General features: G+C 34.3%; 2 protein-coding genes across 2 annotated transcripts; one reads left to right on the top strand and one right to left on the bottom strand.

The window, feature by feature from the left end:
* Positions 1 to 367: 367 nt before the first annotated feature.
* Positions 368 to 10,079, top strand: LOC123676400 (fatty acyl-CoA reductase wat-like). The gene is made up of 9 exons (XM_045612279.1): positions 368 to 635; positions 2,938 to 3,117; positions 3,768 to 3,890; positions 5,895 to 6,166; positions 6,731 to 6,840; positions 6,917 to 7,109; positions 7,258 to 7,497; positions 9,501 to 9,764; positions 9,823 to 10,079. The coding sequence occupies exons 1-9, from the start codon at positions 480 to 482 to the stop codon at positions 9,926 to 9,928; spliced, it is 1,644 nt and encodes a 547-aa protein (XP_045468235.1). The 5' UTR covers positions 368 to 479; the 3' UTR covers positions 9,929 to 10,079.
* Positions 10,080 to 14,825: 4,746 nt separating this feature from the next.
* On the bottom strand, positions 14,826 to 51,117 carry LOC123674653 (fatty acid synthase-like). Its single transcript, XM_045609599.1, has 36 exons — positions 50,983 to 51,117; positions 48,340 to 48,485; positions 44,690 to 44,863; positions 41,577 to 41,781; positions 41,286 to 41,489; positions 41,083 to 41,212; positions 40,870 to 41,020; positions 40,617 to 40,759; positions 40,336 to 40,477; positions 39,852 to 40,065; positions 39,607 to 39,795; positions 39,195 to 39,519; positions 38,955 to 39,141; positions 37,070 to 37,373; positions 36,781 to 37,010; positions 34,585 to 34,772; positions 34,352 to 34,524; positions 32,738 to 32,992; positions 30,638 to 30,812; positions 30,364 to 30,588; positions 29,936 to 30,275; positions 29,595 to 29,878; positions 27,865 to 27,995; positions 27,656 to 27,812; positions 27,407 to 27,572; positions 25,769 to 26,068; positions 25,540 to 25,720; positions 23,429 to 23,584; positions 18,506 to 18,757; positions 18,266 to 18,419; positions 17,191 to 17,398; positions 16,440 to 16,587; positions 16,066 to 16,384; positions 15,751 to 16,014; positions 15,143 to 15,381; positions 14,826 to 15,034 (listed from the first exon to the last, which is right to left on the bottom strand). The coding sequence occupies exons 2-36, from the start codon at positions 48,458 to 48,460 to the stop codon at positions 14,866 to 14,868; spliced, it is 7,203 nt and encodes a 2,400-aa protein (XP_045465555.1). The 5' UTR covers positions 48,461 to 48,485; positions 50,983 to 51,117; the 3' UTR covers positions 14,826 to 14,865.
* Positions 51,118 to 54,110: the final 2,993 nt, after the last annotated feature.

The following is a 54,110-nucleotide window of genomic DNA, read 5'->3' as shown; positions in this document are numbered from 1 at the left end:
GTTTCAGGATTCCGTCAATGAAATATTTTCCAAGCAGTTATTTTATTAATAGCTTTGACTATTTTAATATCAAATTAGTATATCATTCCATCGCCGCATTCATATTTATTCATTAGTCATTAATAAATAGCGTAAATGCACTACATTTCCTACGATTTCGAGACAGATTAAACCTCAATCAATCCGGAAATGTCTTAAACGCATTGGGGGGTTGGTCGTTCGCCCATTAGTAAAAAACACTAAAATCTTCAGAACATTTAAAATAGCACAAAGAACGTCGTTTCCGCTTTTGTGTCTTTTAATAATCTCGTTAGTCCGGTTCAACACCGAAATCCTTCGATCGATCAAATGTGCAAATTACGATTGTGATTCGATAAATGGCAGTCGCAGACGAACTTCCAACCATTTATTGTGTAGTTCTAGGGTAGTCGCAGAAAGTGAGACCCACTGGAAGAAAAACGTGATTTGAAAGTTTGAAGATGTCGCTCATACGAAATGAGATTGAATATCCTCCAAGGACTTATAAGACAGTGAAACAGTTGGCTCTTCCAGAAAATAAGAACATAAGTATCGCCGATATTGATTCTATTACTAAGATCCACGAAAAGGTACATGCATCGGTGGAAGGCAGTAAGGTCAGTACACAAAAGTTTTTTCAATAATTGATGAAATTCGGGCAATAAAAATAACTATATGTAGTGAAAAAAAAAGTGGATCTTTATTGCACAGTGCAATATAATTTTTATTACAATCATCTACTACCAAATATTGTGAAATAAGATCGCATCAAGGTCGTACTTTATCACTTCGTTTTCTATGAGATTGTATTACAATCCTAAATTAGATGCTGACTGAAAGCTTCTTGAGAACTAAAAGACTCAGATGAAAAATCTTCAAAGACCTCCAATTTTTTTTTTAAATGATGAGATATGAGAAAGTAGATCATAAATATCTTTATTGGTTTTCGAGATAAAGGGGATTTCTGAAAAATGACTGTTCAAAATATTAAAAAAACTCTAAAACTTTTTTTCAGTAATATTTATGGATTTATATTATATCAGATCATAGAAATTAATTACAATTTCTGAGATATAAAGGAGAGTTGGTGTTTTTTAGATGGGACCCCTATATTTTTCAATGCAGTTTTTTAGCCGCAGATTTATCGAAAAGCATCGCTTTGAAGGTTTTTCAAAAATGTCATTCGTTTCAAAAGTATTGAGTTTTTCGGCTTCACTTTTTGATAATTTTTCATTCGATATTTAATTCATTTTGGGTTAATTTTAATGGTTCTTATCGTAAACCTATATGGAGAGTTCCTTTCAAAAAACACAAAATCTTCTCTATAAAACAAAAAATTATTTCTAATACATTATATCTGATTAATTGAGAACACCCTGAATATGACTGGATGCCAATGATATTATGAATACCAAATAAAATAAATCAAAAATATTCATGTACATATAAGGTGTCCCATCAAAAAACGAAAAGCTCAATATCTTTGAAACGGATGACATTTTTGAAAAATCGTAAATGGGATACATTTCAACAAATCTGCGGCTAAAAAACTGCGTTGAAAAATATAGGGGTCCCATCTAAAAAACACCAACTCTCCTTTATATCTCTAAAACAATAATTAATTTCTATTATCTGATAAATAAAATTTAGAATTTTTGAATATCTCGAACAGAAAAAAGGAGAAATATTTGATATAAAAATTTTTCAAAAACGCCCTGTAACTCGAATACGATATCTGTATGATGCGCTTTCTGATATCTTATTATTTCGAAACAAGATATCGGGAGTCTTTGAAGATTTTTTCTCCAAATCTTATTTCTCTCGAGAAGCTTTTAGTGACCATTGAATTTGAAACACCCTGTACATCATTTCAAAAATTAACAGTTGAAAAAAGTTTGAGTTGAATTGTTCCTAACATATTAGTGCTCAACTGTCTGAATGCAAATCGATTAACGATTTGCTATTAAATAACATTTTTTATTTTCTATACCTGATGACACCTAAATGAAAAATATTTCGTGGAGTGAATGAAGGAAACATATTTATTGTAAAAATTGAAAACTGCTCGCGAAATTCAACGGAAAAAACATTTTGCACTTGTTACATAAATAACTAAATATCAATCGATATACCATCAATCAATTCCCAAATTATTGTATCAGTTGAAAGGGTTGACAAGAATTCTAGGATCTACTTAGTTCGCAAATAACTAATATATCACGAAATAAGTTCTAGACCTGGCCCCCACATCAAAACATGTTTGTTAAAATTTAGGAACAGTGTTAATTCTGTATCGATATTCTCAAGGTTAAGTAACACGACATTTGTTGTTGTTCGAAAAATTGATAAAAACGAGTTTCATTTATAGATAATAAAGTGGTCTTTCATGGCAAAAAATATTCTGCAAGCAAAGCACCGGCTGGATAAGTATTATTCAGGCTCTACTTCATCGAGAGCATCGGTTAATAGGTACTCCAGGGAAAGAAATTTGATTCTAGTGAAGAAGCGATTGCCAAAGCTTATTTCGAACTCAAAGAGAACTAATTGTCTGCTTCGTGTCCTTGAATTGATTTGAAATAATGCTTTGTGGATTGAGGACAGGGCAAATCAAACATATCTTTGTTGAAATGTCGACCTTTAGATCCCAAATTTGAATATTCTTCTTGAAAAGTCTTGACTTTTCAAGGATATCTGGAATCGTACTATGTGCACGTCTAAGACATTCATATCATTTCGTGCTTTATGTTTCTTGAGAAATGGATTTGAACTGCTAGGCTCAAACAGAGTCACTACAAAGACATTGATCGTATTTTGGAAATAGAAAAATAAATTTGTACAATTATTTTTAACTATCCCAAAGGCACATCAATCCAAATATTTCACCAGCCTCAGTGAATACCTACATAAAATTTCTTACAGATTGTCGAATTTTACAATGGCAAATCGATTTTTCTGACTGGTGGCACCGGGTTTATAGGCAAATTGATGACAGAAAAACTGCTGAGAACATGCACAGGCATCGAGACTCTATATTTACTTGTACGACCAAAAAGAGGTAAGAACGCGGAGTCAAGATTGGACGACACATTCGATGATGAGGTAAGCATATTTACGAAATTAATGAAAAATTGTAAATTCTATTGTTCATATTTTGATGATATTCTATAATGACCAACTTCGAATCTATTTTGAGAAGTAGGTGAAGCGAAAATATTGTATAAAGATATCATTTTATTTCAATCTGATTTCTTGATTATTAGACCTTAAAATTCATGTATGGTAATCTAACTCATTGAGTTATCTAGCTCGAAAATCGAGACATCAAATATGAATATAGTACACAAAATACATTTTTCCATCAGAAAAAAATATTTTAAAATGTAAATTGTGAACATTTCAGGTAAGAGACCATTATCCTTGAAAGATTCGATCGCCTTATCATTGAAAATAAAAAATAATGAATTACATTAACAGATTAGTCACTCTTTGTGTATTGTGTTCGAATTTTTTGGTTGAAGTAACTCTTTTCTGACTTGTTTTATCATTTAACTTCGGATTGAAAATGAACAATGATGAATCAAGATGACGATTGGACACAGTAACAATACCTACCCACAAATAACGGGTTCTTCTGGTGTAATATAAGCTCTACGTTCACAATTTAAAAAGAGTCAAGATGCAAATAAAATATTTTTAGTTAAGAAATGTTAGAAGATGGGAGTTATTCTGATATGATTATGGTTTTTCAGATTTTCTCTGAGCTCTGGAAAGCACAGCCAAAATTCAGACACAAAGTTGTTCCTATACAAGGAGATATCACACTACCGTCTCTAGGAATGAGTAACGAAGATAGGAACAAGCTTATTCAAAATGTATGTATTTATCATACTAATGTGTACTGAAATCACCCATTGCACATAGGTATAATTTTCACAAACCATATTATTCTCAATAAATGAATGAAATGAGATCACGAGCATTGAACACCTGTTCATTTGAGCGTATTAATTCCGTTCTAAAATTAATGGGTTTATAAACAGGCGGAAAAACGAAGAAAATTGAATTTGAGATCAGTAAGTCGAAGTTAATCATTTGAGACCATTCCCGGCTCAAAATTCGAAAATTACAGACATCTGTTCGGTGCGCTCAAAAATTCACGCTGAAAAATCTTTCCGAGCAATAATAAGAAATCCTTGAAAATATGCGAATCCATAAAATTAGTATGCATCACTTATTATAAGAATTGGAATAGTAAAATTTATAATACAAGAAATTCAGAGAGGAATCTGAAAATTTACATAACTCTCACATAAGGAAAAGAAATGGAAACAACAAAGTGAATGAATAAAACATGGACGGATACCAAATTTCCTTCAGAACAGCGTTTATCCGAACTTGTCGAACTTGAATATAATCAGCAAGAGCTAGATTATTTAATTGTTAGTTCATTCTATTTTTCATTAGTAGTTGAAAATACCAAATTTGAATGAAAGTTCGATAAGCGATTCAATATATCAGCAGGTTATCCGAAAACTCATCAAGAAATCCTGAAATAAGTTATAATATTTTGAATTGATAAAAATTCACTTTAAGTGTTTTTTTATTTAGTCCTATGCAAATTTTACATCATGGTTTATTATTTCCTCTTTCAACGCATAATATCACTAAACTTCTTGAAAAAAAAACCTAATATGATATACCAAGTAAAAAATGAGATAAATATTTAGCGACAGACATCGAATCCGGGATAATTTGTACCGGAATTCGAATGACTTACTTTCAAAAATTCATAATTCCGAAACTACAAGATCTGGAATTTCAGTTTGAAATATTGTACGTATTCAGTATCATCGTACCAATTCTATATTCTTCATTTAATTATTACGTATTTGTTGCAAAGTTTCCAAGAAATTTTTTTATTTATATTCCATAATTTTTTGAAATTCAAAATTCATTATTTGAGTTCTCGAACTAGAAGGATAAATGAATAAAAAAAATAAATAATAACTTTATTTCCAGAAGAATGTAAAACATTATGGAAACAGTTAAACAAAAACAAATCCCAAACAAAGTATGAACTCAATTCAAAAATTCAGAAAGGTCATAAAAAGTTCTTTCCAACAAAAGTGATTTCAAACGCCTTTTATAAATGACAATATTATAAGCATTCTTTATTTCATCATCCAGATCTTCATACCTACGAAAATAGGCGAGTGACGTCCTATACTTAAAAGCAAGAATTACTAAATTATTTTGACCCCGAGTAAAATATTGATGGTAATCGCTATTCCTATTGAATGTACGTTTATGCATATTAATTTAACTTGCTACTTCTAAAATAAAAACTGATGGTAAATTTAAAATATTGTATGATCTAAAGAAAGGTTTACATGACGTCCTACTAGTAATCCCAGCTGTACACCTGATCACTCTCTTCTGACCTATGAATACATCGTCAGCACCTGACGAAGCACCCCAGAACACCTATCCATATCTAAGCCTAGATGATACTTGAGCATGATATAACGAGAGCATAAAACATCTATAGATGGCGGTCGTTTTTTTTATTCCATTTTGGCTACACATTCCAAAACGGGTGGAAACTTCATTTAGGATCAATTTCTTTTTCTTTGAACAATTTCAAGTTTTTAATTGAAAATTATAATCGAAAAACGTACAATGATTTCTGGAAATCCAAAAGATCGTATCAACAAACGACCTCATATAGATAAACTAACCGACAGCAATGACATCATATTGAATCACATCTCATATTTACGAGGCACAACGACGCATCAATTAACAATCGCTCAAAAACTCCTGATTTTCTCCTGCTTTTCTGAAATTTTTGTCATAACAATTCGATTGATTTCTAGGTCAACGTCATTATTCATGGTGCTGCATGTGTACGTTTTGACGAACCGTTAAAACGAGCGGCTACTGTTCATATTTTTGGAACCAAAGAGATCATGACTTTAGCGCAGCAATGCAAAAATTTGGTATCTCTGGTACACATCAGCACTGCCTACAGCCAATGTGCCCATAAGGAGATAAAAGAAGAGCTTTATGATCCCGTATACTTGACTGAACCATTCTTGAAGATGATCGAGACAAATTCTGAGAAATATCTTGAAAAACATCAGGATACGTGAGTACAATATGGTGGATTTGGTTTCAAACTGAAATCATTTTTATAAAAATAGGTTCACAATTTATTATATTTTTGTCTTTACTAATATTCAGGTTGTTCCTAAATCTGGAAAACAAATTAAAAGGGGTAATTACTCGTATGATTTCTAGCAGAAAAAAATTATAGATAAGTGTCCACACCCACAAACACTTTGTTTTCGAAAGAGAGCATATTTAAGATTTTCACTCAAAGCATCTGCATTTCTCACAATATTTAGCTGAAATTTGACTGAGATATTTCAGCTGAATTGTGAATATTACCAAATATTTAGTAAAGTTAGTAAAGAACTCTGTATAAGAAAACGAAATAATAATCAATCATGTCGAGTTAAGAGTGATTTTTTTCAATGCCGTTTTTTCCAAAATCAGACCAAATCCGGATCAATATTAATGATCAATTAAATACCTATTAAAATGAAAAGGCCAAGAAACTGTGTGAAATATTTTTATCGAAAGATGATCCAAAGAGCTAATTTGTTCACATTGAATTTTATATTAATAACACATTGTTCCCGTTCCATAGAATTTTAAGGGGATGGCCAAATACTTATTCATTCACTAAGGCCCTAGCAGAATACACAGTTCAGAGTATGGCAAATAATATACCCGCCGCCATTTGTAGACCAGGTATAGGTAAGTTTTGAAATCCTGACATCTTAAAAAATGTGTATTTTCGTCTATTTGCAAACTTCGTTTGATTTTTCCTCAGTAACATCTACATACAAAGAACCTCTTCGAAGCTGGATTGATAATCTTTATGGTCCAATGGGAGCAATTGTAGGTGCTGGAACTGGTATCATGAGAACTTTTCACTTGGATGAGGAAAAAATTGCAGATCTCATTCCGGGTGATTTTGTTGCTAATGGAGTTATTGCTGCTGGGTATCAAAACCAGTTCAATGAGTAAGCATTTCAAATATCAATATAACCATTCAAAATAACCATCACAAAACAAATACTAATTATAATTCAACGAAATCACTAACACAATCGACAATATCCTAAAAAAATTTAATTTTCTAGATATTCAAAAATATTATTTTTTCTTCAGAAAAGGTGTCATAAAAGTCTACAACAACATATCGTCTGCGCAAAATCCTATTACATGGGGTGACTTTACCAATTTGGCTGTATATTATGGTCTCCAAAATCCAACAGTGAAATCGATTTGGTATTACTGCAATACATTGAACAAGAACAGATATATACATTTCCTTTTCGAATTTTTTCTACATTTGATACCAGCCCTATTAATTGATGGATATCTGCTACTAGTAGGGAGAAAAAGACGGTAAGTTTGCTGTTCCCAAAGCACCATACTTATCATGATATTATGGAGCTAAAAACAACCTCTCAGATTGTGAGCTACTTCTTGAAAGGATATTAGATAAAATTAAAATACAAAATAAAAATGCCACATATTGTCCGGGTTGTATTTTCAGCTTTATCATATCATCAAGGGTATTGATGGTGAAATAAATTTACAATATATCGTTTTTTAATTTTGAACTCTTGAAAGAATACCAATGCCTCCTGCACTTGTATTATGAATAATTATTCTGACAACTATCAAAATAGTTATTTATATCTAATGCAGGTGCAGAAGGTGCACTTATTTATAATACAATGCAGAAGATAAACGTAGATAAAATATACTTTTCATCTCAAAATGTTACCACATAACGAAAGCTTAGTTTCGTCATCATCGGATTCACTCAATCAAAAAGCTACCAAAAGTAAGCTGATAATAAAATTCGTTCAGAACCTCAGATATATCAAAAAATTAGACGATGCATAGGTATTTGGTTTTCCAACAATCTGTACTATTTATAGAGACAGCACTCTATGTTTTTTGCTCTGAGAATTTAACAAAATCATTATTCGACCAAATTAACATTACTAATTCCATCTTCCGTTTCCCACATTATTTTACTGAAAAGGGAACAACACTACGTGGCTGCTCAGTTCAAAACAAAATTACAGATATTTCTTCTTACAAATCACCAATTTTTATGGGGTTTTTACATAATTCACATAAAAGAAAGTGAATATTTTCAATCTTCGAAGGAAAAAATAAGTAGGTAACTTTTCGTTTTTCGCGAAAGAATTGATGATATGAACGATATGATCAATGTACGAAGCACTGACATATTTTTAAGATATTCGTGAAAAAACCTGCTTAAAATCATCTCAATAGAGGTAAAACAATAATAATCGTCGGTCGTACAGTGCTAAAGTGCCTACCTCTACTTATTTGCATTGAATATAGATAGAATAGAAATAGATAACATCGTACACCATACAAAGTTCACAGGAGCGCCAAAGGAGAAATGGTTGGGTACCAAAGTTTGACTTAGAAAGCCACATGGTGGCAATCCCTCTTAAGAGGGGACTATGTCTTTACCTTTTCAGCGGTCAGTTCAAAACGTGGCAGATCACGAGAATGTCTCGTGGTGTAAGCCTCTCTTAAGGCTAAATCAAGATTGTGGGGGCAATATAATGGTTACGTATTTGTATCAATGAAATTAATAACCAGAATCCGGAATCCAAATTTCAAGAATTCTCCTAAACTTTTGAAGGTCTAAAGATGGGAGAATCTTTGTAGTAAAACAATCAATTTTGTAACAAAAATTGCATACATATATCTCTCATAGCTTACGAGAAAAGCTCTGATGGATAGTAAAAGATTTTTCATTTGATATCTGAATTCTAAACATTTCTGGACGGGAACAGCGAAAATTATAGAAGTGGATTAAACACTTTTTTTTTTGAAAAATTTCAAAGGTTTCATTATTGGAGAATATAAGCCAAAATCGGAAACATTTTGAAAGTTGAAAATTTCGAAATAAAGAAATATTTATTTTACGAATAATTGAGAAGAATTTGATATGTATGTCTTTGTCTACGTTGATTGTGAAAACAATTTCATTATTGGCAAGTTTTGTAGTTGGGAAATCATTAATATGTGAAAATAAGTGTAAAATTTAAAATGTTTTCACATACATGCAGATTGACAATTATTATTGATCTGTGATTTGTATTCTAAGTACCTAATTCATTTTAGATTCATATGGTATATTTTAGAATGTAGGATTTCTGGGCATAGTCAGAAAATTGCGGTTGCAGATTTTTTCCAAAAACATGTTAAAAATAAGAAACATTATTATTCCAAACATTGCTGAATTACCTATTTTTCAAAACCTTAGTTGCTTTGGTCTTTATTTCATTTGGTATTCAACATTAAACTTTCACTAGTGTACTTAGTGATAATCTTTTCGTTTTCTCTATCCACAGAATGGTGAATATTTACAAAAAGATCCACAAATTCAGCCTCTTGCTCTCGTACTTCTCATTGAGGGAATGGAAAATGCACAACGAAAACTTACAGAAATTGTGGAACAATTTATCTGACAAGGATAAAGAAATTTTCGAATTCAGTATGGCTCCAGAAGATTTCAACTGGAATAGTTACATTAGTATTTTAGGTGGTGGTGTCAGACTGTATCTACTAAAAGATAAGATGGAGACCATCCCTGCAGCTAAAAGAAAATATAGGAGGTTTGTGTTGTATGATTCCTTCTGAAATTATAGTAGGTACTAATTATTTTTCATTTAGGTTATACTACCTCCACAACGCATTCAAAGGTGTTTGTCTTCTAATTGCTTTGAAGCTATTGATGAGTGTTGTCAATATCGCCATGAGCATTTTCAGTTCCAGTTGAAGAGAATCGGAGTGATTGTTTCTTATCTACTGAGAGGGTTTTGTTAAGGGGGTTCTTCTGGTATCCCAAGAACTTGTATATGTGTACTGCCAAAAGATGTTCTATATTTCTAACTCTGATCTTTATTTGAAGTAATAAAATATCTAGAGTACCTATCTATTTTATTACATTTGCACCCTACTGTATTATTGGATAAAATAACTTGAAGAAATATTGGATAAAATAACTTAATCGATGACTTTTTCTATTGTGTTTGAAAGATGACCCAGGGGCGGATCCAGGCAATGTTTGAGGGGGGGCCATCGGCCATAGAATCATATAGGTTAGCAAAATAGCAGAAATTTGTTTAGTACTCACTGAGTCAAGTGCTTTTTTATAGAAAGATATATTTTAGTGAATCATATCATATTCTGTTTCCAAAAACAAGTTCAGACAATTTGACATATTTCTTTATTATGTGCAGATTTATTTCATAAAAAAAAACTCAAGCACAATAAACTATAATGTGTAGTAAAAATAAATCCATAATTTTCACATGAGAAACAAGGCTTTAATTACTATAGTTGAAATGATCTGTTTTAGGTCAAATATTCGCCGTTTTGTTCGATAACTTGTTGCCATTATGAAGGTAATATCGTTATCCCTTTCCCATAGAAGCCCTTGTCTCTATTGGCAAAAATTGAGATAGTCCATTTTCACAAGCCACTATTGAAGTTAATTTTTCACCAGTACCGTATCTAGGGCGTGGCGAAGGTGGCACTCGCCACCGGCGCAAGGTTCGTAGGGGCGCCCAAAAATATCAAAAGAAAAAAATATTAGAGCACCAGGCGATACAAAAAACGTTAACAACGGGTGAGTTTATACCGATGACGAACGCAAAAATCACAGATGTGAGATAGGAGCAACGCCGACAAAGCGGATAGATAAAGGGAAAGTAATAAACACCGGACATAGACGAGCTCGTAGTGCAATAAAAGTACTAATCTTGAAAGCGGTAATAAACTCATAAACCGTAAAAGGGTCCGATTTTTTAGTGCCGTGTCGATTTCAAAAGAGAGTAAAATGATTATTCGTTCATTTTATGGGAAAATATTCGTTCTTCGCCTTGCGAATTCTGAAATTTTATATTTTGGAAATCTCGGGTGGGGTTAATTTCCCCCAGTATTTTTACGCTTCTGGGGACATCTGAATATTGCTACATTTTTATTCCGGTGAAAAGTATACACTTATTTCAAACTACGTTGAGTGTTTACTGTGTTTTCGAGTTTCTGTATATTTCAAATTCTATCCAAAGAAATTGTGGTATTTCAAGTAAGTTGAGAAAAAATTATACATGAAAAAAAAAATTATTTTAAATATAAATCGACAATATCCTGGGCTTGCAAAATTGGCATTATGGTTTGTGTACCCTGTTTTTGAGATAGACCAATTCAAATAAAACAGAAAACTGATATTAGATATGGGTTGATTGAGTATTCAATTATTTATCCAATCAGAAATTATAATTTTCTTACCAAAAATTATTCGTATGAAAAAAAGAAACAAAGGATTTTGACTATCAATCATCCATCCAAATATTATTCTTATGCATAGTTTACGATTGTTTTTTTGCAGACATGCCACCAAAAAAATTATCAAGAGCGCAAAATAAAGCACTACGTGCTCAAAAAACTGCTGCCTTAAAAGCCAACACAAGTGACATATCAAAGTTTTGATTACCACAAAAACCGTGTGAGTGAAACTGCCAGTCTTACTCATTCTGATTCAAGTTCTACAGATAGCGAAAGTGAACAAAAAAATATATATAAAACTTGAATCTAGTCAAAATCACGAAAACGAAGAAAATCGACAAAATCATGAACTCCAAACTAACATAGAGATTGACTTCAACAATCCAACAACGTGAAACATAAATAGTAATACTATTACGATGTATGTTGAACATGGTCCTATTTGTTGTGATGACATCGGATGTTTTTCGTTGACGAACAACAGGCGATTTAAAAAACATTGGTTCACAAACATCAAGAAAAATGGAGAAAGAATTTTTAGAAATTGGCTCATTTATTGTAAGGATTTGGACTCACTATTTTGTTTCCCATGTAAACTTTTTAATGATACCAACAACATTTGGACCACTGGTTTCAATGATTGGAAACATTTAAATCCTACGTTACCTCGTCACGAAAATTCCATCAGTCATAGAGAAAACTACATAAAGTTGAAAGCTTTTGAAAAGAGATTGAAAATGGGTGGTTGTATCGATGATGAGCTGCTGAAAACAATAGAAAACGGGAAAAATAAGTGGAGGTATAATTTAAAAGTGATAATTGATGCAATTTTACATTGTATAAAAAAATAACGATGCCCTGAATCCTGAGAGGAACATCTGAAATAATCGGACATTTGGAATTTGTTTTATTTTTATATAAATAATAATATTTCATCAAATAAGTAAATATCTATATTATTTTAAAACTTTAATGAAAATATTTGACGTAAATAATGAAGAAAAAACACTGTAAGAAAAAATAATGGATAAAAAAAAAATTCTCGAAAATGGAGGGCGCTGTCAAATATATTGCCACAGGCGCAATACTACCTAGATACGGCCCTGTTTTTCACCAACAAATCACTTGGTGCCAGGTCCAGACTATAAGATGGATGCATAAGACCCTCCTAACCAAGCTCCCGGATCTTCTGGCTAGTCACTATAGATGTGTGTGGCCTGGCGTTGTACTGATAGAACACAATTACTCTCCTATTGGCCAAAGCTGGCCGTTTCTGGGCGATTGCTTCCTTGAAACTGCCCAATTGTTGACAGTACAGTTCCGAGTTAATAGTTGTGCCTTAGAGGAGCAGCTCATAGTAGATAATTCCCTGCCAATCCCACCAAACACTCAACAGAACCTTCCTGGCCGTTTCCGCAGACTCATCGCGTTTCGACCAAGACTGTTGTCATTTGACGTTGTCGTAAGCGATCCATTTTTCATCACCAGCCACCAATCGTTTAAAAAATGTGTCGTTTTTATTGCGATTCAACAGCGATTCGCAGATGGAAATTCGGTCCAAGAGGTTTTTTTCTCAACTCGTGTGGTACCCATACATCGAGCTCCTTCTTTAGACCAGAATTGTATTCCAAACGGTTTATTGTGCAATCTTTAGCGCTTGGGCAATTGAAACGGGACTCGACAATGTATATGATTTTATCGACATTTTCGACAATAGGCCTTTTAGTGTGAGTTGCATTTTTCATTTTTATATTTATGTCCACGATGGCCCCCCTCTGGATCCGCTCCTGACATGACAAAAGTATTGTACCACCTTAACGTCACAGGTTGATAATGAAGACACCTAATTTCCATAGGTTGTTGATGCTCTTTCATATTTATTCAATACCATATAACGCACATTATCTACGCTGCTTCATCTGGTATAGCTGCAGATTTTCGTAATATTGGCCTGTAACACTTTGCTTGAAATCAGTACCTCAAATATATTCTCTTTAATTCCGAATAGAAAATAAATAAAATTTGAACATTATTTCACTCACCTGACACAAACAGATAATTTTTCTTTTCATTTCTCATGTATATTATTTGCAGGGCCGGCGTTAGCGGTGAAAAAGTGAAGCGACAGTTTCAGGCACCTCTATTTGAGGAGTAGCAATTCGGCTCAGTTTGTAGGCCACCTTTTCCTATTTCATGCTTGATTCTTAAAAACAAGACAATCTTGTTCTGATCCGCTGCGTTTGTCAACATTCCCTGCAATTAAATTCTCCAATCCGTCTGTATAATAAATAACACATAGCAGCCCAATCAATTTGAACAGAATTTCCTCTTACCCTCATTGAAAGAGGGATAAAGTCATTATGTATTTCTTTACACTGACGAGAACAACACAATCAAATGATTTGGTAGCCGATGTTTACACATTCAGTATAATATGGAAAATTCCTAAATTCGAAACTAGTTACTGTTAAATGCCAAATGTTTTCAGCGGAACAAGTCATGTTTGTAATTCAAATATTCCCAATTAGATTTCGAAGCAATATTTTTCATTTACTAGAATTAATTTTTTTACACACGATTGCAAGTGTCTTCATCGGAAGAAGAAAGTTCTGTATTATCATCGGAGCAGATGCTGTTTTTTTTTGGGGGGTTATGTTGAAGGTCATGTTGTTATGCTTCTTCAGCAGGGCGCCGAAAAATTATTTGCTACAGGTGCCAAAATAACTCGCGCCGGCCCTGATTTCATAAGTTCATAAATTCCAAATATTGCTAAATACAGCTGCTCATAGTGGATTACGCCACCATAAGAAGTTTTTTTTTTGAGTCAGTCATTGAATTGATAGGAAATCTCATGTCGATACAATTAGTTCATTAAAGTTATCAGGAAAGCAAAAACTTGGAACGTCTATATTTATGGAACTTCTATTCGGATGTTGCCTGGCCTGCCTAGATGAGGGGATTATCCTCGGGCCTATGATTTTGGGGAATTAATGCATATCAGAAAATCACCATAGGATAACTTGCTTTTCAAAGGAGAAAGTAATGCCAATACGATGAATTTGTAATTCGCCATTTTGAAAGAGTCCGGCTCAAAATGGCGGATGCGCTTAGGAGCTCGAATTTTATATCCCCCAGGCCTGTAATTCATGTCGACGGCATGTTGTCAATTAATGAAAGTAACCATGACATTCGAGATCCGAACCAACCACAAATATTTCTATATTCGAGAGATATCAGTTATACAACAGGACGAAAAGAATTGTATTTGACCATGGTTTCATCATCAATGAGTCAAACCTTATCGTTTGAGGACATCCCTGGCTCTAAATCCTAAATTTACAGGATTTAACACACTATTCAAGAACAGATACTCAAAAACAACTAGAAAATTATTCTCGAAATTTATTGAACTATTTTACAGTAAGCTCATTTATTGTTATTGCTTTCGGTCGAATCCTTGATTTGTACAGTTGTAGTTTGGGTCTTCGGCGTCAACCCCAGCGTTTCATTTATTGCCTCAGCCACCGATGGATTGTCCAATATTGTTATATGGTTTCCTTCAAAGAGCGTCACCTCCACAGTATTTGAGCACAACCTTTAACAAATTCCGAAATATCAGTACAATACAACATAAATCAGATGAGAATTATATTTTGGAGGAATATTCTCCATAAATTTATTGATTGTTGAATTCACTACTGACCTAGAAAGATTATAGTCTTCGGCGAAATTCTGCACGCTCAAGGTTGAAGGTTTGAAAAGCCTAACGGTAGAAATGATCTTAGGATAATCAGGCTCATACGTCCTCAACTCCTTCAGCCTGGTATAGAACCCAACTGCTACCTTCTTCTGGTATTGCGGCGAATGAGTAGCGTCATGCGCTGATATCTTATGAGCCACCAACATCCTCTCGTCGAAGGTGTTACATCTATAGATTTTTTCCTAGAAAAGAAGATAGGTGAGGGTTGAACCACTGACAAAAATAAAGGAAAATATGATGAGTTCAACATACATTGAATGATATTTGCATTATCAATCTATACTTCAGTTTATTGATTTATCTCCTTAATAATAGGCTACTTAAGGTAACAGAGGTAAAATTGTTGTATGGAAAATTTATATTTGATATTTATATTTTGCATAAAAATATTCTTCCGGATGAGTTTGAACTCATGTATATCTGATGTAAAAAAAAACACTCATTTCTATATATCTGTAGATACAGGGTCCTGAAACAATGGCAAAAAAAAATTGAGCATTACGCCATTGTTGCAGGAGCCTGTATTAAAAGTGAAAGCAAAAAACACTAACCCTATTCTTTAAAATTATATCATATGGAAGATAGAGAGCCATCAGATGGCAAAGAATGATGGTCTCAAATTCAGCTTCAGAACCAGTCTTCATCTCTTGCTCACACATCAATGAGAGCATATCGGGTGCTCCGTCTATGCATGTGATGGTACCTTTATAACCCTTCTTCTCTAAAGAGGACATGGTTTCTAAAGCAATTATTGTACCCCAAGAGTATGTCAACATGTGAACTGGATCTTTGGTTGTGACATATTTCAGGATTTGCTGAAAAAAAAATCATTTCAGTGAATTGAAGTTAGCATGAAGAAAACTTACTTCTTCTGATTCTTTAGCCAAATCCTTGTAACTGTTAGTGGGTGTTTTGTAGCAGAACTGTATTCCAATCATCTTAGCCTTGACGTTAGCGACCAATGGCTTCAAAGACGTTGCGAATCCTTCTATGCCAGGGAAACAGAAAATGTATGGGACGTCTTCTGGATCACCTTCCACCAAGCTCGGAAGCCTCAACACTGGAATCGTAGAAGTATTCTCATCTCCTAAGTATCGCAAGATCAACTCAAAACCTCTTGGTAATCGGTGGGTGACCTTTCCAGATTCTTTATCTTTCTCCTTAGTTTCCTGTATTTCTTGTAACCTTAGAAAAATTAAATGCATAACAAAAATGTACATTATGCAATTTCGAAATTTACCTGGCAAACGTCATGCTCCTAATATCTTGAGCTGTGAGGAAGACCTCGAATTCTCTTTCTAATACTTGTTTGATTTCTACTGCAGTCATAGAATCCATTCCTAGCTCCGAAAGAGTTGCATGTGGAGAAACAGTCTGCTTTTTAATTCCTGTGAAAGGCGATTTCAAATTCAAATTTTCGTTATTACCGTTCCAGCGGTAACTTCAAAAATAAGTAAGCTATGTTCTACGCTAGAGATCATTTCGATTTATAGAAGGTTTTCACTATTATTCATTTCAGAGAGTTCGTCATTGCTGAAAGTTCTTATTGATTAATTTTTTTGGGAAAACAAATTTGATGACTTTTTTATTGAAGAATAAATATGTATAATGCGAGATATAACTTTCCAAACAAACATTCAATCTTCATGAATTTTCACATAAAAATATAATGCAAATAGTCTTGTCAAGGCTGAATATCTGGTTTTTGAATAAATTAAAAATGAAGACTCAAATACTTATTTGAATTATTACATGTGGTAAGAAAGGGCGGTAATTCAGATGAACGTTTGAGATAACATCACTCAACCTGAAAGGTGGGATCGCAAAAACACCGAGAGAAGAGTAGTAGTAGATCAACTTTGACAGATCCGAGAATGTCTCTTAAATTGATTTTATATATCAAACAAAGACCGAAATTGAAAGATGGTAATCAATATCATGAGGCATAATTTGTAGTTCTTGAAAGGTAGAAGAATTTCAGCTGAATTCACCTAGTATGTTTGCAACAGCATCTACTATGTTGTCGGCACCACCACTACCACTTCTTTTTTCTGCTACTAGCATACTCGCAACTATAGTAGCCTCCTTCTGCCTGAGGAAAGTGTCCATGACCTGCAAACAGCTGGTTATCCTTTGTTGTAGTGTTCCACCAATTTCCATTTCAGTTTGCTCTTCCATCATCTCTGCTACCAACCCAACCTGAGATAAAGAATAGATAGAAGGAACCTCATAAAAGAATAAAATTTATACATATAATTCATATATGGCTACAATATCATGTTGGAAAAATATTTCTGATCAAATATTTGATAATTAAAAAAATGTTTACACCAAGCGAAAGTAGAAATAATCAATAATTTTCAAACTAATTCGATTGTCCTTATTTAAATATGATTTAAAATCTCAATGTGTGCTACCCTATTTTTTTTTTATTTTGGTACATGTTTTCACTTCATCAAGATATATTTTTTGATGTATGAACAATTTTATTATTTTTAGCAGTGGCGTCGGTATGGGTTTTGTATAGAATATTTTTGGGAAAGAAATAGTATGATTCTGCTTTTTCTCATATAAAAATTAATTTTGAAATTCTGATTCATTTCTGAACAAATTTAATCCCCAAATTTTACTTTAATTGGCGCATAGTTTTCAATTGGAAATTGAAAATCATTTTTCTCCAGGGCCAAATTGCTAAAAGTGTCATGTGGTGATTTTTATTTGATAATCGTTTTTTTTTTCGATGGTATTCATTATTAATAATTAAATTTTCGTACATAAGAAAATGCATCTTGATGCAGAGAAAATTTGTACCTCATAGAAATATCTGCAACTGGAATAGCATCATTGTGGTTCAAAAAAAATTATTGTTTCTGGAAACTTTACCGCCCTGTATATCAAAGGTTAGCACGTTTATGAGATACTTCCATCAGAGTTTTTTTCCTTAAAATGGCTCCAAAAGTCGCACCCTTGAATATTAGCATATCATTAAGGAAATGCCTAGCAAACTGTTATTATTTTTTCAAGCATGAAATATAAAATTGAATAAAGCATTCAGTGCATACTTACATCTCCAACAGCTCCCCATTGAATGACTAGAGCAGGAAAACCTTCTTTTTTCCTTCTTTCACATATTCTCTCCATTATAGAATTCGCCATACCATAATTGGTTTGACCTGCATTACCTCTTCCACATGAGACAGATGAGAAAACCACGAAGTCCCTTCATTGCCAAAAAACAATTTCAAAATTAATTTTTATAATTTTATACTGACCGAAAATATTAAAATATCGATATCTCAAGCTCACCTCAAACCCGGACATCGCTTCCTAGTAACTTCATCCAGAATCTTTGTTGCTACAGCTTTGGGAGCAAAAGAGATCCTGAAACTTTCCGGGCTCTGATTTTCCAGAAGAGAATCTCTCAGAACTACTGCCAGATTGAAAATGCTCTCGATTGGTCCTAGTTTTTGAGCTTCAATTATGAGTTGCTCACATCCTTCCTCAGTTGTTATATCAGCCGTTGAAATTTGGCAGATTGCACCATATGACTTCCAAATACTGAAATGAATAATCCATTGTATCAGATATGTATCGGGTATCCCCTCAGAGTAATAAATAAAGATAGAGGGAGCATATGTCATTTTCAGTAAGAAAAATTTGTCCCCAACATGAACTATCAAATTTGACACGAAACGCGCGGAAATGAAAACATACCAGTGATACCAGAAATTCAGAAAACAAACTTCAAGCGCGCCAAACGACGTGAAAAAGCCGTTGACACTAGGAGAGCAAAAGTCGCCAAACCTTGGATTTCAGCAGGTAGATACAAAAAATAATAAATATTCTGCTCATTATAAATTCGACAATTAGGAAAATTATCAGATTCCTGATAGTCAAATTTGCATATTTAATCGGGAATCGATCAAATAAATATATTTCATTCAATATAATATAGGTACATTCATAACGATATAGTAAAATTGTGGATTTTAAAATATATCACAAAATTTGTCTGTTTTCAAGCTATAAGAGAAAATTAGAAAATGGTGTGAAATGAAAAGTTCTCATAGCTTCTTCATTATATAAATAATATAAATATGAAACAAAACCATTTTGAAAGAAAGCTCAAAAATTGCACGATAACATAATTCAGAAAAGTATTCAGCCAAAATTTTCCATATTTGAAGCATTTGGAAGAGTTTTATGGAGTCTGATTTACTATAATTCAATAAAAACTGGATCTGGAGGAAATAAAAAAGTTCAAGGAAATAGATAACTTAAGATTAGCACTAGTGTTTGAATTCAACAAAAATCATAGTGGTAGGACAAGTTAAACTTCTTTGGTTTCAGAGATGTGGTAAATGATCTTCTAAGGTCATATTTGACAAACAGAAAACAACATGTAGCATTTGGGGTGTTTTCATCCAGTGAAACAAATGTTGAACTTGGAGTACCACAAGGATCGATATTGGAACCAATTCTATTTCTAATCTATGTAAATGATTTAAATGTTCCTGATTGTGTGAATACTTGCCTTTACTGTGATGACACATCAGTATTGATAAAAAGTAGAAACATCAAAGATATGCGAAACAAGGAGAAAAATACCAAAGAATATATTGAGGAATGGTTTACCACAAATCGACTTAAATTAAATGCGGATAAGACAAAAGAAATAAGTTTTCATTATAATGCCGAAGTTAAGTATATAAAATTTTAGGGAATAAATCTTCATAGCAACCTATCCTGGACAACACATGTAGATGAGATATGCAAAAAAATCTCAAAATCAGTATATCTTATTAGAAGGATGAAGCAAATAGCTACGCACCAAACAGCTAAGACTGCATATTATGCTTGTGTACACAGTCATCTCACATATGGAATTCTTCTGTGGGGTCAGTCATCAAGAGAAGTCTTCAAACAATAAAAAAAGGCTATAAGAGCATTAAAGGGACTGGGTAGGAGAGAGAGCTGCAGAAATTCATTCAGAGAAGAAAAAATACTTACGGTAACTTCAATATTTTTCAGGGAATGTTTGAAGTATATACACCAACACAAGAAGTCGATGAATTTAAATCAGGTTCAGCATGAGCATGATACAAGAAGAAAACATCAGTTGATAACACCATTACATCGCTTAGCCCGGACACAACAATTTTTTGACTACTGGGGGGTGAAATTCTACAATTCCCTCCCATCAAGAATGAAAACCCTGCCAATGAATGAATTTGATCGAACCATCAAAGAGTTTTTAATTAACGGTTCTTTTTATAGCATAGAAGAATATTTAAGTTCGAGTATGTTATAATATGAATAATTTGACATAACATGTAAATTTTGATGTTGAATAAACTTTACTATTACCAATAGATATTATATGTAGGTATTTGTATTCAAATTGCAAAATGCACGTATTCAAATCCTGGAAGATCATGTATAATTCTAATACAAAACAAATCTCATAAATTAGTATGCCTATAAAATTTTTTCATGAGGTAAGTTTAAGTTGTGACAGTTCCCTAAACCTGCAATTGTAGGGTACATCGATCTACCTTGGGACTTGGGACACAGTTTTTTTTTCAATTAAATTTTTACTTGAAAAGAATTAGCAACTTTGATGATAAAATATTCGCAGTATGTGAGTCGGAAGTATAATTTACCTGATATTCAGTAGTTATGTCCCGAATGCTTACCAAATGCAAATGCAGGAGGGAAAATATTCGATAATTATTGGATAATTGGAAAATAATTGCATGGCAGATCGTAAACAATTTGAGGGGAAAAACAAACTCAAATTCGAAAAAGATGATATCAGGTGACCCAAAGCAAGTTGCGAACGCTTTTAATGATTTTTTCCTCAATGCAGCATCTAAATTAACGCAGAATATTCCGCAACTTCAACATTCCAAGAAAATCAATAGATTTTCTAAGTCTTTCTTTATGTTCGAGATATCATCAGAGGAAATAATGAAAACAATAAATAGAATTAGAAATAAAAAAGCTTTTGGATATGATGGCATTCCACTTAACCTAATCCAAAGATCTGCAAGTTTAATTGTTGAACCATTATGCTATATCATCAACCGATCTTTTACAGTGGGTATTTTTCCGGATGCTCTAAAAGTTTCTATAATTAAACCTTTATTCAAAAAAGGCAACCACGAAGAAATAATAAATTATAGACCTATCAATCACTTGTCAACTTTTTCTAAGATCTTCGAAAAATTGTTGGCAGATAGAATGGTAAAGTTTTTCAGTAAATTTGGAATTTTCAACACATCACAACATGGATTCATCAAGAACAGAAGTACGGAGACAGCTATGTTTGAGCTTGTGGAGAGCATTGTGGGGGGTTTTGAGAGAGGTGAAACAACATGTGGGCTTTTTCTTGACCTGTCCAAAGCCTTTGATTGCGTCAAGCACGAAATTCTCTTGGATAAATTAGAAAGCTATGGTATCAGGGACAATCAACTGCTGCTGATCAAGAGTTATTTGGAAGATCGTAGACAACGTGTTGCTTTGGAGATAGAAGCAGAAGTGATTGAATCGTGTGAGGAAGTATCACGAGATGGAGTTCCTCAGGGTAGCATACTGGGACCTCTGCTATTTGTGATCTATGTCAATGATTTGCCAGATAATGATATGAGCTCTCAAAATTTATATATGTATGTGGATGATACCAATAAAATTATCAAATCAAAAAATGTTGGACAACTTATATGCGATTCTAACAGAGAAATGCAGAGAATGGAATTGTGGTTCACTGAGAACCGGCTCAAGTTGAATGTCGAAAAAACGGAATGTGTTTTTTTCACCACAGATAGATCAAATTTGACCATTCCAGAGAAGATAAATGTAGGAAGTTCAGAAATCTCGGTCAATAACTGTGTAAAGTTTTTGGGTGTGTGGCTAGATAGAGGTTTGAAGTGGAGTCAACACATTGAACATATCTCAAATCGTTTAAGATCTGCTAATTACACGTTGAGAGTATTGAAATCTCAGGTTGATATCTCTATATTAAAAAATTTGTATTTTTCGAACTTCATATCCATAATAAATTATGGAATAATTATTTGGGGAGGTACCAATGGCCTTCAAGAATTATTTGTTTTACAGAAACAAGCTTTAAGAATAATGTTCAGCCTATCTTACAGGGAATCTTGTCGAGGTGTCTTCAGATCGAACAAACTGATGACTGTTAGAGGTATATATATATATATATAGATGTTTATTATTTGTATGTAAGAATCCAAGTTATTTTGTGAATTTTAAAAACATCAATAGAACTAGACAAAACTCACATTTCCTATACCCTTCTCATCATCTGAGTATAACGGAGTCTAATGTACCTTATGTATGTTTGAAATTGTTTAATTTGTTACCTAGAAAATTTCATAATGTGGAACTTAAATTTTTCAAAAAAGAGATTCAATCACTTATTATTGAATGTGAACCCTATTCTATGAGAGAATTCGATTTTTTTTGTAAGAATATTTGATTTTGTTTTCTTTAACTGACGTATTTCTTCTCTTTGTACCAGATTCTATGTACAAGATTTCTGAAATAAATTTATTGTTATTGTTATAGTCCATGAAGGAATATTTCCCAAGAAATATTTCACCGAATGTATTGTTCAAATAGGTACTAACTGTAATTTACATAAATAAAATCTTTTTGACCGAATGTTTTCGATGGTTAAAACGTCTAAAAAATATTCACCTTGCACGTGTGCTACGTGCAAATACCCTGATATTTTACACTGCTGTAGTTATATCCCGAGTGCTTGGCAAATATTTTCCCGATTTCACGATCTGCATCAAAGAGAATATTCGATAATTTGGCAAGCACACGATGGGTATATGACAAACTAATTCCCGAAAAAAATTTCACTCAATTTATTGTTTAAATACTATATGTGATCAAAATAAATAAAATCTTTTTGACAATCATCCCGAATGTTTTCGATGGTTTAAAACATTACAGAATATTCATCTAAATTACACGTGCAAATAACCATATATTTTCACATTGCATTATTATTCAAAAAAATTGGTTCGATGCTAAGTGATTTGTATCATATGCGTTGATATGATTGGTTGAAATTTTTTGAGGGAATAGTCTATCATGTCTCTCAATTAGTCAGAATTCATTCTCTGGAAAAAAATGGTGAGAAGGGTTTAAAAAAATAATGTAAAAAGTAACCAAGCTAGTCGATGCAGAACTCACTTCATTCTATAGGATTGGTATCCGTTTTGTATTCCAGTCCTCGATGTCAATAATAAACGTTTGGCTCCCCTTAAAATCAGCCAATCTGCCAACTCTAGCCCAAAGCCACCCAGACCTCCTATGATCACATATGATTTATCTGGATCACAAGAAAATCTGAAAAAAAAAATAGAAACAATTGACCATATAACGAAAAAGCATATGAAAATAATAAATTCATGCTTGAACAGTTCAAGTGAGATATTCCGAAAGCAGAATTTCATGGAGATTATGAATATAATATAAAAATTAGGCACACTCATTTAAAGTTTCACCACTTTCGGACCAGCCTGTAGAGTCAAAAAAAGTCAAAAAGCTTATGCGCTGAGTACTTAACTGTCGATTCCGTCAAAATTTGAATCGTTCTCCTAGACCAAAATTTACAAGAATTATCGACCGATCTATCATTAATGACTCACCCTATACATTCAAAATTGAGTTACCGAAATTTAATTTTCTAGAATATTATTCTATTTCAGATTTATCGTGTACACACTGACGGAATTTTTCATCAATGAGTCGAATCAACTCATTTAAGACCTTTCCCGAGTCAAAATTCGAAATTTACAATTGTTTGAGCAAATTGATTGCTCAATGTTACCCTGCTGAAAAGAAAAAAAATATACAGGGAAACTCATTTTGAAAGATCCTCTGAAATAACTCCTTGAAAAGAACCTGGATCAAAAATTTCAAATGAAAGTTTCTGATTCTTCAGGGGTGCAGATCAATCAAATGAAGATTTTCACCTAATATCTTGTAGTAGGAAATCAAGGTCATTTCAAAGTTGAGTAGATTTTTTGAATAGGGAATATACATTTTTTTTTGTAGAATTCTTCGTAAAACACTATAAATATTTTGTCTCTTTAGTTTTTCCGATAAAATGAATAGTTGTGATCATATAAAATGTTTTATGCTTAGAATAGTTATGATGAAAATCTTCTACACACAAACTAATATCTACTAAGCATATTTGAAGAACTGTGTACTCATGGAGAAACAAATAATAAATCAAAAATTAATTTTTAATTAAAATAATAATAAAAAATAATGTCACTAAAAAAATATGAATCGAAAATTCCAGATATTCAATAGCTCATAAAATATTGATGCGAAGTGTACCATTATTTCAAATGAGCTTGTTTGAAAGAGTATCCATTGTAGATTCTGAGGAAAATTTCACTTTTCGAAAATTCGATGTACAGGGTGTTTTACAAGATGTGGAATGAAGAAACTAATTTTCTCAGTCCGGACCTGAACTATCGACATATCATCAGGTGCAAAAATTAGGCATTGGCCTGTACTCATTCCCTCAAATTTTCATGAAGATCCATGCAGGCGTTCAAAAGTTATGCCGATTGAAAGTTTTTGATAAAATACAGGAAACAGCCTGTATCTCTTAAACTAATACAGTTAGTACAAGTTTCGAGCCCTGATTCAGACTCACCAAAATGTCCTACATCTGCCCTGAAAGCCTGTACAATCATTCGTGAAACACCCTATATGTATATGCTAGTATGCGATGAGATTTTATTGTAGCAGTGTGTAGTTGGAAAAAAATTCAGAACACTAGTTCATGCGGAGTACAACCAAATGATTTCATGAGGAATAACTTTGAACTACTTTATCATGACCATCTTAAGCGTAAAACACTTCATATCTCCAGAGAATTTTGATGGAAAAAACGAAAGGGACAAAATGTTATTAGATTTCAAAGACTAACATTCTACAACAAAAAATTTATATTCTCTATTCAAAATATCTACTTGACCTCGAAATCAGCTCTGAGGTCACATTGAATGTCTGCATTCGATGTCCCCGTGAAAACTAAGAAACTCTTATTTGAAACATTTTTCGATTCATGCTCTTCCTATCTAGTTATTTCAGTGGGTCTTTCAAAATGGGTCATTCTGAAAGTTTTCCTAGAATTTTGGAATAAGATGGTCAAGGAATACGGTCCAATTAAGTGTGGATCATGTGTGGATCATATTGAGAGAAAACGAATGCACGTGTTGAGTTTAAACATGAACTGAATGCTATGTTATGATATTGCAATTGACATAAGGACAGTTTACCTTGGAGTTGCTTTAATGTGAAGAGCAGATGGTCGTACAATCTTGTCTTCCTCTTCTTCTCGAATTCTAATCAAAACTTTTCCGGTATGTTTCCCAGAAGCCATGTAACGAAAAGCTTGTTCGATTTCGTTCATCTTGAATACTGTTGTTGCTAAGGGTTTGATGGATCCATTTGCTACTCCTAAATAATTTAAGTCGTTAAATATTCAAACAATTTTCAGTATGTTACCTCCATCGAGTATTGCCCTGAAATTCTTTTTTATGACAGGATGTGCAGTGAAGAACTGATCCAACATTATACCATGGAAGGAACAGTTCTTTTTCAGCATTCTTAGTTGTAGTGAGTTGTTGCTGGCGAGATCAACTTTTCCAATCTCCAAAAACTTGCCTCCTTTGGCCAAACATCTTATCGAAGCTAATTGTTTATCTTCCGCTAAAGAATTCAATACTATATCTACACCTCGCCCTCTGGTGTGTTGTTTAATCATCTTCTCGAAGCTTATATCTCGTGAATTTCCTATGTGACTCTCTGAAAATATATTCCAAATATGGACTGAATAATAATTATGGAAAGAGATATGACTCCACTCCAAAAAGTAGTATTATTTCAATAAGAAAGTGATAAATTTGAAATAACGGAAGCTCATACTAATTAATTATTTGTGTTTTTATATATTTTATTAATTCTTCGAACCATAGTTACGAGGAGTTACATAGAATAAAAATAAAATCTAATTATTATCACATCCTTCTTCAATACTTATATATTATGTTAGATAATTGCTATGTTATTCGGATAAAGGACATAAAATCTTCATTGCCATTTGCCACTAATGTAAGAAGTGATAAGGAAAAAGAATAGAATTTAAGTATCTAAATATTTCGTAAAATCCTCATCGATCCTGCGTCATTTCAAAAATTGTAGTGCCTTTTTTGGATCAAAGGACAAAGAGCATGTAGACGCCAAACTTTCGTTATAGAAAATGAAGAATGAAATTGGGAACCATTTGCGTAATGAGTATAAAATCTGAAAGGACCAGGCATCTAAATGTATTAAAAATGTAAATGGTTCTTGTAGACTTTTATGCCCTTAATAAGAAAAGCTGATCAGAAGCCTTTGATCAACACTGGTTACCAAGTTGTAAGGAGTTCAAAGTAGACATAGCGATTCGAGCCAAATTCTCATCATTTGCGTGATCTTTCAATTTTCTGCTTTAATATGAAGAAATCTGCGGCTGAGGCTCATCGAACGCTATTAAATTCCAATGGTGAGGCCGCTATAAGTGAAAGAACGTGTCGAGAGTGGTTTCAACGTTTCAAGAACGGTGATTTTGACTTCGAAGACCAGCATGGCGGTGAAAGAGAGAAGGTTTTCGAAGATGCAGAATTGGAGGCATTACTTGATAAAGACTCGTTTCAAACTCAATAAGAATAAGCAGGATCTTTGGAAGTGACGCAACAAGCCATTTCAAAATGTCTGAAAGTTATGGGAATGATTCAGAAACAAGGAAATTGGGTGCCAAATGAGTTGAAGCCGAGAGATATTGAACGGCGTTTGTTTGCTTGTGAACAGCTGCTTGCAAGACGGAAGGGATTTCGAAAATTTGGAAAACCCCCGCCACAATATTGAACTAGTATGAGCATGAACATAATATACACTATATTGGAAGATCCCAAGACATTATTTTCTGTCTGGGCTTTTTCTGTATGAGCTTTTACCCTCTGAATTTCAGCAATTATGTTTTCGATTCTTCAACTAATTAATTGATGAAGTAAAAGAAATCAGGTGATACCTGAATTTTTTTGTTTCACTTCTTAATTTTAATTGTTGTACACTATCATTTGATAAAGTTTATTACTAAAATACCTCGAAGTTGTGGGAATAACTCCATCAACGATTTCTTCTTTTCAGGACTACCAACTGTGGTGAATACGATACAACCAAATGACAATGCGTAATTGATAGCTGCTTGACCAACGCCTCCAGTTCCAGAATGGATCAGAATCGAATTTCCTTTTCTAATTTTGGCAATCTAATGAAAAAAATAATCCCAGCTATATTACACTCAACTGGTTTGTTATCATTTAACAGGAGTAACAAATAATGCATAAGTACCTCTCTTAATGCGTGTATGACAGTCCCGTACACAACAGGTACAGACGCTGCTTGTTCCAAAGTCCAAGAATCTGGTACGTCCATCAAGAGATAATTATCAGCTGATACCATGGTCGACAGAGCACCTCGAATGATCATACCCATAACTCTTTTTCCACTGAAAAAAAAAAACCTTAGAATCGGATATCTGGATTGAACGAAGATCTCACCTTGCATCTCTTCCAGAGAACTCGAAACCTTCAACGCATTCTTGTTCTGTACGGTCCATTGTTATAACATCAGAATTTATACGACCCGAAGCTGTCATTATGTCTCTGAAGTTCAGTGATGCATAGTAAACCTTTGAAGAAAAAGTGTTCTCATTCTTATGCACATTTGATATGAAATACAGGGTGATTCAGTGTGTTGGGGTTTGAGACAATAATTTTTTTCCCTGAAAGATTTTCAAACCTCTACAACTTCCTGTTGTACCGGTAACATCCAGAATTCACAGACAGCATATTATTGCATCATTAGATAGCTTTTTTCATTACAATTTCGACAATATGCCATACCTTGGGTAAAAATTCACTTTTTTTTTCGGTAGAATTTTTTTTTTTTGATTCTGCAAATACGTGGTATTATAAAACTGTTTGCGGTTTGGACCAAAAATGTGCAGGGTGTTCATAAAAAGAGCATGAACTTGGGCAACTCAAATTCATCTAAAATTAAGATTTTCAAATAAGAACCTCTATTTTTTATTATTTCAGCCGATTCTACTCACAAAAATAGTAGGGATTACTTCAGCAAACCCTATACCTAAAATAAATACTTCGAAAGTTATCGAGAATGAACTTTAAATGGAGGAAAAACTGCAATTCCCAACTGAGATTTCCGGAAAACAAAAAGAAACTAAAATTCCATTATTTTTATACGTGGAATCGACTGAATTAATGAAAAATATAGGTTCAAATTTGATAATCTTAGTTTTGATGATTTTGAGTTGTCCAAAATCATGATCTTCTGATAAACACCCTGTACAATTTTCGTCCAATCCGCGAACAGGTTTATAATACTACGTTTTTGCATAATCGAAAATGAAAAAGGCTTCTTCAAAAAAAAACTTTTTCTGTAGAAATATTCAAAAAGAGATGAGTCCTTGTTGCCACATCTTTTTCGTAAGACTCCTATTAACTCATGAACCGGTGAGTTTTTACCCAAGGTATGGCATATAGCTGAAATTGTCATCAAAAAAGCAATCTAATGATGCAATTATATACTTTTTGTGCCAAGTAGTAGTCTGTTTCCGGTAAAACCGGAAGTTGTAGAGATCTGAAAATATTTTAAGGAGGAAGATCATTGTCTCAAACCCCAACATGCAAATTTTGATCAGTTTTCCATAAACTCCTAATAGTCCACCCCTGTATAAGTTTTCAATTTCACATAATTCTTAGGACTGACATTGGACTTTTTCAATATTTAATCTGCTCTTAGTTTCGAAATATACAGTACACAAGTATATGAACTTCCTCTATTTGAATCATTTGTTGTATTTCACTTTATTGGGACTCGAAAGTCAAAAAACGTACAGATTTTGATCTCTGTTAATGTTTATTCAAGGTTCTGTCTCTATTTCCTGAGGTCAATTTATCACCAAAACATTTCAACTTCAATTCAGGACAACCTATGTAGGTATATGATATAAACTAAATGACCAAACAACAACGAAAATACAATTAACGAAAAATATCATAAATTTAAAAGGTGAAAATGAAGATCAAAAACGCAAATCACAAAAACACTGAAAATAGCTCAAGATCAATAGGATGAAAGAGATAGGGGGCTCAGAGGAGAATTTGATGAAACTTCTCTGAAATTATTGCTGATATTATTGTAAGCCCTCAAATAATCCAAGTCAGAATACTCTCGAATGATCATTTTGCGATAAATTATAACAAACCTGCACTAATGTTTTTTCTGGAGGAAGCGTTACATCAGAATGGAGATTCCCTTGCAACCATTTTAGACTAGACATGTCTCCTCTAGTTACTGGACAAGCAAAACCGTGATCGCACTCTATCTCCTCTCCGCCTATCAAAGAAAAATGGCGGTACGTTCCCCATTTGCCATCCTTATAAATGTTGACCGCCATATTCTTATTCAGTTGTTCTTCATAAAAAGAATGATCTGGATCAAATTGTGGCGCTTCCTCCCCATAAATCAAAACGCAAATTATGTTATTACCTAAAATGAAATGAATAAGCTTTCACACTGAAAAAAATAAATTCCTCTTGTGATCACCTCCAGGCTCTCTCCTAACGCAGTTAAATAGACCAAGAAGTCCATTCAAGGGTTCGTTTTGGGCATAAAGTATTAGGTGCTTATCACTCTTCAGTGCAGATTGTAAAGAGGGCAGCCATCTGAATTCCTCATCTTTCTCAGAAACATTGATAATTGTTCTTTCCTTGGACTTTAAGCTCTTGCGGAAATAAACAAATTTTTCTGTACCAACATCGTGAATGGTCAGTATATCTACGGCTTCCAAATCTTCCTTGGCCATCCGAGATGGATGAAAGTCAAGATTTTCGCGAGACAAAATGAATGCTTTCTCCTTCAGAGCAGAGAACGCTTGTTGCATGATCTGGAAAAACCATAGCATGATTGAAAATGTAGAAGCTATGAAGAATGTGAGATTCTTGTCAAATTCATCAGGATCAAGGAAATATTACCATTGCTCTCTGGAGAATGTTTGTTCCCACAACCAAGTGACAGTCAATCTCTTTACGAAGTTCTTTATCTTCAACGGTTACATTGGCAAGCTCCAGTTTTTCCTTACTGAAGACGGAGATGTTGACTTGAATTAACGGGAGGTCAGCGTAGACATCGAAGATTTTAGGTCCCAAAGGCTCACTGCCTTCTTGTGTTGCTTCGTCAAGGATCTCAATAATTTTCAGCTGAAAACTTTCATTCAATTTGGTTCAGATTAACTGAGAAACCTCTCACCTTGATTCCGAAGAAGTTTTCTAAGCCAAGCTGTATATTCACTCTCAATGATTGTTCTACAGTTAATGTGGTTTCATTAGGTACAAATTCATATTTCTCTAAGACAGGAGCACTTCTTTGTTTCCTTCTTGGTATAGAATTTGCTTTTAATCCTCTTATTTCTATGCCGCCACATCTGAAATATGAAACAAAGTATTGTTGCTTTACAAACAACTGTGCTCTAGACAAAAATTCTTTGCGTCAGCGGTCATTTAGATTTTTTATATTGGTTCATACTCTATTTGAAGTTTATAAATATATTCAAGATTCACCACAAACCTTGTTACATTTCACACTTCAGCATACATAAACCCAACTGAAATTCAAAATTATTTTGATAATTTTAACGATCGAATAGAGGATAGGTACAGGGTGTTTCACGTAAACGGGTCACTGGTTTTTTGGCTTATCCTTCAAGCAAAATTGAAAAGTGAACCATCACCATGATAGCAGTATTTTGAACGGGCTTCCCAAATATGTTATGGGAAAAACTATCGAAAGCATGGAAAGTTATTAAGGAAAAACTGTTTTTCCAAAAAAATTTTTTTCGCAAATTTGTCTGGTTTGCAAAATAAGAAGGTCGAGAGACAATTTCTCATCAATTCTTTCTTCATTTGAACTACCGATTTTCTAGAAACTAGAATATTTTTGGCAAAATATACATTGCTTTTATATTTTTTCATATTTATTTATTTATCCACCAAGAAATACAATTTGGGGATTATTATTTCCCATCAAAATTACATGGGGTGCCATATTCCTGAATACTTAATCGATTCTGAATCCGAATATGTAAATATATATATTTATTTCAAACTCTTTCATTCAAAATCAATTTGAGGAAATTCAGATTCCATATTCGGAAAATATATCCATGTTGTCTATAGTTCTATAAATATAGGATGGCCCATAAAAATATGGTCATTTGCACAGATGGAGGAAAAAGGTGAACTAGTCATTACTGTGTCAAAGGATTGAGATTTGTATCTCAAGTTGCATTTGTCACAATAGAACGTTGGTCGGTTGAAGAATGGATATTTATTTTCAGGGATTCGCTGATAGGAGCTCCCAATGTACCAATAGAACTGTCTCTAGCAGACCTACTATTCTTAAGTGGATTCATAAATTATGAACAAAAAAACATCACTAGGACCTCCAAAAAAAGCGTCTGAGAGGAAATGCTAAATACTTCTGAACGTGCTATGCAGTTGCATTTGTAAAAGCTGAAGTTTCTGTATTACAGAATCATGAGCAATTTCAAGAATTTTGGCCAGCTGGAAAATTTTGCAACAAAAATGGAAGTTATTATCCACAATCAACCTAGCGTATATGCACGCATATACGAGTCTATCGCTATCCTTTTCATTTTCAAGAACAAATAGCATGCGCACTCCCTTTCTTTCACTGGACGGACTTCAAACAGCTGCTATGCTGTGTCCTCTTCTATCGCATGAAATGGTTGATTGGGACCTCTCAGTCGCACACATTCATTTGCAGCAATATTTAACTTTTTAAAATTCGACAACCGGGATTCGGGACTGATTTTTCGCAGGCAACCCTATACCACCGTGTTCATAATAAAATAATCTTTAATTTTATTGATTTTGATTCAATAATCAGACCGTTGCAAAATGCTATTATAGATTTACCTGTTTATACCTGGCTACCCGAGAGTTGTGACCGGAAAAAAATAGGCAACCTAACCTTTGCACATTCTATGGGCTTCATACTTTCGATTGGTATAGAATTTGTCTAATAATCAAACCGGTGAAATGTTAAAAAAAAAATTTTTTTTTAAATATTAATTAAACCTACTCTGGACTAAAATTTGTTAGGCAACCCATATGTGATATATTTATTGACATGTTAAATTGAATATAAAATACGTTTTATCAAATAAGCATCTCGGTGAAGGTCGTTTTATATCGGGATCCTATACTAATAACATTCATGGCATATCTTTCAAAGAATAGTTTTTGTAATGTAAATTATTGATGTAAATATTCCATTGATATGGAATTTAATAGACAGATTTTAAGAATTATCTGCAACTATGATCACCTCATTACCCCTGCGTCTTCGGAAAGATAAACAGGAAGAACAGGATTCTCTCCGAACGATTCAACATATTCCAGATGACGCTTGGGATCAATTACCAACTTGTCAATACCCGTAGGAACATATAAAAGTCTGGTATCAAACTGCATAATTCTCAATTGCATCATATTGTCCATAAATGTTACCCAATTACCATCCCATTTCACGTAAGCCTTGGAAGCTTCAGTATCCACCTCTTGGACACCTCTGAATGCACCTCTGAAAAAAATTTGGATATCAACTAAAATTCATAAAGTTTATTGGTGTCATGGGGATAGACAGAACACAAGTATTAATTTATTTATCATTCATAATATGTTCTAAAGGGTGTTTTTTTTAGAGCTATAGAACTTTAAATTGCAATAAAACAACGATGGATTATTCGATTGACATGAATTTCATTTATCCGCAAGATAATCTTGTGGCATTACATTTTAAATATGATTTCTGGCACATGACCGCCACGGCTGGCTCGGGTCTAGTCCAATCTGGACGTCCAATTTTCGATGACTTTTTCCAACATTTGTGGCCGTATATCGACAATAACACGGCGAATGTTGTCTTCCAAATGGTCAAGGATTTGTGGCTTATCCGCATAGACCAATGACTTTACATAGCCCCACAGAAAGTAGTCTAGCGGTCACCAAACGTGTCTTTCAATAAATCGATTGTGGCACGAGCTGTGTGACATGTTGCGCCGTCTTGTTGGAACCACAGCTCCTGGACATCATGGTTGTTCAATTCAGGAATGAAAAAGTTAGTAATCATGGTTCTATACCGATCACCATTGACTGTAACGTTCTGGCCATCATCGTTTTTGAAGAAGTACGGACCAATGACTCCACCAGCCCATAAAGCGCACCAAACAGTCAATTTTTCTGGATATAACGGTGATTCGACATACACTTGAGGATTAGCTTCACTCCAAATGCGGCAGTTTTGTTTGTTGACGTAGCCATTCAACCAGAAGTGCGCTTCATCGCTAAACAAAATTCGCTTATGAAAATCGGGAACAACGGCAATCTCATTTTGGGCCCATTCGACGAATCTACGCCTTACTTGATGATCGTTTGGCTACAATTCTTGCACTAGTTGGATTTTGTAAGCACGCAAACCAAGATCCTTCCGCAAAATCTTCCATAAAGTGGATGGACACAGATCCAATTCCTGTGCTCGATGGCGGATAGACTCTTTCGGGTCTTGCTCAATGCTACGCTCTACAGCAGCAATAGCTTCTTCTGTACGCGCCGTACGGCGTCTCTGGGGATGCGAGTTATCAACAAGAGTAAACGTTGTGCGAAAACGTTCCATGGTTAATCGAATTAACTGCTCTGATGGACGATAAAATGGACGTAATGCGCGATACGTATTCCGCACCGAACCATTATTTTCGAAATGAAATTGCACTATTTGCAAGCATTGTTCAGGCGTGAGTCTATTCATGATGAATTGCCAAACCAAACTGAGAATGAATCCTTTGACAGCTGTTAAATCGGTCGCCATCTTAAACAGTAATGCCAACTTAAAGTTATATACCTCGAAAAAAACATCCTTTATTTTAGTGTAAGTGCTACCTACTTATAGTTGTAACCTCTAAGTCTTAATTCCTTGTAGACATCTTTTGTTTTCAAGGTGTTTATATTAGTAGCCAAGGTTTCACCTGGTATTTTGATGTTTGAAAATTCAGCATGATTTCCCATGAAAACTTGACGTACACATCCACTGACAATATCCATACCATCATCAATAATCTAAAAATAAATTATTATATTCGTAAAAATTATCGAATAAATAGCTTAGCTTCGGCTCACTTCAAAATTTCCACTGTTCCTCTGTATCATCACATCAAAATCGATATACTGCTTGGTGACGGGTGTAGCTCTTTTGAATTTGACCTTTTCAAACACCACCACCATCTCTAGCTCAGATATACTGTTGATCATGGCCAAAGTTTCCCAGATAATGTGAAGGTAGCCTGTTGCTGGGAAAATATTTCTACCTACAACCAAAAGACAATGGAATTCTAATCATGTCCAATATATTCTTCACATATCTCAAAATAGCGCTCTGAGATCAAAATATTAGTACACTGGCGAGCAGGAAAAACGGGTCATTTGATCATTAATATTTAAATACCTTTCTTACTCAGAATTTTTCGGGAATCATGAATTTTCTGGAAAGATAGGGATGAGAGAACTGTCCAAAGAAAATGAAGTTTTTTATTCGATTTATTTCAAAAAAATCAAAAATGTCTAAATTAAAAAATATGTAACTGAAAATTTCAGTATCATTATGACCTGTGACCTCCCCTAGCTATGATTACAGCTTCCAAACGTCTTCACATGCTCGAGATGAGCTTTCGAATATTCTCTTATGGAATATTCTCCCATTCATTTCCAAGTGCTTCACGGAGATCTCGTAAATTATTGGCGATGGAATCATATTCCAAAGTTCCAACACCTTTCCCGACTGGTCCCATGGATGTTCGATGAGATTCAAGTCAGGACTTCGTACTGGTCAGTTGAACCTTGAAATCCCAACCTCATTCAAGTACGCTGTCACTATGTATTCGAGCAGTAGGTGGGCGTGCATTGTCATGCATAAAGTTACTCTGCTCTCCCATAAATTATATATAAGGTACAACATGATCCATAAGAATTTCTATATGTACCTTACTGCTATTAAAGATCCAATTATGGAAACCAACTCTGTGCAGTACCCTGAAGTCACACCTCCCCAGACCATGACCTCCACCGAATGGAACTTGCTCCTCTATACAGGCATCAGCGTATCTTTCTCCTGAACATCTATAAGCCTATCTATGACAATAAGCTCCTCGAATGCTGAATCTGAATTTATTAGAAGCTTTTCAACTAGTTTATGTGATCTCGTGCACATTGAAGACGCGCTGAGAAGTTCTGAACTTGTAGCAGGTCTGTATCGTCGTAAATTCGATTCTGAGAGACATCGTCTCACTGTCCATTTATTTATGTTTACCTGACGTACCTCTCCATCAGGCGATTTCGAATACTTGTGGAAACCATGAATCTGTCATCTCTCAACGATGTGCACCGTCTTCTTCCGGATCCAAGTCTTATGGTCAGCCCGCCTACCTCCTGATGCCTTGAATTCTTTGGACAGTAGATAGGCCAACATTCATTCTTCTAGCAGCAGATCTTTGGCACAGTCCATTCTCAATGAGTGCCACTATTCTCGCACAATCTTCAATTGGCAAACTCCGAGAGAGACATTAACTTTATTGATAATATCAATTAGCTAGTTGTGGGCAGAATAATAATAATTGATCATAATATCAAAACAATCAAACGGCTATCGACCTAAGTCTTCCTGTCAGTTGAAAACATTTTGATCTATAGGAATATCTGTTATATTTGCGAAGTGTTAAAGTGATTTTAGTATTCAAAATTGGGAGTGGCGGTAGTTTTACTTCGAGTGGTGTTGTTCTTTGGAAGCTGTGAATCAGTGGATCCATATAACCTATTTATGTTATTCTGGTGGGTGATGAATTTTTCAAGTTTTTCAAGTCTCCCTAGTATTGGTTCTACTTCTGAAGTCTCATATAGTAGTTGGTTGGCAAACCCATTTTATGAAATTGTTTCTTTCAGAGAATAGAAAACAAACTTTTCAATGAACAATATTGAACGCAAATGATAAACGATGAATTTATCGTGAAAAAATAATCGAAAATTATTTCTGTTATAAAGTTTTTAGGCCATATGTCTACATTTTTCGTTATTCAGTTGATTTTCTAATTAAAGATAGATGAAGAACAGAATAATATTGAATCAGTTTGAACACGTGAGTCTATTGGATAAAATAATGCAAAATCTTGTGTGTTCCTTTTCTTTGCTTGCCAGTGTATTTATATATTCGTCTTTAAAAAGCAAAGACTGATGGCGGAAGTTTTAATGGTAACATGCTAAGACCAAACTTTTTTGTTAATTTTCTACGACATTATTTTTGTGTAGGCAATTCAAACTACTAACCATCTATAACATGTCCAGTGAGGTATTGCCAATCATCTTCAATAGGATTAATAGCCATTAACCTCTCCCCGTTTTTCATCGAATGAGACTCTTTGTACACAAGAACATGCCAATCTTTTGAATGATCCCATTTGATATGAGGTGAGATCATTGGTGTACCACGACTGACTGGATATGCAGTTTTAGGGTACAAGTTTTGAATTTTTGGATTAAAACCATTCTCGTATAGTCTGAAAAATTATTTCTGTTAAGGTAAACTAGACAAATAGAATAATATCCGAAATCTCACCTGCCCAATACCTTCATGAATGATACCAAACCATCCCCCTCGATCTTTGGTCCAAAATTGACAAATTCGGTCAATCCATTTATTGTGAATTTCAGTAGTTCAGAAAATCTTCCCTGGCCAACTTCTAGTATCAATTGTTCTTCGCCAAAGTGACAGTTAAAATCTTGGTAAAATATCTGAGATTGTAAAGACTTCACGAAGTACTCGGCAGATGCTACTTTGGCAGTTGAAGCAGATATCCACCTGTCACTTCTCTGTTTAGGTTTGGGCAAATCTTTGATCAACAGACGCAGTAAATCCTGCTCTGAAATGATATTCTTCATAGAAAAAGGCATTTAGGTATTCAGACAATAAAATTTTTAAGCAGATGCGAAGTATTCTGGAGGATTTCAAAATCATTCACATAGGCATGGATCTACATAAACAATAAAAAAATATATTAAATATAATAATAGTAACGAATATAAAGTATATGACGATAGAACACATGCCGCATACAGCAATTTCGTTCGAAAAATTCCATCATACCTATATTGAAGAACACACACAATTGGAAATTTCCAAAACTGAGATGTTATAATTTCTGGTCAAAAAAATATTGGTGTCTGCACGGCAGACACCGGCAGTCAAAATCATGTATATACAGGGTGGGAAACAGTCGATGGTACCCTGGACTTTTACGGAGAACGTAAGGTACGATTTTACTGAAAATTAGGTTTCTTGGGTAGGAATCACTGCTCTATCGATCTAAACATATTTTCAGCGTTGCCACTGCTAACGAATTCGGTATTCCAAACGATACACCCTGTATATTTTTGGTTCTTTCGGTTAGCCGTAGCGTTCATATTTCCTTTAGCAGGTAGCGAGAAAGCCGCCTGTGAGAAGAGTTTTCTCTTGTACGCTGATGCTGATAGACAAAGGTTAAATATACACGGTGTTTCAAATTAAGTCGGCACCATTGCTAACTCCGTTATTATTGATGCTTAGATGTCGGTTAAATGGGCAAACTAGTAGCATTTTTAGTGGTCTTCTCGATGCCTGAAACAAACCAAAAATTGGCAGTCGCGTGTCAAAATATTTCATAAAATGATATTATTTTTAATTATTTCGATTCGTAATAACATTCTCAACAACAAAGCTCATATCACCTTTCTTCCTAAAGTGGAAAATGAGCGACTTATTTATAAATATTTATTTCTTTCACTAGTACAAAAAATTTATTTGTTTTGGCGAATAAACCTCATGATTGTCCAAACAACCATTTTTTGTACTCATACGAATGACAATATTTTGTAAATAATAGCAAAATAAGACAGTAAAAGGAAAAAAGTGCGCTGGGATGTGAACTCGTGAAACCCGTTGTCATCATGTAGCACCACTCAATCGACACCACTAAGCTATTTGATATTAATAGACAAATCGATAATTTCCATCTTAAAGCCATTCCGCTAGCCGCATTCATTTTGTGAATCAATAGTGTCAATAGAAGGGCTCAAATATGTGTTCAACAAGAAGACGGTGTTTTTGACCATTTACCCGATACTTTATAGCGCTTTATCAAATCCGTTTATTATAAATGTTTTCTATTAATACAACTTATTTTCACCATTACGAAAAAAAGTCAAATGAGCTTTTGTTGTTGAGAATGTTATTACGAATCGAAATACATGAAAAAATATACGATGTTTGATTGAAAAAAATCTCATTTTATGAAATATTATGACAACGCGACTGTCAATTTTATTTTGTTTTCGGCATCGAGAAGACCACTGAAAATGCTACTAGTTTGCCAATTTGACCGACATCGTAGCATCAATAATAACGGAGTTAGCAATGATGCCGACTTAATTTGAAACACCCTGTATAGTAATATTTTTCGACTTACCGATCTCATATACTCGACTGGTAGGAAGAGTTACTTCAGATCTGTCATTATTGGCTAATATCACAATATCGTCTCCTTCTAATCCCATAGCAAAGTTTTTCAAAATTGCAGGATCACCGGATAGACTAACAACGTCTTCAGAGTTTCTCCAAATAACCTCTACGTTCTTCGGCAGTTTCTTCAGAATCTGCAAGAAGGAAACTTCTGTTCATATCCAATGGTTATTGTTGATCATTTTACCTTTTTAACTGGTCCTTTCAGGACCAAAGTAATAGAAGCTGTGTTTATTTTTTCCAAAAGACTGCCAATTGAATGAGACATGAAGATAGCCTCTCTTAAAGTGAGACAACCATCGAAGTAACCACACGCTATCTCACCGATAGCGTATCCTATGGCATAATCAATATTGAGTTTGAGATCTTTCAAAACTTCGATGATGCCAATTTGGAGAGAAACATTGCCAACTATGTCTTCCATCACGTTGTAGGTCCCTTCCTGTGGTTTCTTGGAGTTTTTGAAGATCTTGTGGATATCTATGAATTTTTCTCTGAGGATATCACCTATCCTAAAAAACTATAGACGTTTAAATATAATCCCAAAAGACAATTTCAATCAGAAGAATGGCAAAATATCATGAAAGAAGATGACTAACCTGTCAATCGTTGTTTTAAAAACTTCAATTTCAAGGAGATCATTCGCTATCCTCCTCCAATCGTCGAAATAACCAAAAGCAAAAACTAGAGGTAACCTTCTGCCCTCGTACCATTTATAAGAAGACGATAGCACTCCGTTTTTAGACACTATAGTGTAACCACGATAATTATGGCATTCTATATCTTCTCTATGAAAAAAACAAATATTATATCATGTTCAAGATTGAATTATAAGAGCTCTCACTTGAATATTTCATGTAACAACTGAATGTGTTCAGCGTCCATTTTTCTTGAATTCACATCTTCAATAAGTTTATTGATAGCTTCAGGTACTCTACCACTTAAACACACCAATCTTGGTAAGTCGTCAGTTGGTTGACCACCATTCATTTTAATTTTGGGGTTATGTTTCAACAGTACATGGCAGTTTCCACCACCAAAGCCAAAACTGTTTATACCTGAGAAGGACTCAAATTATTATATGTCAATATTCTAAATCCGGACTTTTCTACACCTCTGTGAAGCCTCTCGGAAGCTTAGAGCTTGTGCTTCTTTGAGAACCGGTTGGGTTTTTTGTGAGCTTTATTAGGTACAATGAAAGTAGTAAAAATACCTCCAATTGAGAAATTTTCAGTTTTGGTTAAACCCGAGCATTTTACTATCAAACAGTATTTTTGTATATACATATAGAGAGAGAATATCTGCATTTTCCAGAGGAGATAACTCACCTATGAGACCATTGTCGTTTGCGAAAGATGTTGGTTCTGCAACAACTTTGATACGTCCATCTTCCAGGGCTTTAATACCTTCTCTTGGTATTGAATAGTGAATATTAGGTGGAACTATTCCTTCTTCAAAGCCAATAATACACTAGAAATAATTCAAAATCAATCCACTCCCCAATTATTATTTCTCGAATATGATCATTGAGCATAAGGGCAACATGTCAAAACAATCGTTAGTCGATAAATTCTTTCAGCGATGCTATAATGACATTTCTTTCAAATACCTTTGTAACAGAACACAAACCAGAAGCTGGTTCCGAATGCCCAATATTTGATTTTACTGATCCTATCAAAAGAGGATTCTCTTTGGTAGGGCGGAAAACTTCATCTATAGCAATAACTTCTTCTGGATCTCCAACTTTGGTTCCTGAAATAAATAGTGACTAAGAGTATGTTTCAAGTGTAGCATCTAATTCCAATGAATTATAAATAAATAATCATCTAAAAAGATTAATAAAACTCTACAAAATTATATACCCGTTCCATGAGCTTCCAAAAAACTGAGAGAAGTTGGATCGACACCACATTCGGAATAAAATTCCTCAAGTAACTTTTTCTGCATTTCTCCTGAAGGATAAGTAATACCTTGCTCTTTGTAACCATCACAACCAGTCTTAGCATGGACTATCTGTGAATGAATACAATATCAACATTGAGTTATGCTATATTACCGATTCTGAAAGCAATTACGGTAGAATATATTCTTCTAGCATCTTTTGCCTTCTGGAGTAGGACGCATGTTATCGCTTCTGATCTGCAGTAACCGTTTCCGGAAGCATCAAACGACTTGCAACACCCATCAGAACTCAGTACGCCCAGCCTGAATAAATCATTAAACAAATTGTGTAATGTTGCCCTGTTGTGATAATTTGAAACTAAAATGTTAAACTAACCTGGCAAATTGAAGAGATACGAAAGGATGTAAACAGAGATTGGACCCTCCAACTATAGCCATATCACAAGAACCATTCCTCATAGCGTTATAAGCATGCTCCAAAGCGTATAAGGAACTGCTGCAGGCGGTATCAGTAACTAAGGAAGGTCCTTTGAGTTTCAAGTAGTAACTCAGTCTATTCGTCAGCATTGACCTCATACAACTGCAGATAAAACGGAGAGAACATGTATTGAAAACTTCTAGTTCTATTGAAGGCTGCTTAGCTAACCAAATTTCAATTCAAACTTACCCTGTCATGGCGAAAGTTTGGGGCTCTTGAAACTCAAAAAAAACCTCTCTCTCGCTCTCTGCGAAACAAACACCAATAAATACTCCAGTTCTGGTACCTTCAAGTTCAGAGGGATGTAAACCAGCATCAAAAATTGCCTCAATAGTTTTTTCCAGTATTATTCTAGCCATCGGATCCATTGAGTTGACTTGTCTGTGATGAATACCTTAAAAATGCAGTTAGATCAGCAAAAACCCTAATAGGCAGTTATTGAGGACTGTCGATAGATGTCGTGTACTGGTTCAATAATGCCCAAACTACACAATATATTCAATTCTGCCTCATCAAAATACAATAAATGAATAAGTCAGGGGCGGATACAGAGGGGGCCATAGGGGTCATGACCCCCCCACCCTCGCGGACCTAAAAATATAAAAACTTATCCTGAATTATCGAAAAATATGTGTTGACACTCAGGAGGATGAAATATTGAATAAGATCTAGAATTTTTGAAGACAGGTTGAATGGATTAGCATTAATGCATATACACAGGACCATTTGCAGTAATCTGAATGTTGAAAATATTATCCAATGATACGCTGGTCAAAAAAATAGGAGACTATTAAGTTTTTAATATTTAATCATATGTTTTTATTTATTAGGTGTAATAAAAAGAAATCCATTATTTTTCCAATAGATAGCTTTAGATCTGTATCTCGCGTTGTACAAGTCCGATCAGGTTCCACTAGTTGGCGTTAGAAAGATGAGATTTCCTTTCTGACCGTTTTGTGATCAGTTGACTCAGTTAAGTTTGAGCGCGTCACAATTATGGACCCTGGCAAAATGAAAATAACCTATACTTTACAGTTTTTCTTCGATAAAGGCAAAAATGCATGCCAGGCGGCTGAAAATGTAAATAATTTTTATGGACCTGATACTGTAATAGCCAATCACGTGCAATTTTGGTTTCGTCGATTCCGTTTCGGTAATTTCGATGTCAAAGATGCACCACGCACTGGGAGGCCAATTGTCGAAAATATCGATAAAATCATGGACATTGTCGAGTCCTGTATCTTTTGCTCAAGAACTTAAGAATGCACAATAAACCGTTCGCTTAAGAATGGTCTCAAGAAGATGCTAGATGTATGGGTACCACACGAGTTAACGAAAAAACCGCATGGACCGACTTTTCACTGAATCGCAACAAAATCGCCCCGTTTTTGGAACGGTTGTAACTGGTGATGAGAAGTGGATCATTTACGACAACGTCAAGCAAAAGCGGTCGAGGCAGAAACGCGTTGATCTGTTGAAAACGGCCAGGAAGGTTTTGCTGTGTGTTTAATGGGATTGGCAGGGAATTATCTACGCGTAGAGCTGCTCCCCTAATGTACAACTCTTAGGCCCAGTTTCACCAAATGCTTTAATCTTGACTTGGCTCTTAAGTGAGGCCTTAGATCACGATTAATGTAATGTAGCGTTTCACCACACTCCAAAGCGCCATTTAATCGACCAATCGCGATTTAGCACTAATCGGCCATTTTTGGAGGATTATAACCTTTCAAGTTGAGATTAATAATTATTTATCAGTATGGAACTCTTGTCTATGTAATTATTTTTCCGGAAATTTCTAATTTTTGGGTCAATTTTATCAAAATATGACTATATGTATAGGCTCAATATTTCCCATTTAAAATACACGTAAACTTTGTTTTTGTGATTTATGATATTATTTTATTCATTGCAAAGAATAATTTATTGATATATTTGATTGAAATATTATTTAAGAAGCAGTTAAACTTGTTAATAAAAATAAATAAGTCAATAAAATTACTTATATAGTTTTTTTTTCCAGAATGTGTGGTTTTGTGAAATGGAATAATTTCTTTTTAACTTCTGCAAGTTTCCGACATTTCGAAGCACATCACTCGACATTTTCGGCAAAAATTTTGTTTTTTGTTTACAAGATGACAAATGATTTGAAATGTTATGAGTTATGAATGAATGACACCTGACACCTAGCACCAATGGTGGTCATCACTGCTAATACGATACAGAACACTATATAACTCTTTGTTCACAACGTTGCCAAATGGTTTGACTATTTAATCGCGATTTGGTTAATCGCGATCATCTCCGGACGGGTTGATGCATGGTGAAACAGAAAACACTGTTAAGCCTGCTTTAGTAACAAGCGGAGTTTAATCAATCTGGGATCAAGTGCTGTTTGGTGAAACTGGGCCTTAACTCGGAACTGTAATGCCAACAATTGGACCGTCTGAAGGAAGCAATCGCCTAGAAGTGGCCAGCTTTGGCCAATAGAAGAGGAATTTTGATCTATAAGGACAACGCCAGACCACACAGATCGATAGTGACACTCCAGAAGCTCCGGGAGCTTGTTTGGGATGTTCTTATGAATCCACTTCATAGTCCGAGCCAGGCACCTAGTGATTACTATCTGTTCCTGTCCATGGCGAAAATTTTGCTGGTAAAACTTCGCTCCAAAAGAGGCTTGAGAAAATCGACTGTTTCAATTTTTTGCCAATAGGGACGATTTTCTATGAGAGTAGCATAATGATATGACCTTCAAAATGGCAACAAGTTATCGAATGAAACGGCGCATATTTGACCTGAAATGATGGATCATTCTAACTAAGGTAATTGAAGCCTTGTTCAAGAAATAATGGATTTTCTTTTACCACACCTTATATACTTTCTTGCGCCTGAGTTTTTTTTATGAAATATGTAGAATTTTTTGAACTTTTTTTTTCCTACAAAAATTTTGGAAATTGAATATAATATGATTCACTAGAATCCATCTTTTTATAAAAAAAAACATTTGACACAGTATGACCAACAAAAATTTTTTTTTCCTAAGCTATATGAGCCATGAGTCATGACTTTCTAGGCCCCCCCCTCAAACATCGCCTGTGTTTGACATTTGTAATATGTTTTCAGTTTCTTTTGTTGTTTATAAATAAAATTAAACGTATTCTTCTTTGATTTTACTTCAAGACAAAGTATAGTTTTCAACTAAGATTTCACCCATTCTGAATTTGCCTTTTATCGAAATTTTCTTCCTTCGAAAATATGGAACAATCAATAGCAAAAATAAGAGAAATAGTCACGCAACTTACCAAAGAACCCAGCATCAAACTTCTCTATGTCGTAAATTTTACCAGTTCTTTGGGGAATTTCAGGATGAATTGGATGCCATCTTCTAAAGTCGCCATCTATCATATCTATCTTCTGCATCAAATTGTCCCTGAAGTGATGTACATCCTTGGAATTGGGAAAAATTCCAGCTAAACCTAGAGATTTATTAAGTGATGTTTCATATAAATAGCGAGGTTGACACACTTGCTTAAATTCTAGGAATATTGAGAATAGCAGATTATTTTTTATTCTATACTTAATATAATTTCTTGCCACGGCGGCTATGTGGGCATGCAAAAGACTCTTTGGAAAGACATGGGGAGTGAAACCGAAAATGGTACTGTGGTTATACACAGCGGTGGTACGCCCTATTGTCACCTATGCATCTCTAGCATGGTGGACAAAAACCGAGGAGGTCACCACACGCATCAGGTTGCAGAAACTGCAAAGGCTAGCGTGTATTGGTGTCACAGGAGCTATGCGCACAGCTCCCACGGCAGCGCTAGAGGTCATACTAGACTTGCCTCCCTTACACCTACATGTGAGGAAATGTAGCCTGCTCGAAGCAATAAGAATTTCCCATAATGGAAAACTCCTTCCTGGGAACTGGGTTGGACATATGAGGATACTGAATCAACTAGATTCAAGCCTCCTCGCAAAACCATCAGATATTATGCCAACCACCTACGATTTTGAAACGCCCTTTGAAACGGTTACAAATGACCGTCATAGAGCAATAAGTCTCATAAATCGTCTGGACAAAAAGTCATCCATGTGGCCAGAGGAAATAAGGTGACTCTACTATGGGTACCAGGGCACTGTGCGGTTGAAGGAAATGAGAGAGCGGATGAGCTTGCAAAAAGTGCATCAAGGTTAAGACCTGCTGGACCTGAGCCTTTCTGTGGGATGGGAAAAGACCAATACAAAGCTGCGGTCCAGCTATGGGAGTTGAACAGTAGGAAAATCCACTGGACTAACACTCCTAGACTTGCTCAGGCAAAAAAATTCGTGAAGATTTCACCTACTTACACCAGAAAGCTCCTGAAGCTGTCGCGAGCAGAGCTTCGGATGATGGTGGGTCTGCTGACGGGGCACTGTCGGTACAAACATCATTTGTACCGTATGGGTAAGTCAGCAGACGAGATTTGCAGGCTCTGTGGATTGGAAGTGGAAACGGCTGAACACTTGATATGCAAGTGTCCAGAGCTGGCTGGCCTAAGAACCATCCACATGGGCAAGCCGGTCCTGGATACCTGAGAGGTAATGGCCAAGGCCCCCAGGGAGGTTGTCAATTTTATTAACGTTGTTGACGACCTCCCTGGGTTTCTATGAATGAGTAGGGTAGTGAACAAAAGATCTGCATGGTCGCAGTTCCCGGAAGGCTTACCGAAGTAAAACGACCCCAGTTCAAATAATAATAATATAATTAGAAGAATAGCTAGTGAAAGTCAAAATATGGAATAAAATACCTAGTTTATTAGTCCTTTCAGAAATCATAGATGTAGGAGAGACCAAAATAAAATGTAATATTAAATTGAGTTGATTGATCTGAAAAAATACTCTTGACACCTAGGAACCCTTTGAACGTTAAAAGTTGTTTTTATTCCTTGAGGTTTATAATCAGATACAGAACTAGATAACACCAAAAAATCTTAACTTTCGAAGTGAGCTCAACTTCATTAAGGGTGTATTTTTTGATCATATTTTCAATTCATTGAGGATGTATGCCACGTGTATACAGGATGATTCACTACGATGGCTTATTGGGCATTTATGGAAAATTAATCATAATTTTGTACTGAAAATTTGCATATTGTGATCTTTCTCCTTAATTTATTTTCAGAACGTGGTAGTGGTCTGAAAATAAATTATATAGGAATTCCGGAAACAGACTACTACTTTTTTATTTCAAATGGCACACCTAGTATATTATTGCATCATTAAATGACTTATTTGATAATAATTTCCGCGATATACCATAACTTGGATGAAAACTAAATGGTTCATGAGTTAATAAGATTCTTATGCAAAAAATGGTATAGCGACGAGAACACATTGTTTGGATATTTCTGCAGAAAAAGCTTCTTTCGAAAAACCTTTTTAATTATCGATTCTACCAATACCTACGTAGTATTATGAGACTGTTTGCGGTTTAGACAAAAACTGTAGAGAGAAATGAGAAGATCATTAAGTCGAATTAAAATTCACGAAACTCAAGTTTTTCCTTAGTTCAAGGTCTTCCTCGATAAATTTAAAATTTTTCATTTTAGGTATAAAATGCTTAAATAACTTCCCTCCTTTTATACGTTTGATTGACTGAAAGAATAAAAAGTAAGGTTTGTAATTTGAAAATCTTAAGTTTTGATGAATTTGAGTTGTCCAAGTTCACGGTATTCATGGTATGGTTCAGGGTGTTTACCCTGCACATTCTTGTGATAATCTGGCAACATTCTTATAATACTACGTATTGGTAGAATCGAAAACGAAAACCGTTTTTTCGAAAAAAACTTTTTAAGAATCCCATCAACTTATGAACCGTTGAGTTTTTACCAAAGTTTTTGCAGAAGTTGTAATCAAATAAGCTATCTTATGATGCAATAAAACATATTCTGAGTCTACCATTAAAAAAAAATATCATAAAATTAACAACTTTGTGTCTAATCCTTCACAATAATGTATCTTTATGATATATTTGGTTTTTTTTTGGAATATAAATCCAATTCTAAAAATGACAAAATTAATAACCAACCAAAAGAAAATTAATAAATTATTAATTTTGTCATTTTTAGAATTGGAATTATATTCCAAGACAAAAATAAGCCAAAAAGTTATATTATATTGTGAAGGAATACACACAAAGTTGTCAATTTTTGATATTTATATCGAATATCCTTCATCAAGTAGACTCATTAAACCTTTATTAGTATCTAGTAGTCTGTTTCCGGTATTACCATAAGTTAAAGATCTGAAAATATGTTGAGGAGAAAGATCATCGTCTTACAATCCAAAATGCAAAGTTTCAACCTCAAAATTACTTGTGTGATGCTTTCAAGTTGGTTTTTAGCCCACAGCCCCTGGTAAGTACAAATAGCAACCATTTTTGTACCAAATATCGGTCACTCGAGGTCACGTAATTTTATTATTGAACAGTAGATTTGCGAAAACATCTAATCCTATTCTTTGGTGCTTATGACTCAGTTCATTCTATGCAAATAAAATTCTGATGGGTTTGACGTCATAGCAAAAAACAATAAACTTGGGTTTGCGTAAGAATATCTAGTGCAATTGAAAATAATTCGTTTAAAAACAAAAAAGTGCAATATGTAATTAACAATGTTTCCAAATGATATTCAAAACCAATTGTTCAATATTCTTGTTTCTGTTGAAATATTTAAGTTGTCTTGTAGTATTTCTATGCGCGGCATGCGCAGTCGTATATTTATTCTGTGTAATTGTAAGATAGGCTATGGCAAGCCATACTCGCTCCCTTTTCTTGTTGGCCGTTGTTGAAGAGTATTATTGTATATTTGTCAGTGTGTTTACTACACAGTTATTTCCTATATTTTATTAAAGACTTATAATTATTAAACAGTGCGTTTAATTTATAACAGTTTCTTGAGCATGTACTGACCTGTTATGCAAATTTCTTCACCTTCAGGTGGATGGGCAAGAAACCTGCCATTTAAAAGAGATGTATCAGTAAGGTCAGCTTCTTCTTCTTCTTGAGCCTCAACATCTGTATTAGGAGCCATCTTTATGACTTTGTACTGTAAATGACTTGTTCATTTTAGATCATACACTGTTTCTTCATAATTATACAATCAATAAATATAAGCTAAGATTGATCGAAGGGATTGAATCATATAAATGCAAAAATAATAAAATGAATGAGAAAATATTTGTGTATGTTTCTTATAGTTGCGCACTTGTTTTGGGAATGAGAGATCTTTAGGTCCAATTGTAATTTTCATTTTAAAATTTTAGTTGAGAGTAGCCTCAAACGATCAGATAACACTGAGTGATCGAATTTAATTTTATCGATCCCGTCAACAGTTAACACATTATCTCATGAGAAAATTGACCTAGTTTTGGAATTTATTTGAATGCACCAGTTGAATTATTGATCAAAATTCATCTGATAGCTTCCAGATGTGGATATTATTCTCACACTGAAACTTAACAGTTAGTTATCAGATAACAACAAGAAGAATAACTCAGAATTTCAAAAAATTTTGAACTAATAACAAGAACAAAAATAAACCAAAAATTTTTTTTCGAAATTCGATATCTCAGAAAATTCTTTTGAATATTATTCATAGGTACAATGATTTTCCAAAAATTACGTTTCGTATTCTCAAAGCTAAATTTTTTGATTTTGATTTGATTTCAGCGAAAAGTTTCGTTCGATAATTCAAATATTGTATGGGGTTTTCCAATAAAAGGTTTTATTTTGAAAAGCTATTTAAGCAGCTGTCACTTTTGAAGCTGATAACTTTTGATATTTGACAAGAGGAAATTATGCCATTACTAAAAATGGAACGATACACGCCTAAACAACGCACTGAAATTGTTTAAATTCGCTACAAAAATGGTGGAAAATTTGCAGTTATAGTTTGCAAAACTGCAGCACTTTTGGATCGTCATGAAGCACCGTCTCCTCCGACAGTGGATAGTGGACCTGACCGAATGAGTGCGCCCCTGTGTTTATGATATATTATTGTATGTATAGAATGGGCAATTATCTGTGATCATTTCTGTGCTATTGAGTTTTTATTGAAATATGTTGTTAAAAGAAATTGATCTTGATTTGTGAATTTATTCGAATACTGGCTACTGCATTATATTTTGTTTATTTAGAAGTCACGTAGGTACAGGCTCACGCCTCTGTGATTATATGTTTATACCCTGTAGCTTACAGAATAAAACATTTTATTATTATTATCATTAATAGTGTAACTAGAGACAAAATTTGAGCTTATGGGACAAGTTAGTGACGTGAAGAATTGTAATTGTGTGCGTTACTCAAAAACAACTGAGAATATTGCTGCTGTAGCCCGTAGTGTTGACGAAAACCCAGGTTTGTCGTTCTTGGGAATGAGGCATTCCACAAACTACAAAACACCGGTTTAAAATTGTATTTCTGGAGAAAAGTGGTCCAAACTTGTGTTTTTAAATATTTCGATGATTTCTTTTTAAACTGGATCTGAATTAATTAATTTTCATTGTACAATATTATGTGTTTATTATAATTTGTTTCGAAAAAGTCCATATTATAATCCATATATATAATCGACCAGGCTATGCCAATTTTCGGACAGGTCTCATATCGAACAGATCCGTACTGAGAATTTTTCCGTAATGACCAAATTTCAATAAAAGGAATCTGTTGAAAATGGACATTTATTGAATGAGTTAAGTACTTTTTATTGAAATGCTATAAAAATGACAAGTCATACATAAGAAGTAAATTCCGTAAAGACTTAGTTCTTATCATCAACAAGACGGCGTTACGTGCCACACATCAACGAAACAATCGCAATGTTGCAAGAAAAGAGTCCTGACTCATATCACTTCAATCCATTAATATATCTCAAAATATTCTATTTTTTTTATATCGAAATGAAAACTCTTGTTGGAAAACCCTTTATAAATCTTCATTCAATGTGCTATTTATGCACTAGGGCCAATTACTTCTCTTCCGCCACAGTACCTCTTCACTCTACACTATGAAAAAAATTACCTAATTAATATCAATTAGGTAGTAAAATTCTTATTTTTATTCAATTCATAAGTATAATTATATACAAAATACCTTTTATTTAGTTCTGAAGAGAGTTTAAAAATTTTTCTTTTTGGAAAAAACAATAACGTATCATTTTGTTTTTTGTGGGGATGGCTATGCACACCAGAGGATTGATAAATAAATCAGAAGAACTTCAGTTTGATATTTTTTTCATCGAAAATAATAATTTTCGCCAGTGCGGATCAAAAATTGAATTCCTTCGCGAAAGGTCTCTATACTCATTGTGCAGATAGATATGAAAATATATTATGAACCAAGTATACATAGAGCTCATTTGGAGAAAACATTTTCCGAAATAAAGGGGCCTTTATAACAAATATGAATCCAAAGTCCTTATGAACTTAATGGATGAATCTCATTTAATTATAGAATGTTTCAATTGAAAAATATTCGAGAATTGTGTCATGTAATGTTGGTAACAAATAATTCAGTTGAGATAAAATTCTGATAATTGATCTCAAAAAGTCTTACCTTTTTATAAATCCTGAATTTGGGATTGTATACGAACTTCTAATATTTCGAGAAAAGAACGTTCACAAAACAGTGAAATGCACTTCAATAACAAGGGCTCATTGCAATAACAAACTTATGAATATTTCAAATTCGCAATTTCCTTTTATATCTAATCATTTTTTTTTTGCGATTTATGGAATCAATTTGAATACAATGAAAATGGAATGATACGGGAGAAATTATAGTACTCTTTGGATTTGAGAGTTTCATTGTTATTTTCATATGAACCATATGGACGGAAATTCCAAGAGGTATCCATTTAAAGTGGTCAGACTTTTGAAAAGAACTCAAGAGATGCTCTCACTGAGCATCGAATTTGGGACACCATGTACAAAAAAAGCACGGTCAGTCAAAACAAAATGCAGGGATAAGAGATTCAATGAAATTCTTGCAACTAGCAAAAGAACTAGATATCGGTTCTTCTACATAACTCATCATCTCTCAAATGTCGATGTAAGATTTGGGAGTTGTAAAAATTCAATAATATTCTCCGATAAATTTCTCAAATGTTCATGACTGAAGAAAATTTAGAAAATCATGCAATAAGGACTAGTCAAGCCTATAAGAGGGATCCTAGATATCGATAGAATTTTTCTGAAATGTTTTATGTTACACCTAATGTGTGTTCTATTAATAATTACTATGAGCAGCATATACATACACACATCGGAAAAGTCTAAGGATATTTCAGTATATCTCGCATGGTAAATCGCATATTGCTTTTATCTCAAGTTTTTTGCAGACTATCAATTGAAATCATCATGCGGAATGAATTTTGGTTGTATACATATGCTAGCCAAGAAAATATGGGAGATATGATAAAAATAAAAAAAATGAATGTCGCAGTTAAAATTTCTGTATTTGATTTTAATCATTTCATGCATTCGTTAGATCGATTTTGGGTTATAACATCAACAATATTTTTCTATCAACTTCTTTTTATTATGGAACGACATCATTTAACTTTGGAAGAGATGAATCGAGTGGTTGGTTTACTTGAAGGGGGCATGAGACAAGTCGATGCAGCTGAGCGAATGGGTGTTTCACAAAGTGTTATAAGTCGTTTGGGGAGGCGTTTCAGAACAACTGGAAATCCTGCCGAAAATCATCCAGGACGTGGACGTTGTACAACTGCTATTCAAGACAGATTTTTGGTTTTGACCGCCCGAAGGCAACCCACTATAGCGGCTCCTGAGTTGGTTATGGAATTTCAACGGGCTCATAATTTGACCATTGGGCGAGATACTGTGAGGAATCGTCTTCATGAAGCCGATCTTCATTCCCGACGGCCCATTAGGTGTCCACCACTTTCCAGAGGAAATCGCGCTGCAAGATTGAATTGGTGTCGTGAGTTTCAAAATTGGGGTGTCAATGAGTGGTCCACAGTTTTATTCACAGATGAATCAAGATTCGGATATCATCCAGATTCTCGTCGAATAAGACTATGGAGACGATCTGGTAATTTAGAACGCTTGAGACACGTCCAGGAAGTACACCGTTATAGAGGTGGTACAATTATGGTGTGGGGAGGAATTTCCATTGGACGTAGAACAGAGCTCGTTTTTCCTGATGGTTTTCTAAGAGCTCAGCAATATTTGGAAAATATTCTGCAACCAATTGTACAACCTTATGCAGAAGCTGTTGGTGAAAACTTCCATTTGATGCATGACAATGCTCGTCCCCATACCGCTCGTATTGTGACACAATGGTTGGATAATGAGGGAATTGATGTTTTGCCATGGCCAGCACAATCTCCGGACCTGAATCCGATAGAACATGTATGGGACATGCTTCAAAGAAGGATTACGCCAAATATGGGAAACGTCCAAAATGTTTTAGAATTCAGGGAGCTTCTGACAGCTGAATGGACAAATTTAAATCAGGAAGACCTAAACAATCTGATTTTGTCTATGAATAGTAGGTGTAGAGCCGTAATTAATCAACGAGGAGGCCACACATTGTATTAAATGCCAAACTTGAATTGATTTTCGATAAAAAATTACTAAGAATAATTACTATGTTTTTCGCAATTTAGAGACTTCGATTTTTTTCAGTTTTTCACTTTTTCATTATAAAAATTTCGGTTTATTTGAAGTATATAAACAATTATTGAATACATCTATACATAATTTCCTCGAATTTTCTTTCATTTAACTCAAAACCAATCATTTCGAAGAATATCCTTAGACTTTTCCGATGTGTGTATGTGAAAGGAGATCTAGGTACAAGTGTAGACTGCTCCGTGGATTATTGTTAGAAGTTAAGAATCGCATTTAGAGAACCCGTGCATCCTTTATGAGAATCAGGAAGCTGCTCAGTAGTCGCGATCTGAGTCTGGACCTGAGAACTCGGATGCTCAAATGTTATGCATTCCCAGTTCTTTTGTATGGTGTTGAAGCTTGGACCATCAACGCATATTGCGAGCTAAAGCTAGAAGCATTCGAAATGTGGGCCTACCGTAGGATGTTGGAAATATCCTGGACGGAACCTGTGACCAATGTGTAAGTTTTGGCAAGAATGCAGAAGGGTGCGAGGATCCTGCAGGAAGTAAAAAAAAAGGAAATTGCAATATCTTCGCCACATCATGAGAGGCTCGAAATATGAGTTTCTACAACTCATAATCCAAGGAAAAATTGTGGGAAGAAGATCTGTTGGAAGAAGAAGAATATTCTGGCTTGCGAACCTGCGAAAATGGTTTAACGCCACATCCGCGAACCTCTTCAAAGCCGTAGCTTCTAAGGTTAAAAAGCAATGAAGCCAACCTCCGAAATGGAGACGGTACATGAAGAAGAAAGGAGATCTATAGGTCTATAATTCTCAATGTAAAACTTTCTGGAGCACAGGATCGATAAAGAAACCTAGAGAAGCAATCAGCAATGATCTCCAAAGAAACTATATTCATGAAACTGAATCATCATTTGATTGAACTCCAGTAACTTCCTACCAAAAATTATGGGGGGCGCAAACATATTTTTCAGGCCGAGTGTCTTAAAATGTAGAGCCGGCCCTGTGTAAGTTGCACTACAATGATGTAAAATTAATAGGTGAACCATTGTGAAAATTTTGTTGTGATCTATTGAAACCTT

Source organism: Harmonia axyridis, chromosome 3 (genome assembly GCF_914767665.1).
Source record: "Harmonia axyridis chromosome 3, icHarAxyr1.1, whole genome shotgun sequence".
Taxonomy (NCBI): Eukaryota; Metazoa; Arthropoda; class Insecta; order Coleoptera; family Coccinellidae; genus Harmonia; species Harmonia axyridis.
This window is presented reverse-complemented; position numbering and strand designations above follow the sequence as displayed.

Bases quoted from the DNA above. Each gene is read 5' to 3' on its own strand.
- LOC123676400 (XM_045612279.1), top strand. From the start codon at position 480: ATGTCGCTCATACGAAATGAGATTGAATATCCTCCAAGGACTTATAAG. The intron at 636-2,937 runs GTCAGTACACAA...AATTTCTTACAG, and splicing joins CATCGGTGGAAGGCAGTAAG to ATTGTCGAATTTTACAATGG. The intron at 3,118-3,767 runs GTAAGCATATTT...ATGGTTTTTCAG, and splicing joins ACGACACATTCGATGATGAG to ATTTTCTCTGAGCTCTGGAA.
- LOC123674653 (XM_045609599.1), bottom strand. From the start codon at position 48,460: ATGGCTCCTAATACAGATGTTGAGGCTCAAGAAGAAGAAGAAGCTGAC. The intron at 34,525-34,584 runs GTGAGCCGAAGC...ATTTATTTTTAG, and splicing joins GGAACAGTGGAAATTTTGAA to ATTATTGATGATGGTATGGA. The intron at 15,035-15,142 runs GTCAGTAGTGAA...AATTTGTTAAAG, and splicing joins GAAGACTATAATCTTTCTAG to GTTGTGCTCAAATACTGTGG.